The 62,907-nt window shown below is 43.9% G+C and overlaps 1 pseudogene; it reads right to left on the reverse strand.

Moving 5' to 3' along the window:
• Nucleotides 1-4,630: 4,630 nt before the first annotated feature.
• On the reverse strand, nt 4,631-58,873 carry LOC147354965 (DNA fragmentation factor subunit alpha-like; annotated as a pseudogene).
• Between the last annotated feature and the right edge of the window lie 4,034 nt (nt 58,874-62,907).

Here is a 62,907-nt window from a genome sequence, read left to right on the forward strand (position 1 = left end):
CGTATTGCTGAAGCCTGGCTTGGAGAATTTTGAGCATTACTTTACTGGCCCATATTTAAGGTTAAATGAGACCATGAAGATGGGCCCTAAGCCGGTATTGCTGGTGTCCTTATAACAAGAGAAGTCTGAACACACACCTATACAGAGGGAAGACTCTGTGAAGACTCAGGGAGAAGACAGGCACCTACAAGCGAGGAGAGAGGCCTGGAACAGATCCTTCCCTCAAGGCCCTCACGAGGAACCAACCCTGTTGACACCTTGATCTTGGACTTCTACATCCAGAACTGTGAGAAGATATACCCCTGTTGTTTAAGCACCCTGATCTATGGTATTTGGCTACAGCAGTGCTAGCAAACTAATACAACCACTCAGCATTCTTTAAAAGAAAGAGGAGAAGGGGGAGAGGACAGGAGGAAGAGGAGGAAAGAAACCCACCAAGCAGGTGAGATTTTGTGGGAGGCTTTCTCCTGGACCCACTCTTCCCCAGCTGGTTGACCCACAGGGTCAGCCAAGTTGACCCAGTCCCTAGCTCTGCATTTGATCCCCCGAACACTGGTAGCCTTCGCTTCTCTTTCTTAACAGTGGGTCTTCGCCACAGTCACAAGGGATATGAAGCAAGCCCCAGGTGCAGCAGACGGGAGGGTCGGGGGTGATTTGTGGGCAGGGCTGCCCAGGTGATGGTGGCCACTATCCTGGATACCTGAGCTTGACCAGGTTCTGACTACTAGACGTGGGGTGCTCAGGCCATGCAATTGGTAAACCCAGCTTGGAAACAGAAGGACCAAGAAAGAGAACAGAGTTGTCTGGGGAAGGGAGGGGGTCGTGTGCTGCTGGCTTCTGCTCCCACTAATGGCACAGAAAAACAAAATGGTGCATATCTCTGAGTCTGAAGGGGAAAAGCTCTTCCAGCCTGCTGCCAAAAGGGACGGGGAGCCTGCAAGTCACCCACCCAGACATGCGTCTTTCAGATGGCCCACAAAATGGTGCATATCTCTGAGTCTGAAGGGGAAAAGCTCTTCCAGCCTGCTGCCAAAAGGGACGGGGAGCCTGCAAGTCACCCACCCAGACATGCGTCTTTCAGATGGCCCAATTTCTACACAGGTAACCAGCCCGAAGAGAAAGGACTCCTTTGGGTCTGGTGCTTTCTCAATGTTTTTTTATGAGAAATAGTATACAGCTGAATGTCTGAGATGACTTGGGGTTCACACCTACTGTCTGTGGAACAGCTTGGAGCTGACACACTGAGCTCATCGACAGGCCCTGGGACCTGCTCCGATCTACCCACACAGAGGAGCCTGGCACCTGCCAAGCTCAATGAGATCTTGTTCTTACAAACAGTCCTGTTTCCCTCTCCCATCAGTTTGGGCTGCTCATTATCTTCTTTGCCGCTGCTCTTGAGGGCTGCTGCTCCATGCTGGCCAGTCCCTCACTCCCGCTCCAGGTTCAGTCAAGTTCACAGCTTGGCGTCTTCGGGCAAGCCCTTGGAGGCACACGCCTGCTTCCCTCCCACCCTGGATGAAACGTTGCTGGTATTTTTATATATCTGAGCAGACTGTTGCACACACTTCCTTCTCCTCCCCGGCTCACTTCCTGCCAGCTCTTCTGCTGTCTCTTCTCTGATAACCAACTTGCTCAGACAGAAATGCCTTATGTAACACGCCTCCCCGACACCCCCAGCAAGGGGAGGCTTCCAAGCCCTCTTGAAGCACAGACATCTACGTATTCCACTTACAGAAGCAAACACCTCGATGGGCTCCCTGGCTGCTCTCCAGGGCTGAGATCAACAGAGGCACAAGTTGATCTGAGCACCGTCCTACCTGGTACCCTAGCCATCCCCACCTCCACTCCCTGGTCAGAGATGACACGAGCAATTTTCACCTAATTGTTGTTTAATCTCTTCCCAGAGATTTCAGCTGGCTCTCTGTTGTTTTGGCTAATAAAAACTAAGGAGATTTGCAAGAAACTCCAGATGCATTTGAACACTTTGGGGGATAGGGGAGCCTGAAGGCAGCTGAAACTTAACACAAATAAACAGAAGGTAATGTGCATTGGCAAAGGTAATCTAAGACATGAGCGTACATCTGTATGCTCCAAATTGGCAGCCGTCTCCAAGGAGGAGATTTGGGAGTACTTCATAACGGATGAAGTGGGCAGAGCAGCCAAAAAGTGGCCCAGGGTCAAGACCCATTAACAAGGAAAACTTGATCTCATTTTGTGCAGACTCTGTGACCCAGACTGAAAGGTGTGCTTGCATCAGTACAGATTCCAGACCTTCACTCCCTGTGATCTCATGTGGGAAGACAGTGAGGAGTGGTTTCCAGAGGCAGGGGAGGCTGGGAGGGTGTGGTGGCCTTCCTGATGTGGAAAAGGGCCCCTTTTGACCACTTCTGCACCAAGACCCAGAAGGTGTTAGGTTATCTGTATCTGCTCTTAAACCCCCAGGATCACATTTAGATGAGGGACTAGCTTTCCAATTATAGCAGCACCCACTCCTGTCCCACCCCATCTCAGTCACTTCTCCACTTTCTCATATAAAAATGACAAAAAAATCTGCATTTTAGTATCTTATGTATATGACATATAAAACAGAATTTAATTTCAGGGTGAAGGGGGATATATAGGCATATACATATACATCATAAATATATGTATGGGCCTACCAGGCTGTGCTAGTGGTATAGAGCCCACTGGCCAATACAGAAGACATAAGAGATTTGGGCTCGATCCCTGAATCTGGAAGATCCCCTAGAGAAGGGAATGGCAACCAACTCCAGTATTCTGGCCTGGAGAGTCCCAGGGACAGAGGAGCCTGGTGGGCTATAGTTCATGGGGTCACAAAAGAGTTGGACACAATTGAAGTGACTTAGCATGTACGCATACATACATACGCATACACACAACAAATACATATATATGTATACACGTGTGTATATATACACACACACTCACACACACACTTGCTAATTATGATTCCTGTAGGTCTGTCTCCACTGGACTCAAAAACCCAGTAGACAAGGAAGCAATATTCCTGGCACTTCAGAAGCACCATTCTATACATGGCAGGAAGAGGCTGGCACAGGCCTTTCAATCATATCTTTGTCTTAGCCACCTGACCCTCCTCCAGACAGGTTGGGGCAGGAACCCATCTGCCCCAAATCTGCAAGCCTGCTCAGAGAGGTGCTGGTTTCTGGAAGCAGGAGGGAGAAACGACCTGCACCCAGCCTCACGCAGCCTGAGCTAGAGAGGGCCTCCACCAGCCCAGCTCCCTTTGCTCCCCAAGCCCGACCCTGCAGAAGACGAGTGAGGACTCCCAGGGAGGCTATGGTTTGGGAGGGGAGTTGGGACCTGGAACATTCTCCCTCCCAGAAAGTGGTGAGAAAAGTCCCAGTGTCTGGCAGTCCAGAGGCAGCCCCCTGCAGCACGGAGGAGGAAGGGAGCCAGGGCACGGCCTGCCTCCGGAGGGGGCACCTTCACCTGGCCCACCTGTCAGTCACCATCATGCAACTGACAACACCGAAGCCCAAACGGCGCATGTGAGGCGCCCACAGGGCTCTACGTGTAATGGGCAGAGCTTCTGGTTGTGTGAAAGGCAGCGCTGAAAACTGGGCTTCTTCCTCATCCTCAGGAGCAGAAGCAGCTCTCCTCTTTCACGGTTAGCACCCACTCAGCCCGCAGGCCTATGCCCTCAGGCCACTTGCCAACTTCTCCACCACTCCGACGCCAAGGGAACAAACATGCCATGCCACTGTAGGCCTTGGACACTAGTTTAGTAATACAGGAGATGGATTAATTCATTCATGCATCAAATACTTCACTCTACAAGTCACAATGCTAGGTGGGCAGAAGATACAGATGTAGCAGTCATCAGGAAGAAAGAAACTGGGCACAATTTACAATGTCTGTAAGAAAAGCAAAGCAAAGAAAATGCTCAGAAGAGCCATATGTGTTGGGACTAACTAAACAGTGGGACTTCCCTGGTGACTCAGATGGTAAAGAATCTGCCTGCTATGCAGGAGACCTCGGTTTGGAAGATCCCCTGGAGGAGGCAATGGCTACCCTCTGTAGTCTTCTATCTGGAGAATTGCATGGACAGAGAAGCCTGGTGGGCTACAGCCCATGGGATCACAAAGAGTCAGTCACCACTGAGCGACTAACACTTTGACTTCCACTTGAACTAAACAGGAATTCACCAGCAAAGCAAAAGGCCTGTGAGTGATGGCATCAATGAGGAATTGATTGGTTCTTCTCAGACTTTGAGGTGCCCCCAGGTCACTGGGGGAGCTGATCCAGACAGGCTGCGGTGGACCTGCGGTGGACCTGAGTCTCTGCATGCCCAACAAGCTCCCCAGTGTTGGCAAGGCCACCACGCTGCTGATCCTCAGACCATGCTGTGAGTAGGAGGCTCCAGAGCACATGGATGTCACTGTGTCTTCTATGAACTTTCAGCCCTGGCTGGTGGCATCGCAAGAAAGGACAGTTCGACTGTAGCAGAATGGTGGCCAGGAGGCTAACATGACACCCACGTAGGCAGCTCCTGCCAACCTGACTGGATCCAGGAGTTGTTTTCAGAAAAACTAGAAAAATGGCAGATTGCACGTGACTTTTAAATTCTTGCTAAATATCATTTTTCTCAGTCTAACTTCTTAGGATACCAGGTGGCTATAAAACCAAGATGGCTCTCCCCAGCGGACACCTGGGAAGCTGCTGGGTTGCGATAGGACACAGGGCCATCTGCCACAGCAGATGCCAGCCTCCTCCGATGAGCCACGAAACTGGGAAAGGATGTGGTCTCAGGTTAGGAGGACAAGGATACAGGCAGGATGAGGAGGTAGAAGCAACTTTCCAGGTTAAGAGAAGAGCTGGACCAAGCCCCCAAGGTAGGAGGAAGGGTGGAGTGTGGAGGAGACGCTGTTTGCCTTGTTCATGCCGCTCCTTCAAGTCTCCACTCAGAGGACCCCCCCACAGGCTACCCTGTTGAAAACAGCCTCCTTCTGCACCTGCCAGGCTCACCTCTCTCTCACCCCTGCGACATCGCACTCATCGCCTCCAGAGATCCCACCAGACAGCTGAAGAAAAAACTTCCAAAGTGGAAGACACTGCATACACAGGGCCCTGAGGTCAGCGGAGCTGCCAGAATGCAGTGAATGGGGCTGCGTGTCCAGAAAGGCCCGCGGAGAGGACCCTGGGGACCCTGAGCCAGCTACCCCAGCCAAGTGGTGCCCAGCGGTGAGCACCCATTTCTCTGCACATCTGGGGGTCCACCAGGGCAGCCCTCCCCCATGGGTGTCCCTCTGGGGCCCAGCCACACAGCCCCTGGGCCCATCATTGTCCCTGTGACAGGGGAGGGGCAGGAGGGCAAACCTGACCACCTAGAGTCGGGTCTGCTGCCACCCCACAGCCAGGGCACATCTGCGAAGAAGTCCGCATCACAGGGAGGGAGGACTCGACGGCCTCAGGCAGGCTGTGGCAAAAGGACCTGGGTGTTCTACCGCCACCCAGCAGGGAGGGAAACACGAGCAGGGACAGTCATCCATTCCTCCACAGCAAGCAGGATGGGGCAGCCAGCAGGTGGCGGGAGGAGAGGCTTGAGTGGAGGTGTGAGGAGTTCTCTCTCTAGCTGAGGGCCGAAATGGAGGCAGAAAGCCCTGGCCAAAATATATCCAATGAGGACATGGGCTCACTGAAGCCTGCTGTGTGCCGGGCAGCTGGAACACCAGAGAAGCCGAAACACTTAAGCCCTGCCTCGGGGCCCCGCAGCATGGAGCCGTGGTCTCCGCTCTGACAGCCTGCAGGAACGGCAAGGCGGGCTCGGTTTCAGCCCTGTGGTTCTCCTCGCACTCGTGTGCATGGACAGCAGGAGGGGCGGAGAGGGAGCAGGAGCCTCTGGCCCCGGGGACGGCCGCTGGGGACATCACAGGAGTGGGAACAGCCACTCGGACCAGGTGTGGACAGAGAGCTCCCTGGCAGAACTACACGCCCACGTGGTGTTCAGAGCAGGGGCTGGGAGGGAGGCGGACAATCTGTGCCTCACTGAAGCTGTAAAAATAAGGCAGCCGGATGATGAGTCAAAGGAAGCTGGCTGGCTTCACGCCCTTCAGGAAGAAAGGAACGGCAACCCACCTCTTCCCATCCTACTTAAACCCTGCAGGTGTCACGTCTCAGATCTCCCGACAGCAACAGCAAAATGAGATGCTCCGAGAAAGCAGCCTTTGGGAAAGCAGTCTGTTTTATAAAAGGAACACAGCGTAACCAGGAATTCCCGTCTGTGGAGAAGTGAACAAGTTGTCAGAGCGTGTCAAGCAGACGCTGCAGGCAACAGGCAGAGGGGTTCCTGAGCTGGGCAGGGCTGGGCGGAGGGCCTGCTATCCTGCAGGGTAACTGGAGGCACCTCTGGATCCCAGATAACAGAATAAAAGTAACCAGCTGTCAGCGGGGTACCTGACAGCTTGGCTCAGATACCCTCTTCATAGCGCCGGGGAAGTTTACAAAAGGACAGTGATTAAAGACCTAAAAGGAAATTTCTCCTATTCAAAAGTTCATAGGAACATAAATAGCAAAAACTAAGCACATATAACCAGAAAAGAAGTATAAAGCTACTAAATGGGTCAGATCCCGGCGCATAACTTCTTTCGAATTTAGTTTTTCATCTTTAGGCTGTGGCATTCGAACCAAGTCACATTTTAACTTTCCTTTTAGTTCTGAAACTCTATGATTCATTAAAAAACATTTTGCAAGAAATCCCCCAAAATGTCAAAACTAAAGCCAAGAAACTGAAGACCTGGGTGGAATGCACTAAGGAATAGAAATTGTACTAGCTCTGGGTCATGCCCTCTACCTGGGAAATGAGCACCCTTAAAATGGAGAGGTCGGAGCGTGCAATAAAATTGCGGTCCGTGCACAGAATGTTCTAGTCTTAACTGACAAAACAGATATCAATAAACCACCCAGACAGGATGGAACCCACCTAAGAATTTCAAGCAAATTCACGGGCAGGATTGTGGAGCTGTTGACCACGATGTGAAACTAGTTGTTGTAACAGCTGCTGTGTTAGATTCAGAGCAGTCAGGTCGCTAATACCAGGCTCCTTCCAAGACTCAGAGGGGACTCTAGGATACCGCTCACTGGTCGTTGCTCCCTTCCCTACTCACCAAGCTGGCGGAATCGACAAATGAAGCACGGAATGGAGAAAGCTCAAATCTGCACAACATACGGAGATAAAGGCAGGATGGATTCTACACCAGGAGCCAGCTCTGATTATCAGAGTTCTTTGAGGGTCTGGGGAAAGAGGAGAGAGTCACTCTTCAGGCTTTGGAGTTACCTTTGGCAAGTGTCCACACCAAACGCCTACTGTAGGCAAGTAAAGAACAGTTGATGGGATTCCATGGTCGTCCAGTGGTTAAGAATCGGCCTTCCGCGATGCAGGAAGCTGGGTTCAATTCCTGGTCAGGAAACTAAGATACCACATGCCACAGGGCAGCTAAGTCTGCATACCACAACTACTGAAGCCCACGTGCTCCAAAGCCCATGCACGACAACCAGACCAAGCACAGCAGCGAAAGAGCCCCATGATACAATGAAGATCCTGCCACTAAGACCCCAAGCAGCCAAATAAACAAAAAATTTTACACAGACAAAAAGCTGTTGAGTCTCTATAAGATTAAGGGACTACTTGAAATGGATAAAGAATTGAATTTCAATATAGGAAAGTCAAGCAATAAAAAATAGAGTTATTCCTTTGCAAAAAGTAGGAGTTCTCAGAGCCCAAGAGCGGCTGATCTTGGTGAGAAATCTTATAAAGAGATTTGAAGAGCTATGCACACAGTGAACAGTTGTCTTGGGATGAGCCCAAGACGTTCTAAGGAATTTGTGCCTGCTGGGAAGCCCTTCTAAGGAGTAAAACAGCAAATCAATGGGATAGAGACTTTTTGAAGCTAGGCAGAAATTAGTACAGGAAATTCAGTGCTGGTAAGTTTAAATTCAAGTACCTTAAAAACAAACCCTTGTAGAACAACAGCCTGGGAATTAACTGTAAACTCAACAGGAGACCTTGGGAATTATTTGCTTCCCTGAGAACTTTAAGGCCAATGCAGGGCAAGAGCATCAAAGATAATGCTGTGCCAGTTCAGTTCAGTCACGCAGTTGTGTCCGACTCTTTGCGACCCCATGAATCACAGCACACCAGGCCTCCCTGTCCATCACCAACTCCCGGAGTTCACTCAAATTCATGTCCATCGAGTCAGTGATGCCATCCAACCATCTCATCCTCTGTCATCCCCTTCTCCTCCTGCCCCCAATCCCTCCCAGCATCAGGATCTTTTCCAATGAGTCAACTGTTCGCATGAGGTGGCCAAAGTACTGGAGTTTCAGCTTTAGCATCATTCCTTCCAAAGAACACCCAGGAAGCCCGGTGTGCTGCAGTCCATTGAGTCGCAAAGAGTCGGACATGACTGAGCAACTGAACTGACTGCACTGAAGAGTGGCCGGGGACTTTGGCTTTTCACTGCTGCATCCTCTAGGCCTAGAACAGTGCCTGGAACAAAATGGGTGTTGCTAAGGCTGCTCATTTCTCATCTAACATCCACGTTTTCCTTCTTTCTCAGTATCAGAGTCCCCGTATTGCCAGGTCTAACGGTGGTGCCAGCTATAAAGGTTCACCTGTAGACTCCCTGTCAATAGAAGTGGTCAAGTCATGAGATGGAGCTTCTTGGAAAACATTTTGAAGAAAGCTTACTCCATTAAAAAAGCATGCCCTTTGGCCCTTGGGCCATCCTCATTCCTGCTGCTCGGAACATGAATGCAATGGCTGGAGCTGCAACAGCCAGGATTGTGTCCACAATATAAACTTATCTGCAGGACCCACTCTAGGAAGGACCTGTGTCTTTGGTACCAGGTCGAGACTGCCTACCTCTGCAGAGAAAAATAAGCCTCAACCTTGTTTCAGCTCTACGATTAGTGTTACATTTTCATTGTGTGTTTGCGTGCTCAGCTGCTTCAGTCATGTCTGACTCTTTGTGACTCTACGGACTATAGCCCTCCAGGCTCCTCTGTCCATGGGATTTTCCTGGCAAGAATACTGGAGTGGGTTGTCATGCCCTCCTCCAGAGGATTTTCCTGATCCAAGGGCTGAAACCATGTTTCTTATGTCTCCTGCATTGGCAGGTGGTTCCTTTACTGCTGAGCCACCAGGGAAGCCCCATTTTTTAATTGTAGCCAAATCTAATTCTGATATATGGGTGTGCAGTATACACATACATAAATATATTGTATATATTTACAATGTATACAGTGGATAAATGTACATGTGTCTTTCTTTTAAATTTTCAACTTCCAAAAACTTTTTCAAAACATACCTCGTTACTTTTCCCATTCCAAATCTCTAAGCAGTTTTTAAGCAGGGGTTAGTTGATTGTGAAGATCAAACTAGTTTTCAAGCCACTGAGTCGATGATGCTTCCATCTGTGTCAGCTAAATCTACACAGAGCAGAACAAGTAAGAGTTCTGGAATCCTCACTCAGTCACTTACCTGCTAGCTGTCCCACCTGAAACACCCTGCTTAACGCTCACTGAGCCTCAGTTTTACCACCAGTAAATCAAGTCAACATTGTAAACAGATGCTTCGTAAATATTTATTGCAGTTGTTATGACATGAATTCTAAAGCAAACTAAGATGTTTTAGGAAAATGCCAATGGCTGTCTGTGAACCAACGCTGGGAATACCACTTGGACAACCTGATGGACCGTGACAACTCCCATGCTGCGGTGCTTGGAGGAAAAGAAGATGAGTCACATGGAGAGACCTCCTCTGAATGGCAGCTCCTGGGACTCAGTGGGACTACTTAAGTTGAACTGATAAATGCGGCTGGACCAAAGAATGACTCACCCAGGGACTGAACGCCCCTGACGCTTTCCACGTCTCTGTTTCCTCCTCTTCTCTTCATTTCTTCCCCGTTCTTCACTTCCTCTCTGTAACGTGCAGCCTCTGCTTTTCTGGCTCACGTGGTAGAAAAACATGACTGTAGAGAACCCTCTAAGTCACATGTTACTGATTCCACCAGCCAGGAGGAAACAGTCCTCCACGTCCACGTTTACAGGGAGGAGACTCGGGGTCAGCTTAGCAATGTGCCCTCCGTGCCCTCAGGAACTATACGGTCAGGGCGGGGTGGGTGAGCCCCACTACAGGAACCCAGCCAGTACTAATAACAACGTGGACAGAGAGAGGAACAGCGCCCCCCACTCAAGGGACAACCGGAGAGAAAAGCAAAGCTTTCATCAGGAGAACTGAAGTCACATTTTCTCTGAGTGAACAGAGACTCTGAGCCAGAACCAAGGAAGAAGTCCAAGTGGCGAGCTAAATTGTGTGAAATGCTAACTCTTCAAAAAGCCATCGTCCCAACCTAACCCGGTGACACGTCGGGCTGGTAACTGGGTATAATTGAGAGATGAACCCGAATGAAGGCACCCTGGCCATTGCATGGACAATTCAGAGAACAGAGACTTGCAGGTGAATAGAGCGCTGGCAGTGATCAAATAGTTTGCTAAATATTCAGATAGCATTTCCCTCAAAGTACAAATCCTCATGATGGATTGAATATACGAAAAAAAAAATAATGTCTCTCATCAGCCACTTTTAACGTATGTCATCCTGGAAAATAAAAAGTCTGTCTGTGGATTTCTTTTTCTGCAAGGGTTGCTTTGAAGATGACGTGCAGCCCCGTTACCAGGGACAGGGGTACCGGTCCCCAGGGGCTTACTTGGCTGTTCCCCTAACTCCTCCGTAAGTCTCTTCCTTTGGGAAGGAAAAAGATAACTGCATGTCATCCCTAGAATATAAACACACGGCTTCCTCACTCATCACTCCACAGGTAGGTTTACTGCATGAGCCCAGCAGTGCCATCCAGCCTATGTCACAGCTCAGCGTCCTTGGTGACTGAGGCTCTGACGCCTCTGTGGAGGCTGGAGCACCGTCACCCATCACCTGGGGCAGAAAGAGTTAGCAGCTGCAGAAGAAACTCTGTAAGGGAGGCTAAATCTTTCTAGATGGACCTTTTCTTTTTTTCTTGACGCTGATAGAAGCTTTATGGGTTTCTTAGCACCCAAATTAAAATGAGGGGTAAGTCTCCCTGTGACATCTGCTGCTGGGGGGAAACAGAATAAGAAACAGTTTTGAAGTAAATGCCTTTGACACTGAGAGATGCTGGGGGACCTGAATTCAGGTGAAAGGAAGAGGGTATCCTGTTTAGAGCTGCTCTCAGTGAGTACCTGATGATCCCGCAGCCAACGCAGCAGGGTGGAGCTCGCTGGGGGCTTTGAGGGTGTGCAGACCTGGGCTTGTATTTCAGTTCTGGCCCTTAGGACCTGCAGGGCCTGGGGAAATTTTCCTAATTTCTCTGGGTTTCTGCTTCCTCTTCTGCAAAATGGGGATCATCTCCTGTCCATGACTGTGAGAATTAGTGATGCCACATGAAGACCTGGCACCAAGCCCCACACAGAGTAGCATCTCAAATGAAGGACATCTCGAGTTATTATGAATGTCCTTGAAGTAACATAATACATCACCAGGCTTTCAAAAGAGCTTCTGCTTCTTTGTGTTTCTTCACGTTTCCTCACAGGTATTAATGATGACCCATCCATCAGTGGCTCAAGGGGAATTTGTATAAGCCTTTAAGCTCAGCCTCCCCAGTTGCGCTGCTCACAGTGGGGACATCTGTCAAGCTGGTAGAACTGCCGAGTCCTGGGCCTCACCCCAGATCTCAGCAGAGGGGGGCCCAGGACTCTGCATGTTAACTGAGTTCTACATGTGAACTTGGGAGGATTTCTAGTCAATTCGCAACAGGTTTTTTTTAATTCACTGGAGATTTGTTTAAAGGCAGTCAAAGAAGACAGGACAGTGGTGTTTCAGCTGGTGAAGACTGTTTAATAATGGGCAGAGGAGGTACCCTTTCTCTAAGGGCAGGAACGGTAGGAGTACTCTTTGGTGTTGTTCAGTCACTAAGTCTGTCTGACTCTGTGATCCCATGGACTATAGCCGGCCAGGCTCCTCTGCCCATGGGATTTCCCAGAAAAGAATACTGGAGCAGGTTGCCATTTCCTTCTCCAGGGGATCTTCCCAACCTAGGGATAGAACCCATGCCTCCTGCATTTCCTACACTGGCAGGCAGACTCTTTACCAGTGTTCCACATGGGGGATCCAGTACCCTTGGTACCATGGTAGTAATTAGAGCAAGGTATTATTCTACTGGTTTATAAAGTCTCTCGGTAGAGGAAGGGGGTGATTCAAGACTGAATACTCTTTAATCAAGCCTTTTTTGCTTTCTCTATTGCCTCTAAAAAAGAAGGGGGAAAATGAACTTATTTAGATAGTAGGGAGCCATGCCTACATCCAGTGATGGGCTGAGTAACAGGGCTGATCAAGCTCCAAGTTTTCAGTCTCACATGATCTTGTGAGATCACAGATTTTCTATCCCAGCCATTTGTCCTGACACATGTATATACTTGATGACAGAAGGGATGGGGTAAGAAGGATACGTAATTCATTCTAAACTTATCCACTCAGCAAATACCCACGGAGCACCCGCCGTCAGAGAGGCTGTGTGCCAGGACAGGGGTTAGAGAGGAGCACTCACCTCGGCAGTTTGTGCCCTCAAGGAGCTCACAGGCTTGCGGGTGCCGGGCCAACTATCAGCCAAAGTGCGAGCAGGGCGCAATCAGGGTGCAGTGGGCGTGAAGGGAAAAACAGCAAACCTGCCTGGGTAGCGCAGGGGTCCAGCCAACTCCTGAACCCTGGGCTCCAGGCGCTAAGGCAGATTCCATGTCAGGTCAATAGCATTATCTCTAGTCAAAGGACTGCATCATTATCACAGTGGTTTGAGTGGAAGGCAAATAAAGTTGCCTGTGGCTCCTCTAATCCCTACCTCTTTGCTCAACATTATAAGAAAACCCTCCTACTTGATGGAGATCATGTCTCCCCGACACGGGAAATCATGCTCCTATGAATCACTCCACACCCCACAGCCACTGTTTTTCATCACATATAAGCTTTGATTTCCAGCTGGGTGTTGATAAGACAAAACTGTTCCCTAATGCTTAAGTAATTGAGTGGAAAATAGTTGACAAAAAATGAAAAGGTTGATTTTGATTATACATAGAATCTCTTCTCTTAGGAACAAAATGTGTTTGAATAGGCATGAGTCATTTCTACAGGGTTGTAAGATGATTGATTTATTTATGTAGTTGTTTTTTTTAATTGATTTTTTTGGGTGCTGAAATCCAAGATTGATATGTTTTAAAATAATACCTTTGTTAATATATGGAAAAACCAATACAATATTGTAAAGTAATTAGCCTTCAATTAAAATAAATAAATTTATATTAAAAATAAATAAATAAAATAAAATAATACCTTTACTGGCTTTGTACATGTATATTATAAAAATTCAAGAAACACACCGAAAAACAGCTCTTTACTCAAATTCTCTTACTCAACAATAACTAGTATTAATATATCATGAACTTCAATTCAAATATCTCTATTTACAAATTATAATTGGATGAAGGAATAGATGAATGGACAAAATATCCTCATAATAATGGAATCATGTTATATTTCCTTTTAAAATAAAAATACATTTTCCGTGGATTGAATAGAAGGCAAAAGAAACTGAAGCAAAAATAAAAGAAATAGTGAAATTCATAGATCTTTCCTCATTCGTAAGAGATTGCTCTGAGGATAAGAAAAAAGACCATGAGTACTATTAAAAGGCTGTCTTATAATTACTTGTTTCAATTTTAGACATCTTTGAAAACTTTGCCATAAAAGATTAAGTGACCAGCATACATTGACTCTCTTCCGCTTTTCTTCACTCCACCTCTCGATTTTTTGGGAGCTTTAATTTTGTTTGCTTAGTCAAGATATATACATATACATTCTGTTCTGCAGTCATTCTTTCCTTGGTTGCTGTTTTTTGTTTAATTTTGGCTCTGCTTTTAAACTAACTAAATCCTCACCAGTGGTTTATCTCGTGGTGGAATAGATTTCTTCATCATCATGATATATAACATTGATTACAGCAAACGTGTGTATATACAGCTTTCCTACGAGCCAGGCACTATTCCCAGCACTGTGTGCATATTAATTTTTTTTTCAAACTTTAAACTTTCTATTTTGTGCTGAGTGAAGTCTCTCAGTCGTGTCCGACTCTTTGCGACCCCATGGACTGTAGCCTACCAGATTCCTCCATCCATGGGATTTTCCAGGCAAGAATACTGGAGTGGGTTGCCATTTCCTTCTCCAGGAGATCTTCCCGACCCAGGGATTGAACCTGGGTCTCCCACATTGTAGGCAGACGCTGTACCATCTGAGCCACCAGGGAAGCCCATTTTGTGTTGGGGAATATCCAGTTAACAGTGTGGTAGGAGTTTTAGGTGAACAGTGAAGGCCTCAGCCATACATATACGTGTGTCCATTCCCCCCTAAACCCCCTCCCATCCAGGCTGCCACACAGCATCGAGTAGATTTCCGTGTGATCTACATGTCCACGCTATTCCATGTCCTCATTTGTGATCCATTTTGAATACAGCAGTGTACATGACCTACCCAGACTCCTTAACTATCCCTTTCCCTCGGCAGCCATACGTTCATTTTCTAAGTCTGTGAGTCTCTTTCTGCTTTGTAAGTTCCTCTGGATCATTTCTTTACAGATTGTTCATATAAGGGATGTCATATGATATTTCTCCTTCTCTGTCTGAATTATTTCACTCAGCATGACACTCTCTAGGTCCATCCATGTAGCTGCAAATGGCATTATTTCACTCTTTTTAATGGCTGAGTAATAGTCCCTTGTATATTACATGTTAATGTATTAAATCCACAAAAACAACCCAGTGACATGGGGACCATTGCTATCCCCAAATTACAGATGAAGAGACTAAGGCACAAAAAGTAACGTGCATGAATTACACAACCAGTAAGTGGCAAGGCCAGGATTCAAACCCAGGTAGTCTGCCTTCAGAATCTATGTCCTGGAAGGCTTTCTTCAAGAAGCTTCATGGATGTTTTAGTCTCTGAGCTCTTTTGCTTTTATCCGTGAATGATGATTCGACTGAATAAAAAATTCTAGCTCACTGCTCTTTTCCTCTGTTAGATGGTTTCCTACTTTTCTCTGGCATTGGGAAGAGATGAAGAGAAGTCTAAGGACCCCTGGATTTTTTTTCCCTTTTGCTTTTTCTGTTGGATATCTGAAAAATGCTTTATCTTTGATGTTGAATCTATTTATCATTATATGACTCAATACTGTCCCTTCTATATCAAGTTTGCCTTGTATACACACTATGATCTTTCAGATAGCTGATTCATCTCCTCCCTCACTTCAGGAAAATTTTCCTGTAGTATGTTTTCCAATATTTTTTTGTTTCACTTGTTGGATTCTTACCAAGAATATCAAAGATCTTTATACTGAATTGTCTTTGAATTCCTTAACTTTATCTAATTTTTCCCTCTGCATTAGTTGTAATTATTTCAAGTTTTCACATGTTATTAATATGATTTTTAACTATTTGTACAACCTCTTTGTAACAGATACTTGAAATTTTATTTCATCCCTTTCAGCTCTTCAATATCCCATTTCATATAGTTTTGCTGTTTTGTCATGTTATTTTGACCTCATTTTATTTCATCTCTGCTCTTATTAAGTTACTATAATATATAGTTCAGTGTGCTTTCAAGAAATCTGTTTGCATTTTGGTTTTGGGTTCTTCCAGACAGCATTATTCATCTGTCTTTAACATGTATTTTTCCATAGTTTATCACATTTCCCTTTGTTTATTATTTTCCTTTAGTTTATTTGACTATGCCATTTCTTTCCATCTTATCTATGCCTAATATGAGTGATTCTGACTGTCTGTTGCTTTAACGGAATACAGTACAGGTGAGTTTTCCTCGACATCCTCCCTGCCTCATTCAGAAGGCACTTCTGTCTTCTCCACTGGGAACCACAATTTGAGGACTGGGTGTTATTTTCAAGTCCTTTTTTGTAGCTTAAAGGTACGGATGAGGAAGGGGGACAATTCAGCTGGGCCTGGGTGGAGCCCTTGCTTGGGGCCCACAGTCTCGCTCCTTTCAGAGATGCAGCAAACGATCTTTAATCAAAGCCCAGTCCACTGAACCAATAGTGTAGAGTATTTCGCTGGGCTTCAGCTTGTTCCTGCAGCTCGATGTGCTGACCTGGAAGCTCTTCCTGCCTCAGTCAAAGCCCCAGGGTCAAACACTGGGGCCTCTTCTCTCAAAAACTTTCCCTGTAATTGCTTACTCTCCCCCACTCCTCAATCTGTTCCTCTTGAAGTTGGAGTGTATTAATGAGAATCCACAGGATTTCATTGTTTGGCCATTTCTCCTTTCCATGGCCTTAGGGGAATAGAAATGGATGATGCAAGTTAGAGAGCCCACTCAGTTCCAACAGCAAGTTCTTTTTCTTTTTGTTGATCTCACTTGGCAATGTTTGCAGCACAAAGTTGTTCCTCTTTCCTTGTTTAGTGCTAGTCAACAGCACTCAGTCTCTCTCTCAAAAGAAAATTCCCCATGTCCTTTGAGCAGTCACTCCCACTTCCGCCCTCAAGCCAGCCCCTTGCAACCACCTGTCTGCTTTCTGTCCCCACAGATTTGCCTATTCCAGGCATTTCACACACGTGCCATTGTGCAATAGGTATCCTTTTGTGTCTGGCTTCTTTCACTTAACATTTTCAAGGTTCATCCTTATGGTGAAAGTGAAGTCGCTCAGTCATGTCCGACTCTTTGCGACCCCTTGGACTGTAGCCTACCAGGCTCCTCTGACCATGGGATTCTCCAGGCAAGAATACTGGAGTGGGTTGCCATTTCCTTCTCCAGGGGAACTTCCCAACCCAGGGATCAAACCCAGGGATCAATCCCGGGTCTCCCGCATAGGAGGCAGACGCTTTAACCTCTGAGCCACCAGGGAAGCCTGAAACAGAGCTTCCTTATGGAAGCTGATGTCAAATTTTCATACCAATAACCCTTGACTGTAGCCCAATAACCTTTGATTCTACGGATACACTAGTTTGTTTGTGGCCCCTACCCTCCTCTTCAAAGTTATCAGTGTAGCTTCTGTCTCTGTTTCAGTTATCACATCTCTTTCTCTTCTCAGCCAGAAAAGTTTTGCCCTTTAATCTAATCTAGTCATGTGATTAGATTGAGAACACTTGGGTAACCCAAGATAACGACTCATTCAAAGATCCTAAGCTTAACCACATCTACAAACTCATATTTAGGGGTATGTTTCAGTATATTCTGTAACAAGTTATGGGGACGATGGTGTGGACATCTTTGGAGAGCAGCATTTTTCTGTCTACCATAGATAAATAAGCCAATAGTGATGATAATAATGATAATGGCCAACATTTCCTCAGAAATTACTATGTGCTAAGAGTTTTATCTGAATTAACTTAGTTAGTCCCTACAATATCCCTGTGAGATAAGACTATCATTACTCTCGTTTATGAATGAGCAAGATGCTGAAGCAAGAAGTGAAATGACTTGTCTGAGGTCTCACAGAAGGACTTCCCTCGTGGTCCAGTGGTTAAGAATCCACCAGCCAACGCAGGGGACATGGGTTTAATCCCTGGTCCGAGAAGATTCCACAGGCCTCGGGGTGACAAAGCCCACGTGCTGCAGCTACTGAAGCCTGTGTGCCGAGGGCCCATGCTCTGCACAAGAGAAGCCGCCGCAATGGCAGGCAGCCTCCACTCACCGCAACTAGAGAAAGCGCAACGAAGGCCCAGTGCGGCCAACTATAAAGAAAAAAAAAGGTATATAGCAAAGTGAATAATTTCCCCTGGAATCTAGTTCCAGATCCTGTACGGTTAAAAAGTGGTCCTTCTACTTAATAAGATTTGAACACTTACCCTCAAGGATAAGGTCTTGCCTTAGGTCTTAGCTGGTCCTCCCACTACTCAGGCTGTGCGCTAGGGAGGGACATGGTCCCACGGGCTGGGCTCCAGGTACTGGAACTCCACCAAGCATAGTCAAGAGCCCATAAAATGTGACTTCTGGCATGATATTTGGGGTTATCTTTGTATATAGGCACTGTTTAAGAAAATATAAGAAAATATGAAAATATGTAACAGCATCAAGGTACACTAAATATTGGGACTTGTTTAAAAAATATATCTTATTGATCAGTATATTTTTATATTTAAATTGTGATAGTTCTACAGTCCCTTATCCCTGAACTTCATAAAGCACTGAAGATAGGCTTCAGGTTTTTTATTGCGGGTTCTTTTTTTTTTTTTTGGTAAGTTTGTGACAAACTAATTTGGCGGCAAAACTTGACCTGCACTGGCCTAGGACTATTTATAGTCTTTCTTTAACCCATTAGTAGTGAACATTCCCATACTTAACTGCAGAATGATCAAAGTGCTTGATTATAGGGTGTTGCCCCAGACTCTGCTGGGGAGGTTATTATCTGGTAGATACATCCTATTACCTGAAATATCTGACTTCCAAGACACATTTGGCCCCAAGGTTTGAAATAGATGTTTGTGGAGCTGTAGGAGATATATGTGCTAGAAATGCTGTTCATTTAGTCTATAATCAGTACACATGAGTCTATTAACACCTTGTAATAAGTTCCCTCACCTGCACACCAAGCATGCTGGCCTGCTTTGCAGGTTTACCCGGGGTCTTTGTCCTCATTTAAAATGTCTGAGCCCCTAATCTAGGAGCTAGCTCATCTCCTAGAGGCTTGTTTAAAATAAATACTATGTGAGTCCAATATACTTAATGGAAACATTTCAACATAATAAGAAGCCAGCATGATCCAGCTCCAGAATAACACAGGATGTCTTATAAGCCCCGTGTGGATTAGAGAGAAGAGGAAAAGCAGGTTGTTAATTATGGCGTGCTTTAAAGAGAGTGACAAAAAGTCCTTCCCTGGCTTGAGAGGCTCTTAGAAAGGCTGATCCTGTGAAGCGTGGCAGAGAAAGAGCTGACTGGAAGCCCATGAAGTCTGGACACTGGTGTTCCCTACCATCTCATGCTGGGCATCAATACACAGGATACTTGCTGGGCTGGGCCTCTGTTTACTCATCTATGAAAAGACATGGTTTGATGAGTTCAGGAAAGCTAGAGCTGATAGTGGGAAGGAACATCCTTTCATGTGGCAGATAGGTCTTTAAGAACACAAATTCAAACCGCACTTTAGAACCTCATTTTTTAACCCAGGTTAGCTGCCTGTCAAATAAAACGCATGTTTTATATAGATAAAATGCAATGTATGTACCAACCATGAGGTCGTAAATATATGCTCACTTAATGCATGCCACAAGTAATAAATAACCAAAAGAATCAATAGTTTATCAAATGTTCATCTGAGATCAGTAGGAGACAATTCCCTCTTGATTTTTCTGGAACTGGCTTTTGAGAAGTCAACCCCATTGGTTGACACCAATGATTAATTCATTAATTTAGTTCTGCTCTGTGCCGGGTCCTGTCCCAGGGAGAGGGAGGGAGCAAAGGAAGCTGTGGATTTTGCATTTATGGGCTCATAAAGAGAATCCCTGGAGAAGGCAATGGCAACCCACTCCAGTACTCTTGCCTGGAAAATCCCATGGACGGAGGAGCCTGGTGGGCTGCAGTCCATGGGGTCACTAAGAGTCAGACATGACTGAGCGACTTCACTTTCACTTTTCACTTTCATGCATTGGAGAAGGAAATGGCAACCCACTCCAGTGTTCTTGCCTGGAGAATCCCAGGGACAGCAGAGCCTGGTGGGCTGCCATCTATGGGGTCACACAGAGTCAGACACGACTGAAGCGATTTAGCAGCAGCGGCAGCGGCAGCAATGCTGTTGTTGTTAAGTCGCTAAGTCATGTCCAGCTCCTTGTGACCCTAGACTACAGCACTCTAGGCCTCCTTTTCCTTCAATATCTCCTGGAGTTTGTCTAAGTTCATGTCCATTGAATCAGTGATGCCATGCAACCATCATCCTCTGTCATCCCCTTCTCCTTCTGCCTTCAATCTTTCCCAGCATTAGGGTCTTTTCTAATAGGTTGGCTCTTTGCATCAGGTGGCCAAAGTATTGGAGTTTCAGCTTCAGCATCAGTCCTTCCAATGAGTATTCAAGGTTGATTTCCTTTAGGATTGGCTGGTTTGATCTACTTGCTGCCCAAGGGACCCTCAAGAGTCTTCTCCAATACCACAATTTGAAAGCATCGATTCTTCAGTGCTCAGCTTTCTTTATGGTCCAACTCTCACATCTGTACATGACCGCTGGAAAGACCATAGCTTTGACTATACGGACCTTTGTCGGCAAAGTGATGTCTTTGCTTTTAAATACACTGTCTAGGTTTGTCATAGCTTTCCTTCAAGAAGCAATCACCTTCTAATTTTATGGCTGTGGTCACCACCTGCAGTGATTTTTAGAGATCAAGAGGAGAAAATCTGTCACTGCTTCCACCTTAATACTGGGCTCCTAATACTGTGTAACTATACACCTATCACAGCATGAGAGGATCTGTGTCCCTCCCTGGTCTGATGATGACAGAGGAGGCTGTTGATTGGCATGTCAGTGGATCCCTACTCCTTTTTGACGTATCATGAATAACAAAGGTGTAATAATGATAGCAGGAGGCAGGGGATTATTCTGGAAACCAGTTTTGTTTGCTTTTTTCTCCAACAGAATACTGACTTTAATCTTACTGCACATCGCAGTCAGTGGAAAGCTTCGCATTATGATTGCCTCGGCAGCAAACAGGACATCACTCAGCAACCGCCATCAGACCCAACTGGCCACGCACCTGGCAACCAGCTCAGGGCCTCTCAGAGAGCCAGAGGACGGCTGCACGCTGGCCTCCTTGGCAGCGTCTGTGCCCTGCCTGGAGCAAGCAGACAACACCCGCTGCCTCAGAACACAATTCAGGGCCAACCCCAGCGCCCTCTGCATGCACTCCACAGCTGCAGAGGGAGAATCAGGCATGAGTGCCTGGCCAGGAGGCCTCCCTGTGAGGGCTGTCCATTCAGAGGAGCAGATGGAGGCGTGAGGCAGGCTGCCTTTTGGGGGCACGTGGTTCCCTCAGCTCTCTGAACCTCGGGATCTCTGGCAAACGGGGGCTTGGCTGGGCATTTGGGCTTGAGGCCTGCTGAGAAGGAGTCCCTGGCCAGGGCCTGATGCTGGGAGCCCTTCCTTCTCTTCCCCTTCCTTCTCTTCTTTCCTGTGCCCCATCTTACCGGGGAGAACAACAGTGTTTCTGAATCCCAGAACCAGCCCTTTCTGCTAAAAATCAGTTCCTGGGACATGTGCTAGAATGATCTACGCAGGTCAAGGTCACAGTGGTTGGAGAAATGGGCACAGTGCGTATCCAAAGTGCTAATCCTCTCCCTTGGGGCCCCAGGGTCCTTTCTGCTCTGCAGGTGCTGTTCGGGCTGCGCTCCAGGTCCCACCATTAGAAACCTCACTGCAGGGCCTGGGGAATCTCCCCCTGCTCCAGCCCCCCAAGCGCTACAGCCCCCACCTCCCTTCTCTTTTTTCCTTGCTTCAGGGCCCCTCCTCCCTCAGATACCCCAATCCCCTTTTGTTCTATTCTATTCCCCCTCCAAGCCTGAGGCATTTGGTGGACAACTCATTTATTTACTGGAAGCTGAGATGGGTTCAAGGAATCCTGCCTCTGAGGAAGATTCACTTTTTTTTAAGAGACCTCAAGAGGACGGTCCTGCTTACCCCTAAGGAACAAACCACAAACCGTGGGATTTCAGCCTCCAGAGATGGGCCAAGGGAAATCTTTTAGAGTGGGAATAGCTAAAATGAAACCAGAGACAGTTCCTCGATTTGTTGTGCACGCGATTGCTACTGGTTCACTTGCAAAGTAAGGCTAGAAGACCTGGGGGTGGGCGGTGAGGGGAGGGGCGGCAGTAGTGGCTCTGCTCTGCTCTGAAGCTTGCCCTGGGCCTTGCCTGTGACCTTGAATTTCAGTGGCCAGCGGAGGACTCAGAGGGGCCATGTGGTGGGAGCCATGCCCACTCGCTCCTCCCAGATAGTCTACTCTACTGGTGTCCTCGTGGTCGAGAACTTCTCTCTCATTGGTGGTTACTCCAAGCCTAGCTTGTTATGGGGGTCGGAGGTGGGGGGAACCAGGTGCAGTGAGGGGAGGGAGTGACAGAGGCTGAGGTGAAGGATGATGGCGGGGGTCGGGGGGTGCATGGCATAGTAGGGCAGAGAAAGGAAGTAACACGCTGATAAAGAAAGCTGAGCACTGAAGAATTGATGCTTTTGAACTGTGATGTTGGAGAAGACTCTTGAGCGTCCCTTGGACTTCAAGGAGATCCAACCAGTCCACCCTAAAGGAAATCAGTCCTGTGTGTTCATTGGTAGGACTGATGTTGAAGCTGAAACTCCAATACTTTGGCCACCTGATGTGGAGAGCTGACTCATTGGAAAAGTCCCTGATGCTGGGAAAGACTGAGGGCAGGAAGAGAAGGGGACGACAGAGGACGAGATGGTTGGATGCCATCACCGACACAGTGGACCTGAGTTTGGGTAAACTCCAGGAGTTGGTGATGGACAGGGAGGCCTGGCATGCTGTGGTCCATGGGGTTGTGAAGAGTCAGACACGACTGAGCGACTGAACTGAACAGAACGTGCTGATGATACCCTCCTTTCAGTACCCTTACCCATCACCCCTGTTGTTTAACTACATCACATCAGTTGGATAAGGATGTGCCGAGAACAGAGATGAACCCGAAAGGTGGTTCTACTAAACAAGTTTTAAAGAAGAATCTGGTCCCCGGTATAATATATACATGGACTTGAGCACATATGCTCTGTTCATAGCAGGCACTCTTGTATTGGCGATTTGTATTGACGGGAGCCAGTAATATCCACCCTAGGTGGAGACAGGAGTGGCCCACACTGAACTTCAGGGCCCCAGTCAGGTCAGCCCACACCCACTCTGGACAGCCACCATGGGGTGGTCATTCTTTTTACTCAGCCTCCCACCCAGGCTGGAGCTCCACAAATGTTAGGGAAACAGGGACTGAAACTACCCAACCTGGCCAGGCATCACAGTAATCATGTGCCTGAGTTACTTTACAACAGGAGGGCCCGGTAAGGAACATGAAACCAGAGGCACTCAGGAAAGGTCAAAACCAGATGCCACATGTTCTATCCAACCTCCTAGAATTCTCCTCGTTGGAATCCGTCTTGGCTGAGCAATGCGTGCGCCACCAGGAAGGACCCTGAGTCAGAATGATTGGCCAGAGACAACCTGGAAACTAACCCCGTAATCATAAAACGTGAGACTGCGAGCCATGTGACACAGCAGTCCTCCCGTTCCCTTACCTGCTGCTCTCTGCCCTGGGGCCCCTTCCCAATAAAGTCACTTGCTTTTTCAGCACGTGTGTCTCCTCAATAATCCACTGCAGAGAGTTAGACAAGAACTCATTCTCAGGCCCTGGAAGGGGTCTCCTTCCTGCAACACGAGGACCCCAGGGCAAAGGGGTGAGCAGCCCCCTCCCGTGGGCTCTCAGGAGCATGGCAGGCCAGCTTCTCTGCCGTATTTTCGATGGTTTGTTTTCTGCAGGATTTTTCTCTGCTCTGCCAGTCATTCTCTTTGTTTCAGGGAATGACTGTGCTGGATTTATTGGCTATATCTGGAATTTATTTTCTCCAAAGACATTGCTGCAAATGCCTATACTTTCATTCTATCCTGGGATGTAAAGAGATCTGAAACTGACAGGAAATGGAAGAAATTTAAAGCCCAAGAGGGAATGGAGCAGGACAGTGCGCAACATTTGAGTTCTAAGTCTGATCTTCCTATGAAAGGAACAGCACTGTGGCAGAAATAAAGATTTTTTAAATCAATTTTCTTTGCAATCCTGCAGAAAACCTGCATAAGCTCTCTCTTATGGTTGTTGCTGTCATTCAGTAGCTCAGTTGTTTCTGACTCTTTGCGACCCCATGGACTGCAGCATGCCAGGCTTCCTAGTCCTTCACCATCTCCCCAAGCTTGCGCAAACTCGTGTCCATCGAGTCGGTGATGCCATCCAACAACCTTGTCCTATGTCATCAGCTTCTCCTCTTGACTTTAATCTTTCCCAGCATCAGGGTCTTTTCTAATGAGTTAACTCTTCACATCAGGTGACCAAAGTACTGGAGCTTCAGCTTCAACTTCAACATCAGTCCTTCCAATGAATATTCAGGACTGATTTCCTTTAGGATGGACTGGTTTGATCTCCTTGCAGTCCAAGGGACTGTCAAGAGTCTTCGCCAACACAACAGTTTGAAAGGATCAATTCTTCAGGGCTCAGCCTTCTTTATGGTCCAACTCTCCATACATGACTACTGGAAAAACCATAGCCTTGACTAGATGGACCTTTGTTGGCAAATAAATTTCTCTGCTTTTTAATACATTGTCTAGGTTCGTCTCTTATGGTTAAATGATTGTTTAAATCTCCTCCTTCCGCTCTTTGCCTAACAAAGAAAACTTTGTTAAACTTTGTTAAAAATTTGTGAAAACTTCCAAACCATGCTTCCATCCAGAAAGCAAAATTTTGATTTGTGGAATCTTACTCATTCATTCAGTAAGCCATTTCATGTTTGGTCCAGGAGATCTGGAGATGAATATTTTATTATGGCTTGCCTCACAAGGGTCACAGTCTAATGAGGGTGACTGAATGAAAAATCATAATATTCAAGCCATCAGTTTCAGTTTAGTTGCTCAGTCATGTCCAACTCTTTGCAACCCCATGAACTGCAGCACGCCAGGTCTCTCTGTTCATCACCAACTCCGGGAGTTCACACAAACCCATGTCCATTGAGTCGGTGATGCCATCCAACCATCTCATCCTCTGTCATCCCCTTCTTCTCCTGCCCTCAATCTTTCCCAGCATCATGGTCTTTTCAAATGAGTCAGCTCTTTGCATCAGGTGGCCTAAGTATTGGGGTTTCAGCTTCAAAATCAGTCCTGTCAACGAAAAACTAGGACTGGTCTCCTTTAGGATGGACTGGTCTCCTTTAGGATGGACTGGTCTCCTTTAGGATGGACTGGTCGGATCTCCTTGCAGTCCAAGGGACTCTCAAGAGTCTTCTCCAACACCACACTTCAAAAGCATCAATTCTTTGGCACTCAGCCTTCTTCACAGTCCAACTCTCACATCCATACATGACCACTGGAAAAACCATTGCCTTGACTAGACGGACCTTTGTTGGCAAAGTAATGTCTCTGCTTTTCAAATATTGTCTAGGTTGATCATAACTTTCCTTCCAAGGAGTAAGTGTCTTTTAATTTCATGGCTGCAATCATCATCTGCAGTGATTTTGGAGACCAAAAAAATAAAGTCAGCCACTGTTTCCACTGTTTCCCCATCTTTGCCATGAAGTGATGGGACATCACATCCAAAAAGAAACTCTAAGATTAACCTCAAATCTGTCCATCTCTCTTCAGCAGCATCACTCCCATTAAAGCTACCATCACCTCTTTGGACTACAATGGTAACCTCCAGAAGGGTGACACGGTATTACTGTCACCAAATAGTTTACTTTCTTTTCCTGCAGTGCCCTTCCTTCAAGGAAGTACATTCCTTCCCTCCTGAACTCAGGAGGGACCATGTGACTCTATTCTGACAATAAAATACAAGTGTAAGTGACAGTGACACATCTAGGCAGAGGTTTTAAGAGCCATGGCTTGCTGTGCGCCCTTTCCTGCTATCGTGACCATCAGTGTTCGAGATGGTGGGTGCCCAGATCCTGGAGTGAGTGGTTATGGAGACAGCTCCCAGCTGACCTGCGATGGTTATGTAGCCTAAGTGCAAGGTTTTTGCTGACATAAGCCACAGGGATTTAGGAGTTGTTTGTTATTGCTTTACCCAGCCTATTCTAGCTGATACACCTCCTATATCATTCCCCTGTTTCTATCTTGTCCCGCTCCAATCCAATCTTCAAACAGAAGCCAAAATTATCTTTTAAAAATAAACCAAGCTTGCTGGAAGACTTTTGCTGGGTTTCCATGGCACGTGGAGTAAAATCTGAGCTCCCTCACATGTTTTGGCCCTTGTTTTTTCTGTCCTACTTTTACATCACTAGCTGTTTTCCCAACAGCACCTACTTGCCTCTCTGCACAGGTGTTTCAGCAGCACTGACCTTCTAATGCTCCTAACAGGCCAGGCTCCTTGATTCTGGCCTTTCCATATGTTTTCCCCACTAACTGAAACACTGTTTAATCATTTTTCTTATGGAAGGTTGCTTCTCATACTTCTGATTTCAGTTTAACTGTCATCTCCTCAAAAAGGTTTGCCCTATTTTTTTTTCAATTAAAATTAAGTACCCAGACTGGAATGGGTGAATTTAACTCAGATGACCATTATATCTACTACTGCGGGCAGGAATCCCTCAGAAGAAATGGAGTGGCCATCATGGTCAACAAAAGAGTCCGAAATGCAGTACTTGGATGCAATCTCAAAAACGACAGAATGATCTCTGTTCGTTTCCAAGGCAAACCATTCAATATCACAATAATCCAAGTCTATGCCCCAACCAGTAACACTGAAGAAGCTGAAGTTGAACGGTTCTATGAAGACCTACAAGATCTTTTAGAACTAACACCCAAAAAAGATGTCCTTTTCATTATAGGGGACTGGAATGCAAAAGTAGGAAGTCAAGAAACACCTGGAGTAACAGGCAAATTTGGCCTTGGAATACGGAATGAAGCAGGGCAAAGACTAATAGAGTTTTGCCAAGAAAATGCACTGGTCATAACAAACACCCTCTTCCAACAACACAAGAGAAGACTCTATACATGGACATCAACAGATGGTCAACACCGAAATCAGATTGATTATATTCTTTGCAGCCATAGATGGAGAAGCTCTATACAGTCAGCAAAAACAAGACCAGGAGCTGACTGTGGCTCAGACCATGAACTCCTTATTGCCAAATTCAGACTTAAATTGAAGAAAGTAGGGAAAACCACTAGACCATTCAGCTATGACCTAAATCAAATCCCTTATGATTATACAGTAGAAGAGAGAAATAGATTTAAGGGCCTAGATCTGATAGATAGAGTGCCTGATGAACTATGGAATGAGGTCCATGACATTGTACAGGAGACAGGGATCAAGACCATTCCCATGGGAAAAAAAATGCAAAAAAGCAAAATGGCTGTCTGGGAAGGCCTTACAAATAGCTGTGAAAAGAAAAGAAGCGAAAAGCAAAGGAGAAAAGGAAAGATATAAACATCTGAATGCAGAGTTCCAAAGAATAGCAAGAAGAGATAAGAAAGCCTTCTTCAGCGATCAATGCAAAGAAATAGAGGAAAACAACAGAATGGGAAAGACTAGAGATCTCGTCAAGAAAATCAGAGATACCAAAGGAACATTTCATGCAAAGATGGGCTCAATAAAGGACAGAAATGGTATGGATCTAACAGAAGCAGAAGATATTAAGAAGAGATGGCAAGAATACACAGAACAACTGTACAAAAAAGATCTTCATGACCCAGATAATCATGATGGTGTGATCACTGACCTAGAGCCAGACATCCTGGAATGTGAAGTCAAGTGGGCCTTAGAAAGCATCACTATGAACAAAGCTAGTGGAGGTGATGGAATTCCAGTGGAGCTCTTTCAAATCCTGAAAGATGATGCTGTGAAAGTGCTGCACTCCATATGCCAGCAAATTGGGAAAACTCAGCAGTGGCCACAGGACTGGAAAAGGTCAGTTTTCATTCCAATCCCAAAGAAAGGCAATGCCAAAGAATGCTCAAACTACTGCACAATTGCACTCATGTCACACGCTAGTAAAGTAATGCTCAAAATTCTGCAAGCCAGGCTTCAGCAATATGTGAACCGTGAACTTCCTGATGTTCAAGCTGGTTTTAGAAAAGGCAGAGGAGCCAGAGATCAAATTGCCAGCATCCATTGGATCATGGAAAAAGCAAGAGAGTTCCAGAAAAACATCTATTTCTGCTTTATTGACTATGCCAAAGCCTTTGACTGTGTAGATTACAATAAACTGTGGGAAATTCTGAAAGAGATGGGAATACCAGACCACCTGACCTGCCTCTTAAGAAATCTGTATGTAGGTCAGGAAGCAACAGTTAAAAGTGGACATGGAACAACAGACTGGTTCCAAATAGGAAAAGGAGTATGTCAAGGCTGTATATTGTCACCCTGCTTATTTAACTTATATGCTGAGTACATCATGAGAAACGCTGGGGCTGGAAGAAACACAAGCTGGAATCAAGATTGCTGGGAGAAAGATCAGTAACCTCAGATATGCAGACGGTACCACCCTCATGGCAGAAAGTGAAGAGGAACTAAAAAACCTCTTGATGAAAGTGAAAGTGGAGAGTGAAAAAGTTGGCTTAAAGCTCAACATTCAGAAAATGAAGATCATGGCATCCAGTCCCATCACTTCATGGGAAATAGATGGGGAAACAGTGGAAACAGTGTCAGACTTTATTTTTCTGGGCTCCAGAATCACTGCAGATGGTGACTGCAGCCATGAAATTAAAAGACGCTTACTCCTTGGAAGGAAAGTTATGATCAACCTAGATAGCATATTGAAAAGCAGAGACATTACTTTGCCAACAAAGGTTCATCTAGTCAAGGCTATGGTTTTTCCTATGGTCATGTATGGATGTGAGAGTTGGACTGTGAAGAAGGCTGAGCGCCGAAAAATTGATGCTTTTGAAGTGTGGTGTTGGAGAAGACTCTTGAGAGTCCCTTGGACTGCAAGGAGATCCAACCAGTCCATTCTAAAGGAGATCAGCCCTGGGATTTCTTTGGAAAGAATGATGCTAAAGCTGAAACTCCAGTACTTTGGCCACCTCATGCGAAGAGTTGACTCATTGGAAAAGACTTTGATGCTGGGAGGGATTGGGGGCAGGAGGAGAAGGGGACGACAGAGGATGAGATGGCTGGATGGCATCAGTGACTTGATGGAGGTGAGTCTCAGTGAACTCCAGGAGTTGGTGCTGGACAGGGAGGCCTAGCGTACTGCGATTCATGGTGTTGCAGAGTCGGACATGACTGAGCGGCTGATCTGATCTGATCTGATCTGATTGTTATTCTTGTCATCAACACCATGTTATTTTCATTCATAGCACTTACGATCTTTAGTCATCTATTTGTATCATTATTTCCTTTTATATTGTTCATCTACCTGCACTGAGATATCACTTCCATGAGGTTAGGACCCATGCTTGTTTTGTTCACAATGGCATATCCAGAACCTCCCACCATGCCTGGCAATACATATTTGCTGAATGAATGAGTGAGTGAATGAATGAATAAAACAAAGGCTTCAGAGGCTTCATGAAAGTGAAGCCTGTGAGAACCCACCCAAGTGAAATATATGTCAAGGATAACTTCAAAGAAGAAGATATGCGTAAGACAATACAGATCTGAACTGGAGAGGGTCAGAAATGACAAAGAAGGTTAACCCAGTTCAGGTTAAGGCCTAAGGCTGGATCCAAAGTGAATCCAGAATTTCAAGTTATCTTCAAAGGGACACTAGACTACAGATTAAAAGCCCACAGAACTAGATACTAGACAGAGTCCCCCCGAGGCACATGGTGCTTCTATCCTCCCTGCCTCTTCCCGAGCCAGCAAAGTGCGAGTTTATTACTCCAAAGGACGTTAGGCGGCTGCCTGTTGCAACAGTGGGTTTTTCCACTCGCCTCTCCTCTAATAAAATTTTGAAAGCTAATGTACTCCCTCAACACATTTTTAACATTTAAATTATCATATTTACAGCTGCAAAGTTTCATTCCTTTTTCTCTTTGAACTCTTGTTTCATTCTATTAATATTAACACTGCCCATGGAATTTCATACTGATACAAACTTCTTGGCAATAAAATATCAGTATATTATAAATCTTTATAAATAATAAACAAAAAAATTCAAATTTTATTAAAGATGCATCATTCAATGGGAAAGATGAACCTTCTGTTTTCAATTAGTTGTTGCTCCATGAATAAACATTACTTTTTGCTAGAATAAGATGACTTCAGCAACAGTTCTATTTCTACTCACTCTGGTTTTAAAATGTAATTGCTGAGATACGACGCTCACTTAAACACATGGATGGGCTTTCATGGAAAGCGAATAAGTCTGTTTTAGAGGCACTACTCATATCTTTGAATTTTTTCTGATTCTTCCATCAAAAATAACAAAGTGATCTATCACCACAAATTATTTTTAATGTCTGAGAGCTGACAACTCAATTAGGTCTTCCTTCAATTTTATTGAAAGCAAAGAGTTGAAAGCCACCCAACTTGCAGAAGGATTTGTTACCCAGTCAGCTGCCCTCTCTCAAATGCTGAGAAGTATATCATAGTGTCTCCACCGAGACTTTTCAAATGACTAACACTTGCACGTTTTACTCTTCCTCCTAAGGGCATCTCATTTAACCTGATACACACAAAAAGGGCTGGGAAAATCAATGATTGGCTATTTCATTATTCCTTTTCCAATATAATATTTTTTGTTAAATGCTTTATTAATAGTACATGCTTTAAATATATTTTAATACAACTTTGGAGCTATACATCAAACTCATTTCTTAATGGAAAATGTCTGCCATATAAGCTATCCTTGTTGTCAAACCAATCAGCCAAATCAGGCTTAGTTTCTGTCAGAATATATCTGACTTCGAATGGCTGCGATCCAAAAGTCTACAAATAATAAATGCTGGAGAGGGTGTGGAGAAAAGGGAACCCTCTTACACTGTTGGTGGGAATGCAAACTAGTACAGCCACTATGGAGAACAGTGTGGAGATTCCTTAAAAAACTGGAAATAGAACTGCCTTATGATCCAGCAATCCCACTGCTGGGCATACACACTGAGGAAACCAGAAGGGAAAGAGACACGTGCACCCCAATGTTCATCACAGCACTGTTTATAATAGCCAGGACATGGAAGCAACCTAGATGTCCATCAGCAGATGAATGGATAAGAAAGCTGTGGTACATATACACGATGGAGTATTACTCAGCCATTAAAAAGAATACATTTGAATCAGTTCTAATGAGGTGGATGAAACTGGAGCCTATTGGACAGAGTGAAGTAAGCCAGAAGGAAAAACACCAATACAGTATACTAACGCATATATATGGAATTTAGAAAGATGGTAACAATAACCCGGTGTACGAGACAGCAAAAGAGACACTGATGTATAGAACAGTCTTATGGACTCTGTGGGAGAGGGAGAAGGTGGGAAGATTTGGGAGAATGACATTGAAACATGTAAAATATCATGTAAGAAACGAGTTGCCAGTCCAGGTTCGATGCACGATACTGGATGCTTGGGGCTAGTGCACTGGGACGACCCAGAGGGATGGTATGGGGAGGGAGGAGGGAGGAGGGTTCAGGATGGGGAACACATGTATACCTGTGGCGGATTCATTTTGATATTTGGCAAAACTAATACAATTATATAAAGTTTAAAAATAAAATTAAAAAAATAAATAAAATGTAACATTAAAAAATAAATAAATAAAATATATATATATCTGACTTCATTTATTAAACTAAATAAACATCTTAAGACGTGTCTCATTGAACATCATCCACTACCAATAGATTATACTCCCAACCTTCCCATGGAATAAGACTCTGCCTTCGCTTTGCCCTATCAAAAGACACAGGGATGTCCCTCTGCAGAAAATGTTTCTTTGGCAGTTTCTGGAGTATGGAAAAGACAAGGTCCTTTAAAAATGTTCTTTTTTCCTAAGTCTCCCTTTGTTTGACATCACAGAGGTTTTTTACATCTTGAGCAATGTATCGTGGGCTTCCCAGCTGGCTCAGCGGTAAAGAATCTGCCTGCCAATTTAGGAAACACAGGAGCCGTGGGTTTGATCCCTGGGTCAGGAAGATCCCCTGGAGGAGGAAATAGCAACCCACTCCACTATTCTTGCCTGGAAAATTCCATGGACAGACGAGCCTGGTGGGCTACAGTCCACAGGGTTGCAAAGATTTGGACATGACTGAGCAACTGAGCATGTGTGCAATGCATCATAGTATAGTTGTGTGAGAAATCAATAGTTCTCTAAAGAGGGAGAAGGAAGACTATGAAAGGGAAAGTGGAAGAGAAACACAGTCTTGTTTTCAGAGCTCCTCCACTCAATTTTAGAAAGCATATATATGAAAGTAGAGGATCTGGGAATGAATTCCTTTAAATCTAGGCATACCTGTGTATCTCTTGTAAAGTCTTTGCATATCCCCAGATTTGAACCTGCCCTGTTTCTCTTGGGAGAGGTCTAACTGGGGCTACAGGCTGAATCAAATCCTTCTCTGTGATGAATCCAAACAGCTAAGGATGATGAGGGACCATGGAGGGTCTACCCCACCCCTGTGTGTCATCTCACCAGAATGCGAGCAGGGGCTGCGGGAGTAAGGAGGGCTATTCACTACTGCATGCTGCTCGTATGGGACCAGCTGCTCTGGTCCCTTGGAGACTGCTCCTTGTTGGGATCGGTAAAATGGGGAGTATGCTTGCCTCTTGGCACCTCAGCTCAACATGAATCCAAGGATTTTCTAATTTTATTTTCAAAGACTTAGTCTAAATGAGTCAAAGTCATTTGTTTCAGTAAAAGTAAGCTCTACCCAGAAACAAAGTCAAAGTGGGATTCAAAATGAAACACAGATTTTTCATGTATTGACTTCTAACAAATGGCAATTGAATATATCAAATACTTTGCATAATAATGCATAATCCTTGTGATAGCCCTGCGAGCGAGCTATGATGGCTCTCCTCTGATGGTTGAGAAAACTGAGGTTGAGCATGGTTTCATGGCTAGCCAGGCACAAACTCAGACTCACGAAGCCTCTGCGGTTGTCACATGCCACACTGACTCTGTGCCCTTTACCTGCCATGCCCATGGCACCAGGAAATGCAGTTGCAACAGTAGTAAGCATTTGATCTGTCTTTCTCTTCTGTGCTTTGTGCCCATGAGTAAGGGTTATGAGTCATCTCCCAGTTCACTAGAAATTTGATAGTATGGAGAAATTAAAATCATGTGTAATCCTCAAATCTCATTTTAGCCAACATTTCATAAGGACTTTTAGAAGAGTTTCTAGCAAGAATGTTTGACAGATTCTATTTTCACCACGTTGCCTTTCAACCATATTTGCAAGTTCAACAGCAAGAAGAGAAAGAAGAGAATCAGGAGTTTGAATGACATCTATATATGCACAAGATGGTGTTGGGATGTTAGTCTTCACTTTGTCACTTTAATTTATCCCTGATTATTCAATTAGAATGCATGCTCAAGTGCATTGATTATGACCGTGAAGTCTGTCTCTCAAGATGCTGGTTTTCACATCACAGTCAAGGGCCGTAGCTATGGATACCTGGAGCACCACCCCACCCACATCATTCCCCTCAGTCTCCCTCTGCCTTCAGCCGCCACTGCCATGGGCAGCACCCAGTAATCTCAGACTGCCCTTGTTCTGTCAGTGTGCGTTGCGCGGGCCTTTCTGCTGGGCAGTGGTGGGTAGGTCCTCTGATACCAGGCATACAAGTGCATCCTGGGCGTGGTGAAGGGTGAAGTTCGTTGATGCCCCAGGAGCAGCCTGTGACCAGTAGGAATGGGAGTCAGCAGGTAAATGCTGCAGTCTTCCATCCTTCAGGGGCCCATCCTGGGACACACAGGTACATTTTTCCGATGGTTCTGATAGAATCGAGCCGTCACTGCCCATAGGATAACCTCAGTAACACACTCAGCTATTGGCTTTTTCTTCTTCTCTGTCTCACTCTCCCTGTTTACTCATTCCTGCTTCCTGGGACCACCTCCCTAATGAAATACCTGCTCTGAAGACACTCAGACTCTGCTTTAGAAGGAATCCAAACTAAGGCATGGAGGTCTCAGATGTTATTTACAAACATGCCATGCTCCATGAAAGTAGCCTTAAATTTTAAATAACAAAGCAGGCCATGCCAATAAGGCAGTAATTCTTGCCTACAAGTAGGCAAGTGGGTAGAAAGAGGGACATGTATGTGCCCCAGGAGAAGTGGATAAAAGTCACCTGGGGGGCTTTTCAAGCTACAGTCTTGAAATTTTGGTCTATCTTTATGGAGTATTGCATAATTCCCTCCCTCAGAATCATAGCCGCGTCCAGTCACCGCCTTGTCACCCCTGCTGATGAGAAAATGTGTTGTGTGGGGCAGCAAAAGAAGTTTGCTGCACTGACAGCTTTTTAAAGACAAAATTGTTCAGATGCAATTCAGTACATTACTCAATAGTCTTAGCTATTTTTAATTGTAGTTTAATTTAGCTCTGGTCTTCTTGTCCCTGTGCTGAGATTCTTGGAGCTAAATAAAGAATAAGCCTGAGCTTTTCTTTCTAGCATTTATGTTGAACTTGGGAAGTCCTGATCACTCCTCTAGGCCCCTCTTGCCTTCTCAGTGACTCAGGAGATGAACATGTCACAGAAAATCTCCTCTGACAGCTCAAAACTCCTGACCTGTTTTTCCATTTTATTCTTTAAAGAACAGCAAAAATCCCCTTTCCAGCAACTTTTAGTTAGAATTTGCCAACTCAGGGTAACTTGGAATTTGCATATAATTCCTTTAGCAACTCTCTGGAAACCAGAAAAATTTACAACTGCACAAGAGAGCTCCACATAAAGGAGAAAAAAGGTACAGAGAATACTCATGTCACTACTCAGAATAAATCATTTTAAACAACAAATTTAAACAAAGCCTTTGGGCACATACAATTAAATGAGTCACAGTAGCCATACATTTCAAACGTTTTAGTTGAAAGCTAGGCGTTGTTGGGAATGCTTTAAGCCTGGCACATAGGGACTGGCCGCAGCAGACATTATTAGTTGATCACAGCCTCTCTTACACATATGGATGCAGTTTCTGCCTTCTTCTCCACACAGCCTTCTGGTTTGACCAAGGATCTTAAATTGATAGAAAAAAATCAGGAAAGACACATACAGAATAGAGTTAAGGATACAATCATGTACTAGCTTCATGTCCTCATGGAGCTAGCGTCTTGTAAGGGAAACACAATAAATCAATAAACAAATGTATATTTAATATTTGGAGCAGAATTTGACAGTTGCCTTCTAAGTTGCGACTTTTTGCTTCCGTCTAAAATTAACAGAATAATGATCTTTCTCTAGACACATGGTCTCCCAAATAAACGACCATATTTCCCAGCCTATCTCTTAGTTAGATGTGGTATCGCACTAAGTTCTGATCAAGGATATGTAAGCAGATACACTTTGTGGAACTTTCAGGAAGTTTCCTTAAAAGAGAGAGGGCAAATCTTTCTTTCTCTTTTCCCCCATCCTACTGCTGGGAAACTGGATATTATGGCTAGGGACCCAGCAGCCATCTTGAAACCTAAAGGGTTAGAGTCACATCCTAGGCACTGTGTTTGGAAAGCTAGAAAAAATCTTTATATCTCAATAACTATGGAGGTCCCATACCAGCTCTGGACTATCCTCCTCCAAACTTCTTCTGCCTAAAAGGAATGAAATTTCCACTTTATTTAAACTACTTTCCAGGTTTCTGTTATTCATAACCTAACCCTAGCTGATAATTTAAAAATACATATACACACACCCTATATAACATTTACATAGATACATAATAGTGAAATATATATGAGTATTAATTGGTCATGGAAGAGAGGCAGACTTCATGGTTTCAATTGGAGCAAACAGTTATATATTTAATTTGGGACGTCTGGCAGCAGTAGAGTATATGTCTTCTGTGGTTGTAGATTCTATTTAGGGTGGTATCGTTTCTAAAAAGCTGCAGTGTTTGCATCTAGTAAATTAATGAATGGTTAAATGGCCTATATTAAATTGAGAGGTTGTTTTCTGCTTTAAAACAGTTTACAGAGCCATAAATTTCCATTCGCATTGGCCTTACCAAGGGAACATGTTTCATCTGCATTCTAGGGCTCTTTGTCTTCTTCCATCAGGGCATCAGCACCGTCGAAACGCCAGAGCTGCAATCCTATCCTCTTGTTTTCTAAAGCACCAAAGCTGTGCTGGTTTGCATATTGGTTGGCATAAATTAGAATATTAATTTCAATAGGCATTGCCTCTAAATCTAGAACATAAATACAGCCTGCTGCAATTATACAGATAACCAGTATTTAAAGTGCCTAAACATTTTAAACCTTCTATGTTTAATTATATTCAGATTATACTTAATAAACATACTCACAAAAACTCACACCGTTGTCAAATTAGAGATTGTGAACTTTACCATGAATGTGTTCCCACGGCCAGATGCAAAAGTTTCCATTTGGGGAAAACCAATAATCCTGTTTCAAGAATGTATTGATCAGGAACCCTCTCTTAGTTACAAAAGACAGAAAACTAATCTAAGTCTGCTTATGTGAAATTGTGAATTTATTGGCTCATGCGATTCAGAAGTACCTGGGGTTACCTGAGTTCTGGGACAAGTGAGCTATAGATTCAGATGATTTCTTTCCTTCCTTATTTCTGCTCTGCTTGACACTCCTGGTTTCCATCTCAAGCAGATACCCTCCTGCAGTGGCAAGAGACCCCTACCAGTCCCCATCTTGTCTTTGCACCTTATAATCTGAGAAGAATAAAGCACCCCTCCACCCCTGGCTATAGAAAGCTCCAGAAAGGGGTTGTTCCTGGCCAGCTTCAGTCAGGTACCCAGCCTTCCTGGTGACAGCCTTGCCAAAATCACATGCAGTTAGGAAAAACTAGTTCCCAAAGGAAACAGTGGAATAAGACCTAGAAAAGGAATATGTATAATCATGAAGATGGTGATTACTTACTGGCTTTTGCTGAGATGAAGATGAAATCAACTTGCCACTGGACTGAACAAACTGTGTCCCTTCTTAGCTGGTCCAGGCAGCTACTATGGAAAATGACTAGCGTTTTGTTGAAATAAATACTAACTCAGTAGGTCAGGGGTGGGGTCCAGGACTCTGCAGGTACAACAGGTTCCTAGGTTATGCTGACTCTGCTGGTCCCTGGAGCACATTTTGAGCAACAGGGCAGGCTCTCCACCACCACAGGAAGTCTGTTTGACGCTGAGAGCGCAGTTCCCTGTCCCTCTTCAGAGATGGTTCGCTGTGTTCACTTGGGCATAGCCTTGGGTCCCCGGGATAAACCTGTCTTTACTGCTGCCATTCAGGGGTTAACATGGCCAAGGCCCCTGCCTTGGTGAATCTCCTGACACAGTTTTACTAGCTTCTGCCTTGGGTGTGAGGATGCCCGGTGGGCAGGCCTCCTTGTCTGTGACTGGCATCTGTCAAAGCAGATACGCCATGCTGAGCAAGTAGCTCTCGTCGCCGCTTGACTGCCTTTCAGTTCACATTCTCCTAAGTGATGGGGAGCTTAGGAAGATTGTACCACTGATCACACTCCCTTCTGGACAAGCAAAATTACCTGTTTGCATAATTTACCATGAATTCAGAAGTCTTAGTTAGCACCTGGGCATTCTTGCTCATTTAATGCGCAGGTGTACAAGAGATGCATACGGCCTTCTCTGGGACGCTCTCCAGACAAAATACCCATCAGCTGCATCCTGAACAAACAAGAATTTCATCTGGGCTTTTGAACAGGGACATAAGAATGTGAACCCCCAGGGGAAACCAGGCATTATTTAGCCAAATGCTACATTGTGGTGCCTTCCTGTCTGCTTTTTTCCACACATAGCCTTGATCATCCTCCTTGACCTACCAACCCAGCCCACAACCAACTCTCTTCCATCTCCATGAAGGAGCAAGGGGTAAAGGGAAAACCTGGTATGCCTGAAAAAAAAACTCGTATTGTGAACTTCCCTTCGTCTTTTTTTACAATATTTACTTTTACTTATTTACCTCATCGGGTTCAGTAGCTGAGGCCCCTGGGCTCAGTAGTGCATGTGGCACTCTCCATGGCGTGTGGGATCTTAGTTCCCTGACAGGATCAAACCAGTGTCCCCTGCATTGCAAGATGGAGTCTTAACCACTGGACCACCAGGGAAGTCCCTTCTTTCCATCTTTAATCAATGAAATCGGATGCAAATGAACTTCAAGGCTGGTTTTATAGAGGAAGAGAATTCCTGAACTGCTTGTGTTGGAGCCGAGAGAAGCAATCCCACGCATTTGACCTGGGAGATCCCAGGAGTTTATAGGCTGATTGTATTTTATGGAAATTTTCCTGGTGAAGCCATCTCCTTCTGCTCTCCTTTTTCCCTCTCTGAGTTGCTGCTAAGAAAGAAGGAAGAAAGAACACGGAAAGTTTATGTAACACCAGCTCATTCCCTGGCCGCAACCCTCCCCAGCTCTCCAGCTTCATTTGCCACTTCCTTGCAAATATGTCTCCAAGAGTCACAGTTTTGTATGCACTGCTCCCAAATAAGAAAATGTCAGTCCAGCCAAGTGTTTAATTGCAGGCACTTGCATGGGGTACAAGGCTCAATTTCCTGTACCAAAAAAAAACCCTTCTTGAGAATCAAAAATTCATACTACATTTTGTACGAGTCTGATGGGAAATGATGTCTGGGGAAATTTCTGCAACTTAAGATATGCAAATTCACTATTTGATTGTAATGCTAACCCACGATTCACTGCTGCTTCCTTGTCTCTTACAAGACAGAGGCTATAAACACTAGTATATTAAAAATGTATCCACCAAAGTAAAATTAGTGCTCAACAAATGCTTATTTTCTAGAGTTTTATTTCTCAGATGAATTGGTATAATTTTTAGTGGTACATATTGCCAGCCTATAATAAATATACAAGCCTATCAAAACTGGATAGAAAAATGCATTGGATAAGACACTGCAAACTAGGGATCAATTCTATTATAGTCTCAGGGGATGTATCTAGTGACCTAATAGAATGTTTCCAATTCTAATTTCTCTGATTCTGTGAAATCAATTTTTCTATAAACTATAACCGGTACATGAGTGCTTCACAAAAACTAATCGTATTGGCATAATAAGCGTGTCAAGTTATGGTTTAATGGACATTCTGTTGTCCTTTTATTGAAACTAATAGAGTAGCATTAAAAGGAATAAAACACTCAAAATGATAACAGTTTATGGCTCGGGTTTGTTTTTTTTTCTAGAGTTTTGAATTTCATGCTATCACGTATTGGTTCTCAATCTCCTTTCATGAATATTTGAGCTTAAACTTGTTAAAAATGACAAAGAAATGGCTAAGAAGAAGCATTTCCCCATTATCTGACCCTCAGCAGTGTGGTCGAGAAATAGCCAGGCGCTGGCATCTTCATCTGCGAGGATCATATGTCAGCTGCTGCCGCGGGAAGCCCCGATGAGGGGAAAGAGTTACGACAATAAGGCTCCTGCTTTGTAATGTTGACAAATTAGCCGATTTCAGCTCTTCATTTCAGAAGCACCTCTACCCAAGGAGAATCGGATGAAATTGAAGTTGCTCACGCTAACCTAGGATGACCTTGAATGAAATGGATCTCTCTGTTTACCAGGCATAAAGATTACAGTGGGCTCATCTGTCAGGAAGCCCACGGTATCACAGCTTTGTCTTACTAACTTGAACTTTGCAGGCATCGAAAACTAAAGCTTCATGTGCTAATTATTATTGTGGTTGTTATTTAATGGAATTTGGAAGACTCCCCCAAAACAGATGGGCTCTCCTTGTTGATACTTATCACAGTTGTAGCTGATAATTAGTTTTTGATTATATGTTGAGGGTTTGACTCCCCCACTAGTGCTGTGAGGCCAGGAAATATACTCATCCCCTTAAATTGATAGCCCCGGTTGCTAGCACAGGTCCTCAGAAAGCAGAGGGACCAGTGTGTTCAGTATCCGTTTTCACCTGCTGTCTTGAAATAATTATTAAAACATACAGTCTCTCCCTCATTAAGTCTGTGTTAGAGAGATAAATGGATGAGCCAGCACGTGGCCATACACTGGAAATGACACTGGGCTTGGAATCAAGTGTAATTGGTTAGAGTCCTAACCGCTCTGTATCAGTTATGTGACTTGGGCAAGTGACTTAAACTCTCTGAAGCTAAACTTCTTCACTGTGAAATGGGAAGAATCAAGAGCAAATACGATGCCTACCACATGGTAACTTCTCAATACATATTTCTCTTTTCTCCTTCTCCACTGAAGGCAGCAATATCCAATACAACATTCTGCAATGATGAAAATGTTGAGTATCTGCCCCGCCTGACACAGTGGCCACCAGCCACACATGGATATTGAGCGTTTGAAATGGGACAAACGCGACTGAGGAGCTGAATTTTTAATTCTGTATAGTTTTTAATTAACTTAAATTTAAATAGCCACATGTGGCTACTATATTGGACAGAACAGATCAAAGAGGCTTCATGGGTTTTAGAAGTGCCAAATGGAGGATTACAAAACTAACACATTTTAAGAGAGCTCCCAATAACTGTTCTGGGTTCTTCCACATCTAGGATTAACACGCACATTTCTTCTCTTTCTGTAAATCACATATTCTGGGATGACCAGTTTGCACTGTCATAGTAGACTGTCAACATTTAGATATTTTTTCAGAACCCAGGGCAGTGGTCAGAATGACAACACGCGTTTGATAGAAAATGACTTCTTTCCATGAAAGACTGACCCCCGGTACAAAGCTCACCATGCTAGGAGAACCATAATTTACAACACTACTTGGCTCTCATCAAAACTGCGAAGCCACAAATATGATTTATTTATGAACTAGACAACTTGTAGTCACTTGGACTTTTTTCTCACTTTAGTGAGCAACATCAAAAGCCATTTAAATGTCAATCTTTTAAATTTGAGATTTAAATCAAAATTTGATAGGGAGGATAGTTTTAATCGATAAAAATTTCAGCCTGTTGTATTAATCCTTGAGCGTTGGTTAATTGTTCCCTTGAGGAAGGAGGAAACTGGAGTCATACATTTTCAATGGATTTCAGAAAAATTAACTGGAAGAATTCTTTTGACACTTTACCTGGAAAGGGAACATCATTTTTAAAAAGTTCAAATAAGCTTTCTCTGTAGGTACCATTTAAATCTGCAGTCATGAGTCATTCACTCAAAACACAATAGCAGATTGCACCAAGAGCGGATTTTTAAGGCATTGTGTATACATATTAATAGTAGAGTTCATGATCACTGGAGGGATCAAATGTATACTGGTTACAAAATACTCAGTACTGGAATTTCAAAGAGGTGAAAGGAGATCACAAATGTAATTTTCATTTGTTTGGATGAATGCTAAAATCAGGTTTATCTGAAGCTTAAGCAAGTTCTTTTTTCACTGCAATAGAGAAAGGACCATTAATACATAATCATCCAAGCTTACAGGTCACTGCTTAAAGACAGCAGTATTAAAGTAACTATTGTTTGGTCCCTTTCGGTTCACCTAGGAGTATTTTCATTACGGACCTTTCAGAATGCGCCTAGATAAGAAATTCTTTTTGAGTCATCATCACCACACCTTTAGCTAGAAAAACAGCTAAATCTGCTCCAGATCAGGACAAACTAAAAGTGTGAGATTTTTATGGGCAACTACAGCTTCTTAACTGGCTCTCCACAGAAGGCATTGTGCCTGCTTGCCTGATTCTTGCTCGCAGAAAGCCAAGGCAGGAAACATCCCTGGCTAGCTCGGGGGCCACCACCAGTTCATTATGACTCCAGTGGAGAGTGGTTCATGAGATTATACACAGTTACAACATGATTAACTCTCTGCTCATCAATTCAATTTTTTATTGGAAATGTCACCGCAAATGTGGCATAAATTTTCTGGGAACAGCATTGAGTTTCACCTTATTATTCAGCACAGCTTTCAGAGAGAGGAGGTACTATGGCTAACCCGAATTTAATTTCGGAAGAAGTCAGCTCTCCTGCTTGCTACAGGCCAAGCTGCATTTCTGATGTTATCTACAATGCTAACCAAGATGGGCTAGAAATACCTGTGTGAATGGGAGTACCAAAGAATAACTCTGAATCTGGAATAAAAGTGTAGTCTCGGAAATGTCTTAGCACTGCTGAGTCTGTGCCTGCAACAGAGGCAGCTGGATTCTGCAGTGCAGTTGATGCATGGCTGTCAGCATCCGTACATGCCCAGAATCTCCTATGAAGAGCATCATTCCACCTTCCAGCATCTCACCATTCCCAGAACCAAGTCACTGACCTTCCAAGAGAGAACTCAGTGTGCAGAGAAGGTCCTCTCTATCAGAGGAAATCAATAACTGGATGCCTTTTTAATCTGAGCAGATTCCTGGAATTTCCTATGGGAAATTCTCACAAAGGTGTTTTTACTTGAATGTTTTTCTGCAAGAGAGAAAGAAGAACCTTGTATCCTCCCGAATCAAATGCATGGGCTTTTATTCACTCAAGATGAATATACCTGTATCAAATCCACACCCTCTTAAAGAGGTGGAAATTACCCTCTTGGCTTATGGGACCAGGCGGGGACCATCAGTTCCACAGTTCTTAACAGAGCTTCACCAGCTCCATAATTGAAGAAATTCTTCCAAGACCATGTTTATTATTTAGCCTGTCTGTTACCTAGGATCCACACCAGGAAAATTATGTGCAAACACAAATCAGATAGTCTCCTGGGACTTATTTGCTGAGCGTTTTCTTGGTAAGAATTCCTGCAGCATCAAAATTTTGCTTGGAGGAAAAAACAAAAAAACCAGAAGCCTCAAAGTGAACCATGATGCTTTTTGCAGAAACAAAGCAACACCCAAATAAATAAATAAATAAAGCCTGTGACCAACTATTTTCCCCTTCACAGCTTCTCTCTTATCAGAGGCATCTTCTTTCGGTTTGTGGACCAGCCTGAACGTGAAAGAGTTTCTCAGCCCAACCCTGCTGCAGTTTCTGTGTCTGGAGAGTTTTAAAATATGCTGAAGCGAACAAACAAAAAATCTTTATATAGGAACCAAAACTCTTCACATAAGTATGTATTTGTGGGCGGGTATGTGTGGGTGTGCACATGCACACACAGGAGCTAGGAATACCTCACATAACCCCGTTACGTGGAGATCATACTCAAGATGAGTCATCTCTTTAAACATTGGGCTTCCCTGGTGGCTCAGCTGGTGAAGAATCCACCTGCAAGGCAGGAGACCTGGGCTTGATCCCTGGGTTGGGAAGATCCCCTGGAGAAGGGGAAGGCAACCCACTCCAGTATTCTGGCCTGGAGAATTCCATGGACCGTATAGTCCATGGGGTTGCAAAGAGTCGGACACGACTGAGCAACTTTCACTTTTAAAACTATAGTTGATTTATAATATTGTGTTAGTTTCAGATGTACAGCATAGTGATTTTGCAGATTATATTGTATTAGACATTGTTATAAAATACTGGGGAAATTTCCTGTGTCATACAGCAAATCTTTGCTTCTTATCTACTTTATATAAGTACTTTGTATCTGTTAATCCCATACTCCTAATTTGCCCCTCCCCCCGGGAACCGTAAATTGTTTTTCTGTGTTTGTGAGTCTGTTCTGTTTTTTATGTAGATTCATTTGAATTATGTTTTGACTCCACATATGATATCATCTAATACTTATCTTTCTCTGATTTATTTCACTAAGCATGATCTTCTCTAGGTCCATGCATGTTGTTTCAAATGGCAGAATTTCACTCTCTTTTGTGGCTGAGTAATGTTCCACTGTATATTCACAGCACATCTTCTTAAGTCATTCATCTGTTGATGGACAGTTGGGTTGCTTCTGCGTCCTGGCTATCGTAAATAGTGCTGCTGTGAACACTGGGATGCATATGTCTTTTCAAATTAGGGGTTTCATTTTTTCCAGATATATATATGCCCAGGAATGGAACTGCTGAATCATGTGGTACATCTAGTTTCAGTTTTTTAAGAAAATTTATACCGTTTTACACAGTGACCGCACCAGTTTCTTACCCACCAACAGTGTACAAGAGTTCCTTTTTTCTCCACAAAAAATGAAGCATCTTAAATCACAGCTCATAATTTGTCCCTCCGTGATTTTGAAAAACTTTACAAAAGTGTCCAATTGCTTTTCTAGACAAAGAAACATTCAAAAAGAGGTAAGGTAAGAGAATAAGAGGTAAGAAATAAAACTATACCTATGGTCTGCTGTATATGTGTGTGGGGGGGTGTGTATGTGTATATGTATGTGTGTGGGGGTGTGTATGTGTGTAAATGTGTGTGTGGGGGGGGTGTGTATATGCACACATATATACACTGGGCTTCCCAGGTGGCGTTAGAGGTAAAGAACTGGCCTACCAATGCAGGAGACTCAAGAGACTCAGTCTCAATCCCTGGGTCAGGAAGATCCCCTGGAGAAGAAAACGGCCACCCACTCCAGTCTTCTTGCCTGGGAAATTCCACGGACAGAGGAGCCTGGTAAGCATGGTGAGTCCATGGTGTTGCAAGAGTTGGACACAACTGAAGCAACTTAGCACACACGCATGTGTATGTGTATACACACACACACACACACACATATATATGTATATACACACATAGGAGGAAGAAATGGCAAACCACTCCAGTATTCTTGCCTGAGAAATCCCATGGTCAGAGGAGCCTGGAGGGCTACTGTCTATGTATTACAAGAGCCAAACACAACTGGTGACTAAGCCACTATCAGATGTACTTATAAAGAGAGAGAATATTTGTGGTGCAATTTGGATTTAAATTCTAGTTCTATCACTTCATAGCTGTGTGCTCTTAAGCAAGTTAATACTCTTACTGAATACAAATTATCTAAACCTAGCAGGGGTGATGATGTGTCTTGAGAGGTACGAAGACTTGAGAATCAAATGATATCCTGCATGTATCAATCAAGGTTTTAGTTCCGAGTAACAGAGATGTACTCTGGCTAATTGAGGCAGAAGAGGAACATATTCAAGACTATCATGTTGCTTATGAAATTTCTCAGAAGGTTGGAGAATCAGACATGGGGAAAGAAGGATTCAGGAAGACCACGTGGGCATCAGGACGGCAGAAATTCATGGCACCAAAGAGCATGCAGAGACTCCCAGCCCCACCACTGAACACTTGGCTGCCACAGCTAGCCAGGTCCTACGTGCTCCTGAGAAGTAGAAATTGTTGATATAACAGCAGAATGACCTCTGCTCAGTCACCTTCCTGAGCTCAATAATTCCAGTTGTGAAGATTAAATAGGTCTGTTGGTTGTTTGAGCCTAAATAACATGTTCTTCGCCTAAGTGCAGAGGAGCATGGGGGACAAGCTCTTGGCATTTTCAAGTTTTAGTCAAGGCAAGCTCTCTTTCCCAGCAAGAGGCATAACATGGAGAATTTACCAAACAAAGGAAAGAACTTCAGAGTCTGAATCACTGAGAAGATGTTCAGGTCCATTACAAAAGATATCAAAACTCCTGACACATAAGAGGTATTATGTACATGGTGACTATGAACATTATCCTGAACCAGTGAGAAAAGGGAACAACCCATTATTCAATAAATGGTGCAGAGATTGTTAGTTGTTCGCAGGAAAAAAATGTACAGTCCACCAAAATAAAGTCCAATAGGATCAAAGATTAAAAAGAGAACTCAATCTACAAAAAATTATGCACCCTACTGTGTCCATCAGCGTAGGCCTGACCTACCCTGAAAGAGGTTCATACAAAGGAAGTGAGTTTTCCAATGAAAATAGGGGAGAGGGAGCCTTAACCCCCCACCTCTTAGAACCAGACCCACATGCTCCACTCTTAATGTTGCATTTGACCCCAATTGGAAAGCCTCCTCTTTTATTTACTAAAAATAAAATGTCAAGATAACTTATCACATGCCTAACTTATACAACTTTTTTCCAGACAGACAAGGGCCTTGTTTTACATGCCTTTGGGCCCTACTAGGCCTGGATTAAGGCTTCTCTGGTAGTTCAGCTGGTGAAGAATCCAGCTGCAATGCAGGAGACCCCAGTTCAATTCCTGGGTTGGGAAGATCTGTTGGAGAAGGGATAGGCTACCCACTTCAGTATTCTTGGGCTTCCCTGGTGGCTCAGACAGTAAAGAATCCGCTGCAATGTGGGAGACCTGGGTTTGATCCCTGGTCTGGGAAGATCCCCTGGAGATGGGAACAGGTACGCACTCCAGTACTCTTGCCTGGAGAATTCTACGGACAGAGGAGCTTGACAGCCTACCGTCCATGCACTCGCAGAGTCGGACAGGACTGAGCGACTAACGCTTTCACTTTCATGCCTGGATCAGTGCTTTGAACATAGCAGGCTATCGAAATTCCTCACGATTGAGGAAGAAACTTGAATTGCCAGTTAACTGTTTTGAAATGTCTGGTAATGGTTTCAGCTCTGAGTGCTAATTTAAAGTAATCTCTCTGTTCCTCGATTTCCTTTTTTTTTTTTTTTTTTTAGAAGAATAAGTACCGTTACATGGCCTGCTGCCCCCTACCTTCACAAAACATCAAATACTGATTATTTCAGGCTCAACAAAACAAGTCATAGGTGACAGCTCTGAAGTTCTCACAGATGGACAGCTTTCCAGAAGGCTTACCACTCTTTTTACCTCCCTTATCTACAGTCCTCACTGTAGATTTCCATTTTCCACTCCTATATTCAGTCCTGAAAGACTAGTCAATGTGAGTAAGGGTTACAGAAATATTTCTTTTCTAGCTGTATATCTTTTTGGTTACAGTTTTCTTTTTAATTTACTTCTTTTCTCTGTTAGAATAGTTATGGGATCTGACATACTTTCCTCATGATTGAATTGATTTTTGCTTTTCCTTTGACTTTCTAAAAGCTTCTGATGTCATTTGTTCAAGTTGAGAAATCACTTTAAGACCTTTGTATGTGCATGTCAAGTCACGTCAGTCGTGCCTGACTCTTTGAGACCTCATGGACTGGAGCCCGCCAGGCTCCTCTGTCCGTGGAATTCTCCAAGCAAGAATACTGGAGCGGGTTGCTGTTCCCTTCTGCAATGGATCTTCCTGACCCAGGGATCAAACCTAGGTCTCCTGCATTGCAGGCAGATTCTTTACCACCTGAGCCACCAGGAAAGCCCTGTTAGCCATGACACATCCCTAAATAACACATGAATAAGGACTTATCATCTCTTAAAAATCTTCAGCTCCAGGCCTGAAAAAGGTCATTTGCTGTCCTGTTTGATTTATCTCTGAGAATGAAAAGAACCAAAAGTCAGTTCCCTTTAGTAAAAACTCTCTTTCATATTTTATTTGCTAACGTACAGCTAATTTATAAATTAAGAGCATGCTTAAAGGAAAGGTTAGGAAGCTATTCATTCCCATCCATTAGTAAGTCTGGTTTTGATTGAATTTTTAACTAATGTTTGATAATTATTGCATCTTGGCTTTTGGATTTCAAATAGGATGAAAGAATCTCTTTTCTTTTTTATTTAAAATTACAGTAGATTCAGCCCAGTCAAAAGATTTTGGAGTTTCTCCCAAAGAATTCTTTAGCTCTCACAAGAAAAATGCATGCTGATGATATATGCCCATCACCAAATTTTAAATGGTCAAAATCTTGAAGTATATTTGTGATTAGGTCAGAGGTCAGCCAACTTTTTCTGTAAATATCCAGACAGTAAATCTTTTAAGCTTTGTGGTCATATGGTCTCTGTTAGAATCTCTCAACACTGTCATTGTAGTGCAAAAGCAGCCATAGACAATATATTAATGAGTGTAGCTATGTCTCAATAAAACTTAATTTATAAACACTGAAATTTGAGTTTCATATAATTTTCATGTGACATGAAATATGATTCTTCTTTTGTTTTTTTCAGGAAGCAAACAATATTCCTTGCTCATGGGTAATATAAAAACAGATGGTGATATTCCATTGTGTATATGTACCACAACTTTCTTATCCATTCATTCATCTGCCGATGGACATCTAGGTTGCTTCCATGTCCTAGCTCTTGTAAACAGTGCTGCAATGAACACTGGGGTACACACATCTCTTTCAATTCTGGTTTTCTCAGTGTGTATGTCCAGCAGTGGGATCACTAGGTCGTATGGCAGATCTATTTTCAGTTTTTTAAGGAATGAGGTGGATGAAACTAGAGCCTATTATACAGAGTGAAGTAAGTCAGAAAGAAAAACACCAATACAATATATTAATGCATATATATGGAATTTAGAAAGATGGTAATGATGACCCTATATGGAAGACAGCGAAAGAGACACATGATATTAAGAACCGACTTCTGGACTCTGTGGGAGAAGGCAAGGGTGGGATGGTTTGAGAGAATAGCATTGAAACATGTATATTACCATATGTGAAACAGATCGCCAGTCCAAGTTCAATGCATGAAACAGGGCACTCAGAGCCAGTGCACTGGGACACCCAAGAGGGATGGGATGGGGAAGGAGGTGGGAGGGGGGTTCTGGATGGGGGACACGTGTACACCCGTGGCTGATCCATGTCAGTATATGGCAAAAATCACCACAATATTGTAAAATAATTAGCTTCCAATTAAAATAAATTAGTTAATTTTAATTAAAAAAAAAAACAGATGGTGAGGTAGCAGGCCATAGTTGCTGACCCCACTTAAGGTGAACTGGGTGTTAAATTCTTTTTTTTAGAAATAGGAAGCAACACTTTTATTAAGCAGATCAAGTTATAACATACTTATAAAACTTACATACACCTGAAACTAATACAACATTATAAATCAGCTACATTTCAAGAACAATTAAAAAACTGAGCACAGGCTGCAACGCTTAAGAGACTTTATGCGGTAAATACCATGGCATTCGTATGTTCAATATTTACCTGAACATTTGATGTAAGTAGTATTAATAGGTTTACTGATGTATACATGCTTTTTAAACTATACATTTTAAATTAGTCCATTTTACAGTTTTTCTGCACTTTTAACTTTTATTTTATATTAGAGTATAATTGACTAACAATGTTGTGATTGTTTCAGTTATAATGTACGTGTATCTCTTCTTTTTCAAATTCTTTCCCATTTAGAATGTTAAAGAACATTCATATTATATATAACAAGTTATATACATATAGCATATATATCTAACTGAGCAGAGTTCCCTGTGTTACACAGTAGGTCTTTGTTGCTGCCCATTTTATACAGCAATATGTGCGTGTCAATCCCAACTCTCTAACTACCCCTCTGTCACCCCTCCCGCCTTGGGGATGAAATTCTTGAGATGTTTTCACTTTTATTGATGCCCAAAGCCCAAGCTTTGCCACATCTCGCATAATTCAAGTCCAAATTTTCAATTCATGCTATGCATCCTTTTTTTAAAATTTTATTGGAATATAATTGATTTAAAATGTTGTGTCGGTTTCTGCCATACAGCCAAGTGAATCAGTTTATACATATACATACATCCACTCTTTTTTAGATTATTTCCCCACATGGGCCTTTACAGAGTGCTGAGTAGCGTTCCCTGTGCTGCACAGTAGGTTCTTACTAGCGATCTATTTTATATGCAGTAGTGTGTATACATACATCCTATACATTTATTTAAAAGAACGATGTGCAAGACTTCCCTGCTGGTCCAGCGGCCAAGGGTTCCTGCTCCCAGTGCAGGAGACCTAGGTTGATCCCTGGTCAGGGAACTAGATCCTGAATGCCACAGTGAAGACCGAAGACCCCGCATGCCACAGCTAATAATAAAAGAAGGCTGCAGCTGCACATTTTGACCTTTATCGTTCTCCCAGGCACACAAGCAGACTAGGCTCTCATTTATGTTTAAAAAGGGAAACTATATACACGTGTATGTCTCCATATGCAAAGAAGACTTCGTGAAGGATACACCAGGAATTTGTAACAATAGTTGCCTCCATTGAGGGGATTTAAATGACGAGGGACAAGCGCGAGCAGGCAGAAGATGGTGGGAGAGTAAAACAGGGAGATTGCCCGCCTCCCCACAAATACATCAAAAACTCATCAAGGTATGGAACAGCTCCTACAAAGCAACCTCTAGACCACAGCAGAAGATCTCTGGACTCCAGAGGGACAGGCTAAGCTCGCTGAAATGAGGTAGGAGAGAGGATAGAGACATAAAAAGGGAAAAGACTGAGAACTTCTGGATGGGAGCTTGTGCCCTGAGGCAGGGAAGGCATCCTGAAACAAGAGGCATTCCTGTGCACAGGGGAGCTTCCTTGCAGGCGGGCCCAATGGGGAGCTGTGGAGTCTTGGAAAACTGGGCAGAGTAGGGAATTAGAGGGCAGAAAACAGAGCAAGTTGCACTTCTCAGCCCATGAACAGCTTGCAAACTACGGCTCCAGCCAGATGGCGGGCTCAGGGGACTGAGAGAAAGAAGCCCATAGAAACCCCACGGCACAGAGGGCGGCCTGGGGTAGCCAAGAGCGGGGAAGGCCTACGAACCTCTGCAGCACATAGGACGCGCAGGGGGCAGGTCTAGGGGGCTGAAAGAGCACAGAAGCCTCGCAGAGGGCGGGTGAGATGAAACAAGTGCCCATAAACCCCGCGACACAGAGGGAGGGCCCTGGGGGGCTGAGGGAAGCCCACACAAGTCTCCGCAACGCAGAGGGCATGGCCGGGGGGGCAAGAAAAGATCCACACAAGCCCCTGCCTAGCAAGCTTCGGCCAGCAGTGAAAGGCAGGTCTGGTAACAGAAGCACCGGTAGTGATCCCAGGGACAAGTAGGGGGCAGGTGGCAGTGAAGATACGCTGCGAGGGCCTCTGAAGCGGCTGCGGAAATAGACATGTCTAACACAGCCAAAGCCAGAGGACTGCCCAAAGACATACTGAACCCATAGACACCCCCAAAACCTACTACGGGACCCTGCAGTGCCCTTCAGAGAGGGGAGATCCAGTTCCATCAGCCAGAAGACAGGCACAAGCTCCCCAACCAGGAAAACATCACAGGACACTAACCCAACCCCATCCTTGGGGGCAGACTCCACAACCAAGAAGAGCTACGATCTTGAGAACTTTGTTCCTTATAAATTACACTGTATATTCCCCCTACATACTTCTGCCTTCACATTAGCCTTTTGTGGTGCTATGGGATTTTTCTCGTTAAAAAAAAATTCATTTTAAGATTTTTTTATTTTCTTGTTACCTTTCCACCCTTTGTGTGTGTGTGTGTGTGATTTTTCTGATTTTGCTTTTGATATATTCAACTGCTTTTCTTATAGTTCTTTACCAGCTGCAGCTATTCCTGAATAAATATAAATCTTTTTCACATATGTCTATTTACCTTTACTTTTCTATTTTTTTCTTTTCTCTCTCTCTTTTTTAACCCTCTTTTCCCCTCCCTCTTCTCTTTTCCCTCCCTTCTCCTCTTTTTCTCTCTCTCTTTTTCTTATCCCTTTTTTTCCTTCACGTTTTCTTCACCAAGTAAGTTAAATTGTTGAGCTCTCTGCTATATTCACCAGTTGGCACTCTGCTCATGTTCAGTTGTCCAGATTGGCATTAGCTAGCTCTGCTTTTAATTGGTCAATATCTGTGGAAAATTCTGAAAGAGATGGGAATACCAGACCACCTGACCTGCCTCTTGAGAAACCTGTATGCAGGTCAGGAGCAACAGTTAGAACTGGACATGGAACGACAGACTGGTTCCAAATAGGAAAAGGAGTATGTCAAGGCTGTATATTGTCACCCTACTTATTTAACTTATATGCAGAGTACATCATGAGAAATGCTGGGCTGGAAGAAGCACAAGCTGGAATCAAGATTGCCAGAAGAAATATCAATAACCTCAGATATGCAGATTATACCATCCTTATGGCAGAAAGTAAAGAAGAACTAAAGAGCCTCTTGATGAAAGTAAAAAAGGAGAGTGAAAAAGTTGGCTAAGAGTTCAACATTCAGAAAACTAAGATCATGGCATCTGGTCCCATCACTCCATGGGAAATAGATGGGGAAACAATGGCTGACTTTATTTTTCTGGGCTCTAAAATCACTTCAGATGGTGATTGCAGCCATGAAATTAAAATACACTTACTCCTTGGAAGGAAAGTTATGACCAACCTAGATAGCATATTCAAAAGCAGAGACATTACTTTGTCAACAAAGGTCTGTCTAGTCAAGGCTATGGTTTTTCCAGCGGTCATGTATGGATATGAGAGTTGGACTGTAAAGAAAGCGGAGAGCCCAAGAATTGATGTTTTTGAACTGTGGTGTTGGAGAAGACTCTTGAGAGTCCCTTGGACTGCAAGGAGATCCAACCAGTCCATCCTAAAGGAGATCAGTCCTGGGTGTTCATTGGAAGGACTGATGTTGAAGCTGAAGCTCCAGTACTTTGGCCACCTGATGCAAAGAGCTGACTCATTTGAAAAGACCCTGATGCTGGGAAAGCTTGAAGGCAGGATGAGAAGGGGATGACAGAGGATGAGATGGTTGGATGGCATCACTGACTCGATGGACATGGGTTTGGGTGGACTCCGGGAGTTGGTGATGGACAGGGAAGCCTGGTGTGCTGCAGTCCGTGGGGTTGAAAAGAGTCAGAATGACTGAACGACTGAACTGAACTGAATTTTGGTTTCCCTTGTTCACCAAGTCGATCTCCTGAACTCTTTTCTTTAGAATACTTGGGTTACAACTGTGTGTGTGGAAGTGTGTGTATATGTCCCATTATTTCTGTAATTACCTGCTTGGTCTGCTTGATCTCCTCCCACTAGAACACAGGCACAAGTCACCCCTAACAAGAAATCAACACAGACCACTCAACCAACCTTTTCCTCCAAGGGTAAAAACCAAAAGGAAGAAGGAATACAACCCTAAAGCCTGCAAAAAGGAGATCTCAAGGGGAGCAAGTTTAAAAAAAAAAAAAATGAAAAGACAGAGAAATACAGCACAAATAAAAGAACAAGGTGGAAAATCACAAAACCAAACAAATGAAGAGGAAATAAGCAATCTATCTGAAAGAGAATTCAGAATAGTGATAGTGAAGTTGCTCCGAAAACTTGAAAATAGAATGGAGAAAACGCAAGAGACGTTTAACACAGTTAGTACAATCACCAAGGACATAGGAGAAATAAAGAATAAGCAGATATGAAAAACACAATTACTGAGATTAAAAATACTCTAGAAGGAACCAATAGCAGAATAACTGAGGTAGAGGAGCAGATATGTGAACTGGAAGATAGAATGGGGGAAATGACTGCTAGAGAGAAGAATAAAGGGAAAAGAATGAAAAGAATTGAGGATAGCCTCAGAGACTATTGGGACCATATTAAACACACCAACATTTGAGTTACGGGGGTCCCAGAGGAAGAAGAAAAAAGAAAGGCACTGAGAAAATTTTTGAAGGAATTATAGTTGAAAACTTCCCCAACGTGGGAAAGGAAATAGTCAATCAAGTCCAAGAAGTGCAGAGAATCCCTTTCAGAATAAACCCAAGGAGAAACACATTAAGACACATATTAATCAAGCTAACAGAGATTAAGCACAGAGAAAGAATATTAAAAGTATCTAGGGAAAAGCAACACGTCACATACAAGGGAAAAAATCATACAATTAAGAGCGGAACTTTCAGCAGAAACTCTGCAGGCCAGAAGGGAATGGCAGAATATATTTAAAGTACTGAAAGATAAAAATCTACAACCAAGATTACTATACTCAGCAAATATCACATTCAAAATTGATGGAGAAATCAAAAGCTTTACAGGCAAGCAAAAGTTCAAAGAATTTAGCACCACCAAACCAGCCTTACAACAAATACTAAAGAGACTCTCATAGCCAGTAAACACAAGAGAAAGGAAAGACCTACAAAAACAAACCCAAAACAATCAAGAAAATGCCAATAGGAAAATATCAATAATTACCTTAAATATAAGCGAACTAAATACACCAACCAAAAGATACAGACTGACTGAATGGATACAAAAACAAGACCCATATATATGCTGCTTACAAGACACATACTTCAGACCTAGAGACACATACAGACTGAAAATAAAAGGATGGAAAAGATATTCCATGCAAATGGAAACCAAAAGAAAGCCAAGTGGCAATCCTTATTTCAGACAAAATAGACCTTAAAATAAAGAATATTATGAGACAAAGAAGGACAATACATAATGATCGATCAAGGGATCAAGCCAGGAAGACATAACAATTGTAAATATTTATGCACCCAACACAGGAGCACCTCAATACATAAGGTAAACACTAACAGGCGTAAGAAGGGAAATTGACAGAACCACAATAATCGTAGGTGACTTTAACACCCCACCGACATCAGTGGACAGATCATCAAAACTGAGAATCAATAAGGAAACATAAACATTAAATGAAACTTTAGACCAAATGGACCTAATTGATATCTTCAGGACTTTTCATCCAAATGCAGAAGAATACACCTTCTTGAGTGCACATGGAGCATTCTCCCAGATAGACCACATCCTGGGCCACAAATCAAGCCTCAGTAAATTTAAGAAAATTGAAGTCATATCAAGTATCTTCTCTGACCACAATGCTATGAGACTAGATATCAACTACAGGGTAAAAAACACATACTCATGGAAATTAGACAATACATTGCTAAATAATGAGACATTACTGAAGAAATAAGAACAGAAATCAAAAGATTCCTAGAAACAAAGGACAATGAAAACACAGTGACCCAAAACCTATGGGATTCTGCAAAAGCAGTTCTAAGAGGGAAGTGTATAGCAATACAATCCTACCTCAAGAAACAGAGAAGCATCAAAGAGACAACCTAACTCCACATCTGAAGCAGCTGGGGAAAAAAAGAACAACAACAACAAAAAAAACCCCAAAGTCAAATCATAAAGATCAGAGCAGAAAGAAATGAAGGAAACAATAACAAAGGTTAATAAAACTAAAAGATGGTTCTTTGACAAGATAAACAAAATTGACAAACCACTAGCCAATGTCATCAAGAAAAAAAGGGAGAAAATCAAATCAACAAAATCAGAAATGAAAAAGGAGAGGTTACAACAGACAACACAGAAATACAAAGGATCATAAGAGAATAATATGAGCAACTATATGCTAATAAAATGGATAACCTAGAGGAAATGGACAGATTCTTAGGAAAGCTCCACCTCCCGAGACTAAACCACAAAGAAATAGAAATTATGAACAAGGCAATTACGAACACTGAAATTGAAACTGTGATCAAAACTCACCCCAAAAACAAAAGCCCAGGGCCAGATGGTTTCACAGGGGAATTCTATCAAACATTTAGAGAAGGAAGGACTGATGCTGAGGCTGAAACTCCAATACTCTGGCCACTTCATGCAAAGAGTTGACTCATTGGAAAAGATCCTGATGCTGGGAGGGATTGGCAGCAGGAGGAGAAGGGGACGACAGAGGATGAGATGGCTGGATGGCATCACCGACTCGATGGACATGAGTTTGAGTGAACTCCGGGAATTGGTGATAGACAGGGAGGCCTGGCGTGCTGCGATTCATGGGGTCACAAAGAGTTGGACACGACTGAGTGACTGAACTGAACTGAATGCCTATTTTTCTGAAACTCTTTCAAAAAATTGCAGAGTAAGAAGTACTTCCAAACTTGTTCTACAAGGCCACAATCGCCCTGATACCAAAACCAAACAAAGACAATACAAAAAAAGAAAATGACAAGTGATGATTATCACTGATAATATAGATGCAAAAATCCTCAACAAAATTCTAGCAAACAGAATTCAAAAACACATTAAAAAGCTCACACACCATGATCAAGTCAGGTTTATTCCAGGGATGCAAGGATTCTTCAATATACACAAATCAATCAATGTGATACACCATACTAGCAAATTAGTACAGTGTAACATGTGATATACCATATTAACAAAGATAACCATATGATCATCTTAATAGATGCAGAAAAAGCCTTTGACAAAATTCAGCATCCATTTATGATAAAAATGCTTCAAAAGATGGGCATAGAAGACACCTGTCTCAACACAGTAAAGGCTATATATGATAAGCCCACAGCAAACATTATTCTCAATGGTGAAAAACTAAAAGCACTCCCTCTAAGATCAGGAACAAGACAAGGGTGTACACTCTCACCATTACTATTCAAAATAGTTTTGGAAGTCCTAGCTATGGCAATTAGAGAAGAAAAAGAGATAAAAGGAATCCAGATCAGAAAAGAAGTAAAACTCTCACTGTTAGCAGATGACTTAATACTATACATAGAAAACCCAAAGGAAACTATCAGAAAATTACTAGAGATAATCAGTGAATTCAGCAAAGTAGTGAGATACAAGGTCAATATATAGAAATCACTTAAATCAGAAAAAGAAATTAAGGAATCAATCCCATTCACCAGTGTAACAAAAAGAATAAAATATCTAGGAATAAATCTACCTGAGGAGACAAAAGAACTGAATACAGAAAATTACAAGAAATCAAAGATGACATAAACAGATGGAGAGACATTCCATGCTCCTGGATAGGAAGAATCAATTTTATAAAAATGACTATACTACCAAATACAACCTATGGATACAATGTGATCCCTATCAAATTACCAATGGCATTTTTCACAGAACCAGAACAAAAAAATTCACAATTAATATGGAAACACAAGAGACCCTCAATAGCCAAAGCAGTCTTGAGAAAGAAGAATGGAGCTAGAGGAATCAACCTTCCTGACTTCAGACTATACTACAAAGCTACAGTCATCAAGACAGTATGGTACTGGCACAAAAACAGAAAAATCGACCAATGGAACAAGAAAGCCCAGAGATAAACCCATGTACCTATGGGTACCTTATTTTTTGACAAAGGAGGAAAAAATGTACAATGGGGCAAAGATAGCTTCTTCAATAAGTGGTGCTGGAAAAATTAGATCAGATCAGATCAGATCAGTCGCTCAGTCGTGTCCGACTCTTTGCGACCCCATGAATAGCAGCACACCAGGCCTCCCTGTCCATCACCAACTCCCGGAGTTCACTGAGACTCACGTCCATCGAGTCAGTGATGCCATCCAGCCATCTCATCCTCTGTCGTCCCCTTATCCGATAACTACATGCAAAAGAATGAAATTAGAACACTTTCTAATGCCATACACAAAAATAAATTCAAAGCGAATTAAAGACCTAAATGTAAGACCAGAAATTGTAAAACTCTTAGAGGAAAACAGGCAGAACACTCAAAGACATAAATCAAAGAAAGATCTTCTATGACCCACCTCCTAGAGTAACAGAAATAAAAGCAAAAATAAGTAAGTGTGACCTAATTAAACTTAAAAGCTTTTGCACAGCAAAGGAAACTACAAACAAGGTGAAAAGACAGCTCTCAGAATGGGAGATAATAATAACAAAGGAAACAACTGACAAAGAATTAATTTCCAAAATACACAAGCAGCTCATACAACTCAGCATCAGAAAAACAAACAACCCAATCAAACAGTGGGAATCAAACCTAAACAGACGTTTCTCCAAAGAAGGCATGCTAAGTCACTTCGGTCATGTCCGACTCTGTGTGACTCCATAGATGGCAGCCCACGAGGCTCCCCCGTCCCTGGGATTCTCCAGGCAAGAACACTGGAGTGGGCTGCCATTTCCTTCTCCAATGCATGAAAGTGAAAAGTGAAAGTGAAGTCGCTCAGTCGTATCTGACTCTTAGCGACCCCATGGACTGCAGCCCACCAGGCTCCTCTGTCCATAGGATTTTCCAGGCAAGAGTACTAGATTGGGGTGTCATTGCCTTCTCCGAGAAGACATACAGATGGCTAACAAAGACATGAAAAGATGCTCAACATCACTCATTATTAGAGAAATGCAAATCAAAACTACAATGAGATACTACCTTACACCAGTCAGAATGGCCATCATCAAAAAGTCTACAAACAATAAATGCTGGAGAGGGTGTGGAGAAAAGGGAACCCTCTTGCATTTCTGGTAGGAATGTAAATTGATGCAGCCACTATAGAAGACCGTATGGTGGTGGTTTAGTTGCTAAGTCATGTCCAACTCTTGTAACCCCCATGGACAGAGGAGCCTGATTGGCTACAGTCCATGGGATTCTCAGGCAAGAATACTGGAGTGGGTTGCCATTTCCTTCTCCAGTGGATCTTTTCAACCCAGGAATCAAACCCAGGTCTCCTGCATTGTAGGTAGATTCTTTACCAACTGAGCGACAAGGGAAGCTTTGCATGTAATAATAGGCAAATTGGCAGCTATGATTCAGGGTCTGCAGAGGTGAAAAACCCCAATACAAGTGTCTCCCTGCAAAGGTCAGGGTCCCTGGGTGCTCTCCTGCCTCCAGATCCTGACTAGACAAACTCACTCTGGGGCAGATTTCTCCTTCAGCACCAAGAGGATCTGGCTCGCAGGTGTAACTTTGGAGGAGCTCTCTCTAACGTTGGTGTCAACAGTGTCCCTCTTGTCCCCGAGGTCAGATCTGAATGCTTGCTGCTTCGACAAGATGCTGCCTTCCTTCTTCAAAGCCTGGAGGTAAAGTTCCAGGAGCTTCCTGGACTGATAGGCTTCTTCTCTCTGGTCAAGCACTACTGGAGGGTGTTCTGGAGCCCCTGGACTGCCACATGACTTTGGCCGAGTTTCTGAGCCAGCTCCAAACACAGGACATCAGTGAGCACCTGGAGCTCCTCCTCGGACAGCAGGATGATGCTGGATAGGTCTTCCTTCAGCTGTCTGGCCACGTTCTTCCACTTCAACCCTGCCTCTATCTGTTTCATCTCTGTCAAAGGACTCTTGAGTAATCCAAGCTGTACCTCCATCTGAATTGTGTGTCCACTTCTCATTCCCAGCCAATGCCACAAACTTAGTATTGGCAGGAAGACACAGGAAGTAATCCTCATCATCCATTATGGTACCATCCTTTGCCAGGACCAGAGTGACAGGTGCCAGGGACTTATCAGTGGCCAGAATGTCACAAGCCTTGTTCCCCAGCTCCTTGAGGCAAGAGGCCACCATGCCATGTTGTTTCCAGCTGTTGTTGCGGCACAGCAGACACTGCTTTAGAGCTCAGATCTCGCTGGTTTCCAGAGCTGCAGGACCACTGACCACCTCCATCCTCTACATGGTGGGACCAGACCGATGTGGAGAAGTCAGGGAGGCTGGAGTGTGGGAGTCCTCCCCAACTCCATCCCCCACGGCATGCCAGGAAATGGAGATTCTTTTAAAAACTAGGAATAAAATCACCATATGACCCAGTAATCCCACTACTAGGCATATACCCTGAGGAAACCAAAACTGAAATGGAGTTTTTTTGGGAAAACATGTATCCCATTGTTCCTTGCAGCACTGTTTACAATAGCTAGAACATGTAAGCAACCTAGATGTCCATCAACAGATGAAGGGATAAAGAGGCTGTGGTGCATGTATACAATGGAATACTGCTGCTGCTGCTAAGTCGCTTCAGTCGCGTCCGACTCTGTGCGACCCCAGAGACGGCAGCCCCCCAGGCTCCCCCGTCCCTGGGATTCTCCAGGCAAGAGCACTGGAGTGGGTTGCCATTTCCTTCTCCAATGCATGAAAGTGAAAAGCGAAAGTGAAGTCGCTCAGTCGTGTCCAACTCTTAGCGACACCATGGACTGCAGCCCAGCAGGCTCCCCCGTCCCTGGGATTCTCCAGGCAAGAGCACTGGAGTGGGTTGCCATTTCCTTCTCCAATGCATGAAAGTGAAAAGCGAAAGTGAAGTCGCTCAGTCGTGTCCAACTCTTAGCGACACCATGGACTGCAGCCCACCAGGCTCCTCTGTCCGTGGGATTTTCCAGGCAGGAGTACTGGAGTGGGGTGCCACTGCCTTCCCCAACAATGGAATACTACTCAGCCATAAAAGGAGTGCATTTGAGTCAGTTCTCATGAGGTAGACGAACATAGAGCCTATTATAAAGAGTGAAGTAAGTCAGAAAGAGAAATATAAATATCATATTCTGACACATATATATGGAATTAGAAAGATGGTACTGATGAATTTATTCTCAGGGTAGCAGTGGAGAAACAGACATGGAGAACAGGCCTACGGACACGGGGGAAGGGGAGGAGGGAGAGGGTGAGATGTATGGAGATAATAACGAGGAAATTTATAGTACCATATGTAAAATAGATAGCCAGTGTACTGTATGAGTCAGGGAACCCAACCAGGGTCTCTGTGACAATCTAGAAGGGTGGGATGGGAAGGGAGGTGGAAGGGGAGTTTCAGGAGGGAGGGGACATGGCTGATTATTGTTGATGTATCACAGAAAACCACAGCATTTTGTAAAGCAAATATCCTTCAATTAAAAAAATGAAGTGGCAAAAATTTTTTTTAAAAAAAGAGTGAGCAGGTGACTTAATTTCCACTTTATACCATTTTGTACCTTTTGGCTTTTGCACCATTTAATTGAACCTACTTTTCATTTTTTTTTAATTTATGCCATTTTGAAGGTTATTTTCCATTTACAGTTATTACAAAATATTGAGTCTATTCCCCGTGTGGTATAATGCATCCTTGAGCCTATCTTACACCCACTAGTTTGTATTCCCCATTCCCCTATCCCTACAGTGGTAACCACTAGTTTGCTCTCTATATCTGAGCCTGCTTCTTTCTTCTCCTATTCATTAGTTTGTTGTATTTTCCAGATACCACATATAAATGATATCATACAGTATTTGTCTTTCTCTCTCTGATTTATTTATAGTGCCTTCCAAGTCCGTCCATGTTGCTGCAAATGGCAACATCTTGTTTTTCATGGCTGGTTAGTATTCAAATGAACCTATTTTGTAAATAATACATTAATTCTGTTTTGATTTTAAATGCTGAAAGCAATGACTAGAGGGATTCTGAAGCTAGTACTTGATATTCTTCAAATTAAAAGGGGCCCAGAGCAAGAGTCCAAATTAAGATTCTGGCCCAAATGATTCAAATTTGAATTCTCTTAAAGTCATTTTCATTGTCACTGGTCATTTGTTCTGCATCCCAGCTTTTCATCACCTGCTGATCTGGAGATCTGAATTTCTGTTGTTCTGCCTATTACAATCTGTACATGAACTGACAGAGACTCAATGATTCCCAGAGCTCCTTTCATCAACTAGAGGCCCTCTTATAAAATGTGCCTGGAGAGGAAGGGAGAGAGGAAGGGAGTGAGGGAGGGAGGGAGTATGCAACAGAGACCATGGTGTGGGCCCTCGAAGCTGGGAACACTTACCATCTGAACCGTTATGAACAAGTTTGCCAACCCCTGGTTTTAGAACAACCAAAAGGGTAAATAACAACGTGGAGGTCCAGGCCCTGAAAGAAATCAGGTAACAGACTGAGGGGGTCATCGGTTAGCTGAAGTGAAGTAAGTCGCTCAGTCGTGTTTGACTCTTTGTGACCCCATGGACTCCATGGAATTCTCCAGGCCAGAATAACAGAGTGGGTAGCCTTTCCCTTCTCCAGGGGATCTTTCCAACCCAGGGATCGAATCCAGGTTTCCCGCACTGCGGGCAGATTCTTTACCAGCTGAGCCACAAGGGAAGTCCAAGAATACTGGAGTGGGTAGCCTCTCCCTTCTCCAGCAGATCTGCCTGAGCCAGGAATCGAACTGGGGTCTCCTGCATTGCAGGTGGATTCTTTACCAACTGAGCTCTCAGGGAAGCCCGCCAGTTTGCTATTTTCACAATAATGCCGCATAACAAACCATCCCAAATCTCCATGGCTGAAATAGCAGTAGTGTGGTTTGCCCATCTATGGGTGAGCCAGGCTCAGCTGCGGCCACTCTGCTAGTCTTGGCTGGACTTTTGGGCATCTGTGGGGTGGGGGTGGGCTGAGCCAACACAGGCAAGGCCAGGCTGGGGCCGTCGCTCCACGCTGCAGGTCTGGATCTGCACTGCTGTCTCTCTGCTTCCTTAGACCAGGGGGCTAGCCAGGATATGCTCTTCTCATGGCAGTGACTGAGGCCAAAAGTGAGTGGAAATTTGTAAGCAGCTCTTAGGAGCCCCCACTGGGAACTCACGCGTCGTCACGTACTTCCCTGGCCCCGCCGTGGGTCACAGCCAAGCAGCAGGGAGCTAGTCTCCTCCCTTAGAGGAGCTGCCTCGTCTCGTGGTAAGGATGTGAACAGGGAAGAGGGGGAACTGGGGCCAGTAATGCAAACTGAGACTCAGGTCACTTCGAACTGAGCACCAGCATATGCCAGGCTCTGTGCCGGGATCTATCAGCAAACCAGACTGGCTTTCCCCCCAGCCCCAGCCATCCAGGAGCTTAATTCTAGTGGGATATGGAAGGGATTTCACATTCAATGCTGCCTCCTTTTTGTCTGTTTTGTGTTGTTCCACTAAGGGATGAGCCCGCTGGCATGTTTGCTCCCGGAGGCCAGGAATCATCTCTGCTTGGGCAGCTTTGTCCCCCAGCATCCAGCTCTGGGCTTGAGGCGAGGCAAATGCTCGCTAATAAATGTGGGAGGAAGGGAGGCATGTTTCTCTCTCTCTCTTCTGGGAATCACTGAATCTCTGTCAATTCATCCACAGATTGCAAGGACTGAAATGACAGAAATTCAGATCTCTAGATTAGCAGACGATGCAAAGCTGGGACGCAGAACAAATGACAAGTGACAGTGTAACTGGATTTAAGAGAATTTGAATCATCTGGGTGAGAGAGCCCGCAGATGGCAGATGCCTGCTCAGTGTAGAAAAATGGGTCATGCCTCCCAGACCAACCACCACGCAGACTCGGAGTCCTGAAAGGAGCAGAGCCTTTGTGTCGCGGGCTGATCGTGGAAGAGCGGGGACTCCCCTGACACATGGGGGCACGAGCTCTCAGCAGGATGGCAAACCAAGCTCAAGAGGGGGTGCAGTGTCAGTGAGGCTCTTGATCTTGGCTTTCCCTGGGTAGACTGAGGACGAACCTGAGCAGAGGGCCAGCGCCGCTGCTCCCACCACGCCTGAAAGCAAGACCCAGCCCTTGTCGCCCACGAAGGCTGGGGACAGGGAGCCAGAGGTCCTCATCTCAACCCAGTTCTGCTTCCTGAAAGAGGCTCCCTGACCGTGGTTCCTTTACCTGTGATGCAGGCATTAGGATACCCATCCTACTTAACGTCACAGGAATTTAATGAGATTGCAAGAAACAACAAGAGTAAAAATAA

Source organism: Bos grunniens, chromosome 17 (genome assembly GCF_055505025.1).
Source record: "Bos grunniens cultivar Pamir isolate PY7600 chromosome 17, Bosgru_T2T1.0, whole genome shotgun sequence".
NCBI lineage: Eukaryota > Metazoa > Chordata > Mammalia > Artiodactyla > Bovidae > Bos > Bos grunniens.